We start from the raw sequence: 72089 nt of genomic DNA on the forward strand, positions 1-72089 counted from the left end.
CTTGCATGATCTTGGAGCCTCTGCCACCTCTAATTCTTGAGCTTTCTCAACCTTTATGTCGAGTTATCCAAGGTATCAATTGTATTGTTATTTATGTCCTTTGCTCCCTCAGAATCAATCAAAGTGGGCTGGATTTCATGAATTGTTTGCTTAAAATCCATACCGAGAACCAAGCAGAGAGAGCTTATTATGTTTAAGTGGTCCATTATCAAATTCAAACGGTTTCCCTTCTCATCTTGATATTCAAGCAGCTGTCTACGCAATTCGTCAAGTCTCTTCAAGGACAATATGTTTTCCTATCACAACCTATAATTTCAGAGTTTAACCAACTCAGTTGTTATCATGAATCTATAGTAAGTCCGGTTATACGATGAAGTTTGAAGAAGTTGTAAATGGTAAATCTCACAAAGGGTAATTTCGTGATGTGAATAGGTAAATCCCACGAAGGGTAGAAGAAGTTGTTAACGGTAAATCCCACGAAGGGTAATCCCATGTTTTGAGTAGGTAAATCCCACGAAGGGTAATCCTACATAGATGTTGATTTTCAATTGTTGAAATTGTGAAGGCTAATGCCACTGTTCAAAGAAGTTGTTTTTTGGTAAAATCCACAAAGGACAATCCCGTGGTGCTATAGTTAAGGCCGATGTCACACTATAGTTTGTTAATTTTCTGTTTTAAAGGCCGATGCCAATGTTAAATGAAGTTGTTGACGGTAAATCCCACGAATCCCGCAAGAAATTGTTATAACCGGTTTGAGGGTGTGTTACAACTTTATAAGAAGTTGTTCTTTGATTGAAGCTCCTGCGAGAGGCAGAGGAATATTAGACTTTTGGTTGTGTGCATTGTAGACATGAGATTTTTCTGCAGCTTTGATACATGGGAATTTTGGTTTTCTGCCATATGAAGAAAAAGTTTTTTGCATCTTTTATTTTACCGTGCCCAAATCCATGGGATGAGAGATGATGCGAAAGTAATAAGGTATTCTCTGCTTCATAGGATCAACTTGCAGTAATCTCAGCAACTTCCAGTCAAGTCATCATTTGTTAATGGTCATTGTTCTTCCAACTTCAAACTGGGTTTCCCCAGTTAAGATTGAGGGGGAATATTAAGGGTACAAGTGTAATACAGTTAGAAAGACAGTTAGTAATATAGTTAGTGCGGTTGTTAGGATTTCACTTATAAAAACGGTGTGTGTAATCTTCATTTAGTCAATTAATACAAAATCCTATCTCTCTAAACTCTCTCTCTCTAATATCTCTATGTTCATCCCTCTGTTCATCCTTTCTTCTTGATTTTCCCCTCAATTCCCAAACATTGCAATGTAGTTAACAAAAAGCAAAGGAAATCAATTTCTACCGTCAGTCTTTTCCTTCTCGTCGCCTCCTCTTAAGTTTGTATGTTTTTCTTTTTTTTGGAAGACTGGCTCGATACCAATGATAGAACCCTGCTTCAACCTTTACTCAAATGCAAGATATACTAACAAGAACACTAATACAATCCAATATTCATTCCCCATTTGCATCTGCACATATCTCAACTTATATAGCTGGTTGCAAGCTAAAGAAATCCAACTCAACAATTGACACCTAGCTAACTAAGTGATGCCACTTGGCATCCTACCATCTTAACTCCCAATGGTTGATTGCAGCTAATGTGAGTAATATCCTTATTGTTGTATGTCGAACCACTAGACTAAATGTTTTAGAAAAGTCAACTTCTTGTTCTTGAGAAAACCCTTAAGCCACTAATCTTGCCTTATACTTGGAGATTGATCCATCTGGGTTCTTCTTGACTTTATAGACCCATTTGTTACCAATTATGGACCTATTTTCAGGTGGTGGAACCAACTGCCATGTGACTTGAGCTCTTAAAGAATCATATTCTTCTTGCATTGCTAATTGCCAATGAGGTACAATTGCTATTTTTTCCTGAAAGATGATGGTTCTACAACATCATTAATAGAAGCAACAGAGGAATATACACCAACAATAGGCTATTCTTTTGTAATATGCAAGCTTTGCAGCTCAGGCAATGAAGTAATGTAACCTTTATAGCTTTTCTGTGTTATTGCTCAACTTTTTAGTCTTGTAACCATTGGATGGATAGAAGTAATATTGTCTGAATTAGTACTTTCTGATGATAATGAAGTAGAAAAGACTCTAATTGTGCTTCATTATGGACATGTAACATTGGTGATGGAAAAGAAGTGAAGGAAGAGAAGTGAAAGAGTGATGGGAATCATTGGTTGATGAAGATACTTATGACCTTGATCCATTCTCTGACATAATACTGTATTGAGACATAGAAACACACAAATTATTTGCAACTGGAGAAGGATTTTGTACTTGTGAATTTTGATGCCTTGGTAGTCCTGGTATTGGAACTTGAACTACTACTTGTGTATGAGACTGAAATTGAGAACCCTGAATATCTTTATTCTGCAACACCGTTTTCAACTTATATGGAAATTGAGAGTCATCATGGATAATGTGTCTGGAAATGATGAATTTACCAGTTGTAATATTATAGCAAATAACCCCCTTGTATCCCATAGCATATCTCAAGAAAACACATGGAACTGATCTTGGTTGTAACTTGTGATCATTATATGGTCTGAGAAGAGGATACATTGTTGTCCTAAATATTTTCAAGTATTGAATGTCTGGAACATCATTATGTAACTTTTGGTGATTGTATTCCCAAAATCTTACAAGGCATCCTATTTATTAAATATGCTGCATATGAACAAGAGTGATACCAGAATGTAGATGGTAAAGATGCTTATGACATTAAAGTAAGTGCAGTCTTAATTAAATGAATATTCTTCCTCTCAGCTAGGCTATTTTTTTTAGGGTGTATAGGGACAAGAAATCATGTGTACAATGCCTCTTGATTCTAGAAAACCAATAAAAAGTTTACTTATATATTCACCCCCTCTATCAGTTTGGAGACACTTAATTGAAGTATTGAACTGAGTTGAAACAAATGCATTAAATTTCACAAAAGTAGTATAGGCATCAGATTTATTGACTAAAGGAAATATCCATAAGAATCTTGAATATTCATCAATGAAACTGATATAATATATGTATCCTTCTATTGATATATTTGGAGAAGACTCCTATACATTTGAATGTACTTTTTGAAACATACAACTTGCACTATTTTGTCTAGCATCAAAAGACTATCTACACATTTTACTCTGAACACAAGAAGAACAGATAGATTTAGAGGAATCTATACTACCTGAGGTATTAGAAGCTTTTAACATTGTTGACAAAACTTCCTCAGATGGATGTCCAAGCCTCTTGTGCCATATTGATGTCTTCACCACTTTTCCAATCAAACCAGCTTGCAGTTCTTTATTCATTCCAGCAACATAAAACTTTCTTGAAAATACTGTCACAGGTATAGTAAACAGATCCCCATCACTATTTCCTTGGTACAATATCACCTTTGTAACCTTGTCCTGTATGAAAAACATAAGATCATCACATATAAACCAGCATCCATTATCATGACATAGTTTCTTAACTGATAAGAGATTCACAATTATACTAGGAACATGTAGTACATTATTTAAATGTAAGAAACAATCATGAGTAAATAGAATTGTTGATCAAACATGTTTTACTTCCAGACCTTGACCATTGCCTATAATGATTTTCTCTTCTCCATTATAGGGCCTTGTTTGATTCAGGTTCTCTGTATTTGCTATCATGTGGTGTGTTGCACCAGTGTCGAGCACCCATGTGTCTGCACCATTGAAATCATGAACTTGATGTGCATCAGTATTAGGATTAAATTCTTAAGATCCTTGAGCTGTCATTGTAGTTATTGAAGTAGGTGGAGCTGAAGGTTGATAGGAGTAGTTATTTAGATGGTAGCACTCAAGAGTAATGTGCCATTTCTTCCCACATATTTGACAATTCAGAGTTGGAGCATATACATTTTATTCTGAGGATTGGTAGTTCTGAACTGACAATTTGGTGCAGTGTGCCCCATTCGAGAGCAGATTTGGCATTCAGGTGACAACATCGGTTTATAGTTTGTATTACCACTCCAGCTGTGCCAATTACTTCCGTGTTTAGAACCATTAGTGAATGTAGACCCATTAGAAAATGTAGACCCATTAGAACCATTAAACCTAGATTGATTGAAGCCATTGTTACCCTTGTATCGATTTCCAGAATATGGTCTTGTAAAATTATTTCCAGAAGCATATCTGTTAGAATTAGAGGACCCTTTGTTCTGAGATGAATAAGGCTTTTGACTTGAACCCCCTTGATAACTGCCAGACCCCATGTTTGAGCTTTCTCCTTGATATCTTCCTTGTTCTCCATTACTCCTTGAATTAGAGCTTTCACCATACATTGCAGACGTAGAATTAGTTAAGGAAGAAATTCTGGATTCATTTGCCAATTCTGCACTCATCAACTGTGCTCTAAAATCCTTTAACGAAATTGATGTCTCTCTTGCCAAGATAACATTTTTTATCATATCAAACTTTTGTGGCAACCCTATCAAAGCAGCTATAACCAGATCATTATTAGAAACCTTTTCACATGCAGAAAAAAGTTAATCTCGAAAAGATTTCAATCACAGTAAGAACTTATCAACTGAATATGCTCCTTTCTGTGCTGTGTAAAATTCAGTCTTCAATTGATTAATTCTTGCAACAAACACTGAAGCAAATCTATCTTGCAAACAAGTCTAGGCTTCTTGAGATGTTTTACAACCAATAATATGCTCCATTGTATTATCAGATAAAGTTGCTATTAACAAACTAAGCAATGCCATATCCTTTTTAACCCAGCTTTTATATGCATTAGCGATCTCTTTCGTAGCACCCGTTTCAGTATTGATCACATATTTTGGAGGACATGGATTATCACCAGTAACGAAATCAAATAGATCATATCCATGCAAGACTGCAAACTCCATTTCACAAAGTTGTCATCTTGCAATTTCACAGTCAACATTCCTAGAAGGCCTTCAATTTTCACAGAATCCACTGTATTCCTAGACATTATGATGACTATTACCAAATTCTGCTCCGTTTACAAGCAAGAAATTCAAGTAGAAAACTTTCCAATTACAAAGATTAAATGACACAGCAAAATCTTTCCACCTTGACAATCAAGAAACAAATTCACTTCGGGAATCGCCCTTCAACAAACAATATTCAATCAAGAAATAAACCCCTCTTCGGCAATCAGCCTTCAAAGAAGAGAGACGACAAGAAAACAATTCAATGTGGCAATTGGCCTTCATTCAAGATTTCATACTCCGACAATCGGCCTTTAATGGAGTGTTAAGAAAGTATATATCAAGAAGTAACGACTATCAACCTTGTAATTTTTCACAGTTTCAAAGAAATGATGGCAATCGGCTTTGTAATTCATCGAACAAAGAAGGAAATACTCACTGACACAAATCAACAAACAAGTAAAGTGCACAGACCTTTGCTCTGTTGAAACACCATAATTCGAGCACCAAGAACCTTCACCAAGAACAACAAATCACCCAAACCGAGCATAGCAACAACAAATCATGCGGCGAAAGAGCAAAAAATCACCAATGGCCGACCTCCGGCTCTAATACCATATTAACAGAAATGCAGAAAGAGCATGTATCGAAGAAGATGGAGAATGCAATGAGAGAGAGAGAGGAAGTAGATTGTATTATGAAAGATTGATCGATACAATTACATTTTGTTAGCCTTTTATTTGTAGGCTATTACATCTTACTCACTACACTTTCAACCACCTTAACTAACTTCCCTTTATCTCTCTAATTTGTGCTGACTTGGCAGCTGAGCTGTCCTGTGTTGACTTGGCAGCTTAGTCTTCATTTCCTTTCAGCCAACATTTGTGTGCCTAATTGTCGTCATTAGACGTTGTAGTCCCTATATGGTCGAAGCCTTTTGGCGCATGTACTAAAAAATAGTCAAGATTGTAAACCTTGAAGGGTAAACCTGAAGTTAAATTTGAAGTTCATATGCAATGTTAGGGGTTTATGGGCGAGAAAATAATAATACTATTCTTAAAGTGTGTTTTGTGCAAGTCATGTGACTTAAACTAACGGAGAATTAGATGTAATAGCTTTTGTTGATGCAAGATCTAACTGTAAATGTAACATCCCACATCGACCAATGAAAAAGGGGTGATGTGCCTTATATGTACATGCCCACCTCCATACAGCACGAGGCCTTTGAGAGCTCACTGGCTTTGGGTTCTATCGGAACTCTGAAGTTAAGCGAGTTCACTTGAGAGCAATCCCAGGATGGGTGACCCATTGAGAAGTTATCGTATGAGTTCCTATAAACAAAACCGCGAGGGCGTGGTCGGGGCCCAAAGCGGACAATATCATGCTATGGTGGAGTCGAGCCTGGGATGTAGTGAGGGAAAAACATCCCACATCAACCAACGGAGAGGGGGTGATGTGCCTTATATGTACATGCCCGCCTCCATATAGCACAAAGCTTTTTAGGAGCTCATTGGCTTCGGGTTCCATCGAAACTCCGAAGTTAAGCGAGTTCGCGCAAGAGCAATCCTATGATGGATGACCTACTGGGAAGTTCTCATGTGAGTTCCCAGAAACAAAACCGTGAAGGCGTGGTCGGCTTAAAGCGGACAATATCATGCTACGGCGGAGTTGAGCCCAAGATGTGGTGGGGGCCCAGGCTGAGATGTGACAATTTGGTATCAGAGCCAATCCATGGCCAGAAGTATGCTGACGATGACGTCGAGCCCCTAAAAGGGGTGGATTGTAACATCCCACATCACCTAGGATAGTGGATCCTGTAAGCCTTATATGTATATTCTCATCTCTACCTAGCACGAGGCATTTTGGGAGCTCATTGGTTTCGGGCTCCGTAGGAACTCTAAAGTTAAGCGAGAAAGGGGCCAAAGCATTCCCAAGATGGGTGACTTACTGGGAAGTTCTCGAGTGAGTTTCCAGAAATAAAACCATGAGGGCGTGGCCGGGGCCCAAAGTGGACAATATCGTGCTACGGCGGAGTCGAGACTGAGATGTGACGGTATGGTATCAGAGCCACTTTGCCGTTCTGTGCGAGTGTGTCGACAAGGACGTCGGGCCCCTAAGGGGCGGTGGATTGTAACATCCCACATTGACCAACGGAGAGGGGTTGATGTGCCTTATATATACATGCCCACCTCCATATAGCACGAGGCCTTTTAGGAGCTCACTAGCTTCAGGTTCCATCGGAACTCCAAAGTTAAGTGAGTTCGTGCGAGAGCAATCCCATGATGGGTGACCCATTGAGAAGTTCTCGTGTTAGTTCCCAGAAACAAAACTGTGAGGGTGTGATCGGGGCCCAAAGCGGATAATATCGTGCTATGGTGGAGTTGAGTCCGGGATGTGGTGCGGGTTTGGGCCGGGATGTGACAATAAATCACATACACACACGCTCAAGAACGCATGAATATATTATTGTTCACCCGAATTGAGGCTATGTCCACGTTTGCGTAGTCTCCAGTTTCCATTATATAATGCAGGTTACAATATAGAAGAATGCTTTTGCCGTTGAGAGAGTAAACTGGCTAGAGTTTGGAATGAGAGGCTCTCCTCTAAGAGGGATTTCTTTTATAGTACTAGGGTTACCCTCGTGGTACCATGATTCTACCAAAATAACGTCCTACTAATCACATACATAACATGCGTGGAAATTACTAATATTTTATTATAATAATACTTACAAAAGTAACATTTAGTATTTTTTGTTTTAGTTTACATTTTTCTTTAAAAAACTAAAACTAATTAACAAATAAGTTTTTAGTTTTCAAATAAAATGAAAACTGGAAATAAAATTTCGTTACCGAACGACTTGAGCATAACGTGTTCGCCTAGTCAAATGTTCAGCATAACGAGATCTACAAGTCAAATTTTCATACTTTGACAGTTTCGTTGTAATTGTGAAGGTTGAAAAGGAGAGCGTGTACCTGCTTAAAAATACAGTAACTTGCCTATTGGTCCATAAATTTTGTGGGACCAGGCTTCTCTGCACTCCCACTTCCCATACAATTCTATCCCCTTCTATTTTATGCGGTCACAGTTAAGCCACGTTAATATTTTATATTAATTTTTTTATAGAAATAATAAGATAAAAAACAATAGCAATATAAAATGTTGACATGACTTAACCGTGACCGCACAAATAGGAGAGGATGTGAGTGTGTGAGAAGTGGGAGGGCAGAGAAGCCAAGTCCAATTTTGCGCGAGGTGAAAATTAAGTCCTCAAACTTATTAAAATTTGTCAAATTAATCCTTATTATAGGTCCAAAACTAATCCATTCAATTTTACGTGAGATTGCGAACTTAACTACCTAGAGAAATTAACAAATACAATATCCAGTCAATTGTTTTTATATCGATCTTGTTTATGGTTTTCTGCATTCCTATTTGTGTCATAAAATTCCCTCTTTCTAACAAGCTGCAATAAAAATCCAGTCAAAGTGGGTTCTAATGTTTGCCTAAATTCGTAAGAAACCCAGGGAGGGGCTGAACATATGCTCAAACAATTTCTCGTTGCCCTAATTTCAAATCCCGGAAAATACCCCACTGCTGCCTCCCGTAAGAGTCTGGGCAGTGTCTCAGTCCCAATGTCAATGTCGCTGATCATCCTCTTAGACCAGCTACTAATCATGTACCAACAAGAGAGGATGACAGTTTTCGTCAGAAAACCATGCACCGTTGACTTGATTTGATTTCTAATAGTAACATAGAAATGCTGCAACATTTTAATTTTCTGTTCATATTGCTGCGTTCTTCTTTCTAATTTTATATGCCTTACTTTGTTGCCATCTCTCCTTGACTAATTTGGTTTGAATCTTTCCCTGAGGATAAGCCAACACATTTGACTAATACATAAAACACCAAATCAACAAATTCTTTGTTTGGATAAAAGCCAAATCCGGCTTAAGATGGAGACTGAAATTAGATTTAGGTTTGAAGCACTTCTCGTTAACTTCAACTGATGCAGGTTTTTCCAAATACTAATTCTTCATATATGAAACATGAGGCAAACTACTCAACTTAACTACCTAATACTATTTGTTAGAAAAAAAACTACATATTACTAGAGATTAGATTTTTATAACAAAGAACATCAATAATATTAAGTGTAAAATCTCATATACGGTATACAAGTCTATTCTCCAACGGCAGGTGCCCAATTAAAGAAAAGAACAACATGCATGGAAGTTGACATTTCATTTTTATTGCGTACCTCCCAACCTCCTCTTTAATTAGCTAGGGTTGACATGGGCCAATTCTTCTTTAAACATTTCAAACTTATGCCATAAATACGTATAAATATTAGGCAGTTCAATTTTTTTAGATGAAATTTATAAATTAGGTTTTAAAAGATGCTAGATGCTAGTTGAGTGGTGGGTTGGGGCCTAGTCGCCTAGGCAAATTAAGTAAGTTCATTACATATTATATAATTAAATGTCTATTTATACTTTAAAAAAAATACATAGCTATGTTAGGATACATAAATTACAAAATAAAATAAACATATAGACTACAAAACATTATAACATATTGAAAACATGGGGTGTGTTATCCAAGTATTCAATAAGTCTCTTACATTTTATTGAAAAAATAAAATACAAAATTAAAATCGATATTCTATCTAAGTGAGATTCAAGACCTATGCAGGTCTAGATGGATTAGGTGGGCTAGGCGGATGCCTAAGCAAGTCTAGGCGTATTTTCTTAATTTTAAATGTTTTGGGATTAATCAGGACGGTGTCTAACCCCTAACGCCTAGATAGAGCTAGACGGAAATTTTTATAACAGTGATTATATGATATGTTACACTACAAAATAAATACATTAATTAATATTTAATAATAAATTTAATTATTAATAATCACGCAATATGATATACAAAACATAATTTAAATAGAGGATTCTTTAGTATTACTCTATCTTCATCATAATACGTTCTTGGTACGTTCCATCAACATGGTTCTCCAAGTCCAAATCGTCCTTGGAATTTTGATATTCGAGTTTGAATTAATCTATGACAAATTCCATCAACCAACCAATAACATTTTTCATTTCTTTCGCAGGTCGTTTTCAACTTCATCTCAATTTTGTATTCTTTTTTTTTCTTGGCTCCACTTAACAACTAAATCCTCTATGCTATGCTATGTCACGACTCACCAACAAGCAATAACTACATATTTATATTATATTAGGAATATTATCTTATATGACAAATAGTATGTACAATAAAAAAAAATTAGAAAGGTCACATATTTGAATTATATTAGTGTATCATTTGATAAGTTATGTATCATTTAATAAGTTATGTATACATTTGATAAGTTATGTATCATTTAATAAATTTATCTCACTAAATGTTGGTTGTATGCATTACTTGCCACATGAGATGTTATACTAATGTTGTATAGATATGTGGTTCCCCTTGCATTACTCATGTAGCTGACATTCAATAAGATAACTTCGTTAATTGAAGTGACATGTACGCATAACTTACCACATTAATGTTACACCTAAATGTAAATTGTGATCTTCCTAACATTTTTCTTTTAGCAAGTTTTTTTTTTTTTTTTGGAAAGTGAATAAGATAATTTTATTGAAAATAACTCAAGGAGCATTCATATCTTGGATGAGAAGCACCCTAATAGCATCAAGGGGTTCCTCAAACCAATTAACTAAAATACCTTTTACCAGACTTAATTTAGTGAGGCAATGAGCCACACTGTCAATAGCTCCTGTATTCAGTAACTATAAAACCCAATGTTGGATAGGTCCACGAGATGATTCTTGCATGCCTCAACAGCTTCAACAGAATCTGTCTCAACCTACACTCATAGAAAACCAAACTAAAGGCTGGTTTGGTATTGCTGTGCTTTGAAAAAAAGCTGCTGTGAGAATAAGCGGCTGTGCTGTGAGAATAAGCGGCTGTGAAATAAATCAGCAGAGCGTTTGGTAAACTTTTTTGTAAAAGTGCTTTTGGAAAGAAAAGCAGTCTGATAGTGGGTCTTTTCATTAAAGGAGCACTGTAGCTCCGTGTGCTTTGAAAAAAAGCCAGTTTTCCAAAGCTGCAAATAGCAGCTTCAGCTTTTTCCTTTGATTTCAGCTTATTCTCACAGCAACTTCCAAAATAAGCCCTTTTTTTTCAATTTACCAAACACCTAAAACCCTCACAACTTTTTTTCATAGGTGCTTTTTTTTAAGCACCTCACTCCCAAACTAGGTCTAAGATGCAAGCCTGACCCTCCCTAACAACAAGCAATTCAACCTGCTTCACTGACAAACAGCCCTCAAAACGCCACGTACCAGCCACCATAAAGCCCTCAACACCAACCCTTTATGTCACCTTCGCAGCCCTATCGACATTTAATTTAAACCATCCATCGCTAGGGGCTATCCACTTGAGCAATCTTGGAAGTTGCACATGGCTGGGCTGAAGGTTAGCCTAGCGAAAGTCCTGCAACCAACTAAGAGTGCATTGGGCAACCTCCATGGGATCTGAGAGATGCCCTTCCCACAACTTATTCCTTTCCAACCAAAGAGCCCATAACATCATCAAAACAACATCAAAATCAACTCATTTATGTTCAAGCAGGTACAATAACTATTCCTTATTAACTTCTGCAGAGGAAACTGACACACCCACTCCCAACGATGCTGCACAACACACTACTCGAGCAAAGCTGCAATCTTAGAGCATATGTTGTAGTGATTCTCGTGGGGCATCACAACTAGGGTACGAAGCTTCGACCCGTGCTCCTTTTATAGCAAGATTTTTTCGTGTAGGAAGAATATTGTTGTGAACACGCCATCCATAAATCTTAACCTTAGGTGGAATCCGAGCCCTCCAAATAGCATGCCAAAGACCACGATATGCCCCACCATCTTGGTGACAACAAAGCCATCAAATACACTGGCGCACACCTCTCTAAAGCCACCTTATATGCATTTTTTACTGAATACAAGCCTTTTATCATAATGCCACATGATCCTATCCGGCGCCCAACGAAAAGTCAATGGAATGGAGCTAATTAAACAGACTTCCTCTTCATCAAACAGCTATTTTAGAAGTTCAAAACTCCAAGCTCTGTCTTCTTGTAAAATCAACTCACTCACCATCAAATCTTCCATAGACGGGGGTGGTGGCATAAAGACCTTAGAGCAACTCCACCCATGGAGCCTTTCCCCCTGGCAATCCACTATTGAATCCACCCTTTTGAACAGTAACTGCCTTTAATGAATAGTAACTGCCATTAATGAACAGTAATTGCCATTTGCATCTCCACCCTTGGAGCCCTCCCCCTAGCAATAGGCAATAAAATATTAGTTTTTTTTGTTTGTTTAAATAATACAAAATAAAATTATTTGTAATTTCGGATAAGATTTTTTAAATCGTTCTCGTTGCGCCACGTGTCATTTTATAAAAAAAACAATTATTTAGCGATGGATTTCGATAAGATTTTTATCCAATGTCATCGTGCCACGTGTCGTTATCTTTTGAGAATCTTTGACGATAGATTTTGATCAGATTTTAACTCGTTCAAAATTGCGCCACGTGTCATTATCCGAAAATATAATTATTGGAGATCGATTTCGATAAGATTTTTATCCAATACGATCGTGCCACGTGTCATTATCTTTTCAGAATCTTTGAGGATAGATTTCGATCAGATTTTTAACGAATGACGGCATGCCACGTGGCCTTATCTACAATCCAATCCTTTCTGAATCGTCCATATAATCCACCATCCATCCTCACAAATCTCACACCAATTTTCTCAACATCTCTATCTCATTATTCATAGTTTCTGCTTTTTCTTCACCATCCATCATTACAATGTCTTCTTCTTCATCAAGGATGATGTGGGAAATCGATCAGCAAGAGGAAGAATTGTTTAACCAATCTGAAGGAATGTTCAACCTTCAGATAGCCGAAAATGAGATGGAAGAGGATGAGGAGCGTAGAAGGAGAGATGACGAAACAAGAATGGCCAGAGCCTCACATTCCCGTCGAGTCATCCAGACTGTTGCTCAGATATGCAGGCCCAACCGTTCAAGAAACCTTGATAGAAGCAGGCAACGACGGGGTGAAGAGCTGTTGGACAATTACTTTGTCCATAACAGTGCATTTCCTGACACGTACTTCAGACGCCGTTTTAGAATGGAACGACATTTGTTTAACAGAATCATGACTGATGTTTGCAACCATGATTCTTACTTTGTGCAAAAGCAGGATGCTTGTGGTGTTATGGGTCTCCTGCCTGAGTAAAAAATCACTACTGCGTTGCGGATGCTTGCGTATGGAGCATCTGCAGACCAAGTGGATGAGATAACGAGGATGGGGAAATCAACCATTCTTGAGGCCCTGATGAGGTTTTGCGGAGCAGTCGAATCTTTGTACACTGCAGAGTACCTCCGAAAACCTACTCGGGTGAATGATTTGTTTCTTGATTTGATTTTAGCACCATACCATGCTTGTGCTTGAAGTTGCTACAAATAATAATATTGAGACTATTAGGTAACAAATAAATAATAATAATGAAATTAGGTAACAAATAAATAATAATAATGAAATTAGGTCACAAATAAATAATACAAATAAATAATAATAATGAAATTAGGTCACAAATAAATAATACAAATAAATAATAATAATGAAATTATTAGGTAACAAATAAATAATACAAACAAATAATAATAATGAAATTATTAGGTAACAAATAAATAATACAAACAAATAATAATAATAATGAAATTATTAGGTAACAAATAAATAATACAAACAAATAATAATAATGAAATTAGGTCACAAATAAATAATACAAATAAATAATAATAATGAAATTATTAGGTAACAAATAAATAATACAAACAAATAATAATAATGAAATTAGGTCACAAATAATAATAATAATGAAATTAGGTAACAAATAAATAATACAAACAAATAATCTTACCTCATCCGCATAATTTGTCCCACTTCGAACATTACTACTAGCTTGTGTCAAGGCATCTCTCAACGTACTAAAGGAATGACAAAGTATTTTCAAACGACTGGACATCGATTCTTTGGTTCTTTTCCCACTCATTTGCTCAAGAAAATTGGTATGAATTAAACTCCACATTTCTCGCAACTGCATCTCATTACCCGTAAGGGAATTATGAGTAACTTCAACCCAGCTAGTGCACAACGCAACATCTTCAAGAAGCGACCAATTCGTACCTGCATCAGTAGTTATTTTGTGGAAAAAAAAATTGGATTGAAACTTTGAGAGAAAGATAAGAATTTGATTGAAAGTGGTTGAGAAAATATGAAATTGTGGTGTAAGGTAGATGGAGAAGAAGTGGTATTTATATAAAAGTAAAAACAATTTTTTACAATTTTTTTTTCAGATTTTTTACAATTTTTTCGGATTTTTTCCATTTTTTCCATTTTTTTTTCCAATAATTAATTTATGCCGTTGGATTTAAAAAAATTTGAATTCCAACACTCCAGATTGTGCCACGTGTCACAACGGTAACTTTTCTTAATTTTAAAACTATTTTTCTTTATTTATAAAGCATATTAATATCGACCGTTGATCTCAGATCGAACGGTTGATATTAAATCAGATTTTTTAAATTTTTTTTACCGTTGAGATCCAACGGTCCAAATGAAGGAGCCGTTGAGATCGAACGGACCGTGGGAAGCCACGTGGCTTCCCAACGGTAACTGTGAAAGGCTGAAAAGTTGACTGTTTTTTCTGAAAAGCTGTCGGGCGATGCGCCCCCACGCGCGAGTGGGGTGCACGCGCCTGACAGAAAAAAATAAAAAATGGGCTTGGAGCTCGGGCTCCGAGGCTGTCATAAATTGACAGGCCCCCTGCTCGGGCCTTCTCCACAAGCTCAGGCTCCTCATGGCTGGAGCAACTTGACAGGCCTTCAGGCATTTTCTTCTCCACTGTCCCCCGGCCTATTGACAAGGCTGGAGCTGCTCTTAAATGTTCACGGATGAGGAATCCAGTGATCCCACCAAACTGACGCTAAGGCCCCATCGCCAATGGCCCATCGTGTACCATCCTCTAAAACAAATGGGACTTCAAAATACTCTTCCAACAATACGAAGCGTAGGGTGCTCCACTACTTCCCAAAAAGAACAATTCGGGAAATATTTAACTCTCAATAGTCGTGCGATAAGGAAGTCCAGCTGCTACACTAAGTGCCACCCTTGCTTAGATAGAAGTGCAAGATGGAAAGCATAAAGATCCCGAAAACCTAACCCCCTCTTCGGACTTCGGCTTACACATTTTATTCCATGATATCCAATGAATTTTGTGAGTGTCAATATCGCCACTCCACCAAAACTTAGCCATTAATTGCTGAAGTTCTTCACCAAAACTCTTCGAAAGCAGAAAAGTTTGCATAGCATAAGTCGGAAGAGCTTGAGTGACAACTTTAACAAGTAGCTCTCTCCTCGCACTACTTAAGAGTTTTCCTTTCCAATCTTAAGCCCTTTAGTAACCCTTTCCTTGAAGAAAGAAAATGTTTGCCTCTTGTTCTTCCCAACAAAGGATTGGACACCCAAGTAACAATCATGTATGTCTACCCTTTGTACCCCTAAGAAGGAAGCTAGTTGTTCTTGTAAAGCCAGCCCAACATTAACACTAAAAGTAATGCTACTTTTATGGAAGTTTATTGCTTGACCCGATGCTTGAGTATAAACATCCAAAATGTGTTGGACAACCGCACAATCCTCTAATGAAGCACAGGAAAAAATAAAACTGTCATCTGCAAAGAGAAAATGGTGCAAACATGGGGCCAACTTTGCAATACGAATCCTTTGGAACGCCCCTATCCGCTCTTTCTGCGCAATGACAGCTAATAATCCTTCAACACAAAGTAAAAAAAAAATATGAAGAGAGGGGATTACCTTGTCTCAAGCCCCTAGACGGTACCAAATACCCTTTCGCATCACCATTAACCAAGAAGGAATATGAGACTGAAGAGACACATGCCATAACAAGATGAATCCATGCTTCCGCAAATCCTAGACGACGCAACATCTCTTCCAAGAAACACCACTCAACACGGTCATGGCCTTGCTAAGATCCAATTTAAGAGTTAGGACACCATTTTTCCCACTTCTCTTATTGTGTAAAAAATGCCCCACTTCCGCCACCACCAAAGAGTTATCAGAGATTAATCGTCTGGGGACAAAGCACTCTGAAAGGGCAAAATCAACTTAGACAAAAGGGGTTTTAAACGATTGGCAATTACCTTGGCACAAATCTTGTAGAGAACATTACACAAACTAATCGGCCGTAACTGAGTCATGCCCTGAGGCTCTTTAACCTTCGGAATCAAAATGACATATGTAAAACACACTTCCTTGAGAAGCTTCCTAGTGGAGAAAAACTCACGAACTGCATACACCACATCCTCCTTTACAATATGCCAGAACTTTTGATAAAATAGTGGTGACATACAGTCAGGACCAAGTGATTTCGAAGGATGCATCTGGAAAAGAGCACATCTAACCTCCTCATCCATGATAGGGGCCAAGAAGCTCTCATTCATCTTGAAAGTAACACTGGGCTCAACCGCGTTGGTCACGAAGTGAAGGACATTTGGCAACACCCCCTATGAAGTAAAAATGTTGGAAAAATAATGCAACACTGTATCCTCAATACCTTGGGGAGAATCTTGGCAAACCTTAGCCACATCCCTCAGCCTTTTAATACGGTTCTTTTATTTCCTATTAGAAGCCCTCCGGTGAAATCCTCCGGTGAAACAATTTCGTATTTCTGTCTCCCTCCCTCAACCATGTAGCTCGAGAACGTTGCCTCCAATAAGTTTCCTCCCTAGAGAGTAGGCTATCCAATTTCTTTATTTTTAAACACGTTCAAAACATCTTAAGAGGTGTGTAATGCTGGTTATAAAAAAGGTTTTTCGCATGCGGATAATAATGTGATTAAATTAATTGTCAAATGATTATTATTATTTTTTAATAAACGATATTATCTATACTAAGGGGGAGGAGGTGGGCTTAGCTTCACAATTGGCTAGCAATAATGTGATTCAATTAGTTGTTTATTAAATATTATTTTCTCTATTCTTAATATAAATTCAATAGAGACCAATTTTATTATGTGGATTCAGCTGCTTTAATTGGTTTATGAAGGTTTTTTTTCTAGCATGATCTAAGATTATTCATTTATTTTAAATATTTGACTTTTCTTTTGTTAATTTACGCATATAAATACATTTAAAACGTGTGAGTCGGGCATAGCACGCCGTGATTCAAAAAATGCTTTTTGCATGCGCTTATGCATGAAGCCTAATAGTTTATTAAATGTACTGAAATTTCTCTTATATATTATTATAAAGAACAAAAAAATAATTTATTCATCTTCATTAGTATGTGAAGTTCCAGTTTTGAATATCGTGAATGATGAGTTCGATATTGAATTATTATTTTATTTTATTTTTTAATACAATTATAGCGTTAGTGAGTTAAATAGTTAGTAATTATGTAAGATCCCACATCGCCTAGGGGAGTGATCCTTATATGTATATTCTCATTCCTACCTAGCATGAGGCCTTTTGGGAGCTCACTCGTTTTGGATTCCATCGGAACTCCGAAGTTAAACGAGTAGTGCGCGAGAGCAATCCCATGATGGGTGACTCACTGGGAAGTTCTCGTGTAAGTTCCCAGAAACAAAACTGTGATGGCGTAGGCGGGGCCCAAAGAGGATAATATCATGCTACGGTGATGGAGCGGGCCCAGAATGTGACAAATTATCTCTTAACCCTTTAATTATATAATACCATTGTATACAAAATATCTAAATAAATAAACACTGGAAAGCAAGACTGGTCAGAGAGTCAAATTTGCATCACTAAGTCATTTACCTAGAATCCGCTTGCTACTTAATTATATAATTATTCAGCATGTAAGGGAGACTTTGATTTCTTTTGGTGTTCGTCCTTTATCTCCAAAAGTTGCTCACCACCACTGATTTTGTTTGCCCATTTGAATTTTCTAGGGAAGAAAAGGGCAATGGAGGGAAACTTGAGGTGACTACTCTAGTAGAGAACGCCATAGCTAAGGACATCCCGCTATAGATCCAAAGGAAAGGACAGACCAAGTGAAGGTGATATAATATTTAATGAACAACTGATTGAATCATATCATTACTAGCCTATTATCAGTTATTAGCCTCTTGTCATGTCTTTGTGTGCGTTAATTTTTTTTTTAATAAACGATATTATCTACACTAAGAAGAGGGGATGGGCTTAACCTCACAATGGGCTAGCAACAATGTGGTTTAAACTCTCATTTGACAATAATCGAACCTAAGATCTCTCACTTACAAGTGAAGAGAAATACCACTAGACCGTAGTACTAAGTGGCTTGTGCGTGTTAATTTGAATAAATAAATAAGTAGGAATAATGCAATGGAGATCTCATTTTTGTACCATATTAGTATACCACATAATGTGGCAAATGATTCGCATAATCAACATCCAATAAAATAAATTTATTATTAACTGACATTATATATACACAACACTTACCTGTGGTATATGTAGTATGTACTACAAAAATGTGGTTTTCTTATCATTTTTCAATAAATAATACAAAAATAAAAGGGAATTATTATTAGCACTCCAAACTTTTTATAGTTAGAAAGAAAAATACACTTGTGAGGAGTGTAGAATGAGATTTTTGAAGTCCTAATAACAATCCCTAAATAAAAAAAGAAAGAAAAATAGGAAGACTACACTTTTATACCACGTTGGTGTACCATCTCATGTGGCAAGTAATATGTACAAGTCAAATCAATTTACGAAATTTATCTTATTGGATGTTGATTGTATGCATCACTTACCACGTGAAACTATACACTAAATGTAGTATAAAAGTGTAATCTCCTTAACATTACTCAAAAGAAACAAAAATTGGGGGATCATATTAATAGCAGGAATTTGGAGATACAACACTGTAGGAACATAAAATATCACGGCCGATGGGAACATGTTACATGTATAACTTATCAAATATGATTACTCTGGCCTTGACAGAATATGCAAACCGTTAGTCAAATCCTAACAAGATAACAAGCCTCATTCTTTACGTAGGCCACAATCAATAGGCTCCCGAGCCTAATTCACCATGTAGACAATCCAAGTCTATCATCACACGACCTACACAGATTATCCTGATACGTAATGGGCTTGCATATCAGTCTCTTAGGATGGTAAGACCAACAGTTCCACGAACCTAGATGCTAGGTTTAACTCCTCAGTTCTCTATAAATAGCCAAAACCATCCACTTTATGCGGTAATAAAAAAATAAAAAATCTCATAACACTCTTATTACTTCCTACAATCTTTATGATTATCAAAGAAGCTTTGGCTAACACCACACCAGTGTTTGTCTAACTGTGCTTGTCTCTTTTCTTTGTATGTGTAGGTTTTCGTCAATTTCAATTCGCGGCAGAAATTTCTTTCCTAGTTACCATCTTGAAAGCCAAGCCAACTAAATTGTATTAATGGTTGACTAATTAAATTATCAAAGTTGATTGGGTGTTGTTATTGACATTTCAAAATTTTATTTTGTACTCCAAAAATTTTTATCTTTAGAAAAAAAAAAAAAAACACTTGCAATTAGAGGATCGCCTTTGTGGTTATAGTCTTTCTCTTCTACTTACTTCATTCCGAATTTGAACCCTACCTCTTTTGTAAATTAATATAGATGATTACTTATAAAAAAAACCACTTATAAAAAGGGCACAAAAATTGAATAAGGACGTTTTCATAGAACGAGATTTAAACTGAATAAGGACGTTTTCACAAAACGAGATTCCAATGTTAGGCTTGGCACAAATAATCTATTTACCAACTCGGGGGCACCCAAATGACACAAACTTGCAAACATGGATTTTTTTGTCTTTTGAACAACGACAGTAACAACATTAAGAGCGTGAGGAAGTAGACTAAACCTTACAATGAGCATGTCATAATAATATGGTTCAATTTTTACTTTTAGTAAAAATCAAACTTAAAATTTTTTACTTATAAATGAAAAGAATACTATTAAATTATACTATTAAATGACGCAATAATGATTTAGATTTGGAATCGGTGATACGTGCAGATAAAGGTACGCGATTGTTGATTTTTTGTGCCATATTAAGTACTGTCATATTTTTTAATTGGCTCTGGTGGCAGCCTTGTTTGACCAATTATTGACCTCAAGGAACACGAGGCATGTATTATTAATTGGTTAAAGGGTAGAGGCACATGACGATGATGTTCTGGCTTCATTGGTTTGCGTCATGTTCCGCCATTGTCAAAGTTTCCAACTGAACACGGTTCTGGTTTTCCTTATCTTACCTCCATCTTAAGAATACAAAACAAAATAAAGCATATTTTCCACATTTCACTAGTTTATATGTATTTACTTAATAGGGACAGATCGTGACATCATTTTTTTTTACACATTTTTGCCTTATGTTTTTGTGGCGTCTATTTTTTAATGTATTTTAATAATCCAAATCGTTTATCTTTCATGTCTTCTCTTAAATGTTATGTCTACAAAAATTTATCCAAATCTAAACCAGATGACAGTTGTGTTTTAGTTGAATATCTCACTATTTGATAGTGAATGTATTATATAACATGTTCATAGACAGTCCCTTGTTGAAAATTTTTGGTTTCTCTACGTTCTACAAATATGTTTTGTACGCTACATCTAGGCCATTTCTTCAATAGAAGTGAATCCAACTTATATTGTAGACCATAATATTAATTAAAGAAAAGGTAATACTAGAAATGAGAATGAGGATCCTCTTCGGATTCTCTTTTTGAGGATCTCAGAGATCCTTTAGTCGTGTTTTGTCAGAGATTCTTAAATAAAAACTTAAACAAAACCTGGAATCATAGAATTACTGTATTGCATATACATGTAGATTAACTATAAGGAAGCTATTATTGGCACTTCCATAATCTCAATCCACACTCCTTCTATATTTTTAATTTATCTATTTTAATTCTTTTAATGTGATTTATTAATTTTACCCTTATATTACTTTTAAAGTTTGCAATCTTGAAAACCTCATTAAGTATGATGACATAAATATTTATAGGGAGTTGTAAAGACCTTCTGTGCTCTAGAAGCAAGTCGGCTTTACAATCGTTTACTTTGAGATTTTCCAGTACACCTTATGTGCAAAAGACTCTAAGGCCTGCATAAGAATTAGAGTATGATTATGATGAAAATGGAAACATGCTTCAAGCTTATGTGGCTAACACAACCATTCTTACCTTATGTGCAAAAGACTCTAAGGCCTACATAAGAATTAGAGATTATGATGAAAATGGAAACATGCTTCAGGCTTATATGGCTAACACAACCATTTTGAACACACACACACACACACACACACACACACACACACACATAGCTAAGCTGTTAAAATCCATACAGAGAATTTGGACATGATCGAGAACGATTCAATGGAACTCTCTTTTTTAAGATTGTTTGGATGTTATGTTTAGTTCTTGTGAATTGTTTAATTTTGCCATGGTTAAAATTTCAGAAAGGAAAAAACATGAGATTATTTCTCGTTATGATGTTCAAGATATGAACCATGACACCACAAACTATTATGTTGTATTTTAGAAAGATTATTTGTTGCCTTTGCTTAGCAACAATTTTATTTTGTATAATTTTTTTCGTTTCTGTATCAAATCTACCATAAACAATGAGCCTACTTACACCTTCCCACTCGTTTTTCGTTTTTCATTGTTTTCGCGGGAAATTAAGTTTTGGAGTTTTTTTCCATGGGGTTGCTAACTACTGCTTTGGATTTTACTTACATTGACTGTTATTTGTTATGCGATTTGAAATTCAAATTATATTTTATCATATTTTGTTTCCCTTTGATTTTTTTCATGGATCTTTTTGGGATTCTAGTAATAGTGTTTAGATTTTGGAAATTGTTCTATCTTTTGTGTAGAAATTCAAATATGAGATCATTGTTTCTAGTTTATTTTGTATCAATTTTTTTCATTACTGGAGCAAATCTGGAAAAAATAAATAAATCTACCAGAAATCCCTCCAATTTTTTTTCGTAAGCAAAATCAATTTCAAATGAAAGATTCGTGAGGCTTTTAAGAAAAGAAAAACATGCTCAAAATATCTAAGCATTCCCACCAACTTATTTAAGTCATCAAAATTATACTTAATGAGGTTTTCAAAATTTTGTGCACATTAAAAACAATAAAAGGGCAAAATTGGAAATCACATTAAAAGAATTAAAATAGATAAGTTAAAAGGACTTGGATTGTCTGCCCTCCCATTTCGATGCCCTTCCCGTGCCCTCATGTTTTGTGTGGTCACGGTTAAGCCACGTTAATATTTTATATTATTTTTTTATAAAAATAATAAAACAAAAAGAAATAGTAATATAAAATATTGACGTGGCTTAACCGTGATCACAAAAACAGGAGGGCACGAGGAAGGCACCACAATTAGAGGGCAGACAATCCAAGTCCAAGTTAAAAAATATAGAAGAAGTGTGAATTGAGCTTTTGGAAATGCTCCCTAACTATAATTATATATGTTATGTATTTATATATTTTATTGTTGTTTGACAAGACAACAAATTTGAAACTTAGGTGGTCAGCATTGGCCAGCTTATTGAAAACCCTCCACCTTGTCGGGTCATGAGTGCTTGCGTTGTAAATATTTGCCACGTGTGGGAGGGGAGAGAAATTTTTAGTTGTGAAGGGAACACAAGTGGTATACTACATATTTTAATAAGAGTGAAAGAAAATTTTATTTTTTAAGTTATTAACTTTTTAGCACACGCATCTCATAATTTATATAATGATACGTGATGTACTACTCTGTATACTGATCTCACTAAAAAATCTATTCGTGTAGAGTCATATGTTAACGTGCCATCTTGCTCTATAAATACCATTTTCCTTTTTCCATATTTCTGCACACCACTAAAAGTCAGTAAACCTTCCTTTCCCTCACTTCCCTTCTTCTGGATATACAAATTAAGACTAGTATTCTCAGCTTCTTCCTCTTTCCCTTCACCAATGGCTTCAGTGGATGTATCTGAACCCAAGGTAGCAAGCATCAAAACCCTAGCCGACTCAGATGCTCTAACTTATGTACCTTCCGAGTACGCCTACACCATGGATCCCAACGACAAGGGAGATGAAAACGACCCAGAACACTCAATCCCCATCATTGATTTCGCTCTTCTCACATCTGCCTCCCCTGATGAACGGGCACAAATGATCCAAAAAATAGGCAAAGCTTGCGAAGAATGGGGCTTCTTTCAGGTATATTCACACTCACAGGTTGCATTTTGCGGTACATCTATATTACTCAACATTTGATTTTTGTAAAACACTCTGGTTAAAATAAAAAACTGAAATAGTTACTAGTAGGTTTTTACCTTTTTAACTTAAAAATATATATATACAAAACTTAAAAGTGAAATAGTTATAAAATGAAATGGTTATTAGTAATGAAACATGAATTAATATTTCCATGCGCTTGATGTCTTTTAGGTGATCAACCACGGTGTACCCGAGAGCCTGATGAAAGAAATGATCGACGCGTGCCGAAGATTTTTTGAGCTGCCGGAGGAGGAGAAGAAGGAGTTCCAAACAAGGAACCTGCTGGACCCAATTAAGTGCGGCACCAGTTTCAACGTCGCAATTGACAAAGTTCGTCTCTGGAGGGATTATCTCAAGGTCATAGCACACCCTGAGTTCAACTCACTCTACAAACCTGCTGGATACAGCGAGGTGTCATTGGAGTTCAGTAAAAGAACCCATGCAGTGGCAACCGAAATATTGAATGGAATATCGGAGAGCTTGGGATTGGAGGCCGATTACATTGCAAAGGCCATGAACTGGGATCGCGGCTTGCAAATTCTGGCCGCGAACTACTACCCGGCTTGCCCACAGCCCGACCTGGCTATCGGTATTCCTCCTCATACCGATCACGGACTGGTGACACTCTTGATTCAGAATGATATGTGTGGCCTTGAAGTCAAGCACAATGATCAGTGGGTCTTGGTGAAAGCTGCTCCCGGCGCCTTTGTCGTTAACGTTGGCGATCAAATGCAGATTCTGACAAACGACAAGTACAAGAGCGTATGGCATCGAGCAACTGTGAACAACACAGCTACGAGGATATCGATCGCAGTACCACATGGACCGGCACTGGACACACCTGCTCTACCGATCCCGGAGTTGCTAGAAAAGGAAGGCGAAAAAGCAAAGTACATTGGAATGACATATGAGAAATTCATGGAACTTCAGGCAAGCCCCGCTGCCTACATGATGCCTTGCTTGGATCACCTACGCGTCAAGGACAATTGAAGTGGATACATGCATGGTGACTGGCCAGCCGGCGTTTCTAGCTCTCTTTTCTTTCCGTAGAATACTGTATGTTCCTGTAAGAGCTTTGATTCTCTATCAGAGTTGTTGTCCAATGTTTCCAGCTATGCGGGTATTTGCCTTGTTTGGTTACAAATTCATATTAACTGATGTCTGATAGCCTAAAGATTCTTAGCTAGGTAATATGTGAATCAATGGGAGCTTCTGATCACACATCGGACTCGTTTACGTACCCCAACGATATACTGGAGTTTAGTAAGATTTTATATATGTTTATAGCTTAACGCTGTCAAACTTTCCCATTTGATGTCTCTTTTACTAATTATTTGCTATTCATTTTGTGTGTATATAAATTCTTTGAACTATCGTTTGTGGCTAGCTCAGTGTGAGATCTAGGTTACTCTCTCATTCCTTAATATAGATAATATCATTTGTTAAAAAATAAAAAATAAAACTTCTTTGAAATATATAAACCACAATCTCTGAACATTGAAAATTTGGGATCAACAAGTTTATTGCTAATTGAGCACTAGTCCTATAGCGCAGTTTCTAGGAAAATTTCGGAAAGTTAATGGGAGCATTTTTGCTCACCACCATTTAGTATGGTGTATGCTTACCATCTTATTAATTACCGTTAGATGAGTTTGAATTTCGAGATTCGTGTAGTGGATAAGCACAAATCTTAAAATTCAAACTCATCTAACGGTGATAAATATGGTGGTGAGCATACACCACTCTAAATGGTGGTGAGCAAAAATACACCCAAAGTTAATAGCATATAATTTAAAACGATGGAAAAATACCCAAAAAGGAGCTTTGGTTGGATTCCACCAGTTGGCAACGTTGTAAAAAAATATATTTTAATGACTTTTTTAATGCTAGTGGTGATGCTACATCAGATCTACTTCCAATTTTGAAGCCCCTTTTTGTGCGCCACATGTCTAGTGTAAGAAGGTCTAGCTTTGTTGTTGTTTTCATTTCAGAAAAATTAAGATGTTGAACTCCTCTCTCTAGGATTGACACCAAGTGACTGAAAAGCCCTCTTTGTGGCTGCATCAGCATGCCTCTCTAAGTTTTTGCTCAAAAGCTTTCAAGGAAGCCATAACTTCTTGTGCATCCAGTGTGTCAGTGTCATTAGTTTCCTCTATAACATTCACCATAGAATCATAGGATCTTGTCAAACTGATTAATAATTATGTACAAGTCTCTCCTTATGTAGTTCTTCACCCAAAGTTTTCATTTGATTCACAACATCAAACAACCTAGTAAAATAATCGTTAAGGGATTCATCTTCTCTCATGCGTGTGTACTCAAAATCACGTCTAAGAGATTGAAGCTTTACTTGGGTTACCTTCTTGTCACCTCTGTATTTTGTCTGAAGAACTTCCCAAGCAGCTTTGGATGACACTTCATTTGATATTCTGGGTAAAATGGCATCTAAAACTGCTCCTTGTATTATTCCCAGCTCCTTGGCATCTCTCATCACATTATCTTTTAGAATTGTCTTTCGAATCACATAGCTCTTCATCATCATTTGACTCATCATCTGAATTTGGAGCCTCATACCCTTCTTGAACCATTTTCCAGAGATCTTGTGACTTATGGTGGCCATTTTAATCCTCCAAAAGTCATAGTTCTCACCATTAAAAATGGGAGCTCTAAGCTCACTGCTGCTTAATCTAGACATCTCTTCATTCTTGAATCACTTTCTAGGGTTTCAAATACTCGAAATCTCCCCTAAAAGAATGGTTTTCACAACTCCCGGTTGGTTTAATCCAACCTAGGCTCTGATGCCATGTTAATGTTTTGTATGTATTTGGTAAGGAATTTTAGTGAGGGTTTTGACATAGAATGAGAATGTAAGAGAGAGCAGTGGCGAAGCCAATAATTTTCAAGGGGAGGGGCAAAATTAAAAGAGTGCAAGGGTAAAAAATGGCAACAACCAAATTCTTTTATATAGTAATGTCGTCCATAATTTACCAATACTAATAATGGGAAGGTGGAATATTCAAAGGAGGACTAGCCGGAATATTTGAAGGAGAATTTAAGCATTGTTTCTTATTGTATCATTTCATTACGTAATTGTATAATGGGAAAAAAAGTCTTAATACTCTTAATCCTAGAGTAAACTATACTATATGACTATTAAGTAATTAAACCAACAATTCAATTAATAAATACCAATAATCATATAAATTATTCCAAAAACAAGAATTCAATCAATATCAATAATTAATTAAGGGTAAATTATATTTTAACACCTCATGTTTGAGGTCTATTGCAACCTCGTACAACATCTTCAAAACATTTCATTTTCATACCTCAAGTACTATTTTATTTCAATATAATACATCCGTTACATTTTCCATCTATTGGTCTGTTAAGAGCTGAAGTGGCTACCAGAGTTGTGCCACATGGCAAAAAAAATATTTTTTTATGCATTAAAAATATTATAATAATTTACCTATTAAAAAAAAAACCCCAGAAATCCTTCCTCTCAACCCAAATCCCCCATCCCTTCCCCCTAATCCTTTCTTCTCCTTCCCCTCCTCTGATGCCCCTCCCTTTGGCTCCAGTGGATTTCCCCTCCTCTTCTCCTCCTCAGCCTCCGCTCATTCTAACTCCCCTGCCAATCTCGCTGATGATCTATCCTCCCTCTTCGGTGGTGCACCCTCACACTCCTCACCCTTTCAGGACCCCGACGCCTTCAACCCCTTCAATTTGGGTTTTTACGAGCTTGAATCGCAGAGAGAGAAGATTAAGGTTTGAATCGCAGAGAAGGAGAAGGGGAAGCTTCAGGTTTGGGGGTGAAGGTGGGGGACGGATGGAAGGGGAAGGAATTAGGAAGCAAAAGTGGTTTTGGTGGTAAAGAAGAGAGTGGAGGAGAGGGAGAAGGTGGGATGGGGGGTTGCTGGGGAGATGGGGGTGGGGCATCAAATTTCAATGCCCAGAATATGGTCCAACATGCCAACCATAATTTCCACATTGCCAAAGCTACGAATCTTCCTAAAGTGTTTGCTAATAAGGGCATAAAATTGGTATGAAAAGGAACCCAATTTTCGTTCTATCTTGTTTCCAAAAATCTATAATGTTTCTATGCAATTTGAGACATACTTGCATACAAAATTGAAAGGATTGCTACTAGTACTAAGCCAAAACGTATTGAGAGGGAGAGAGAGGTAGCTTACGGAAAGAGAGGTGGTATTGGGAGTCGGTGAGGCGGTGGAAGTTTGAAAGCCGGGAACTTAAAACACTGGTCGACGCCATTGATGGAGGCCATTGATGGAGGGGGGGGAGAGAGAGACGAAGGAGATAGAAGAAGCGAAAAAGTACAAGTTAGGGTGGGGCGAAGAGAGGGAGTGGGTCGAGGGGAATGGTTTCTGGGCTCGGGTGGGATTTTTGGGCGTGGCGGCGGTCTCCTGGAAGGTGGGGGTGGGGTGGGGTGGGGGTTGTAGGGGAGGTGGGATGGGGTGTTTGTGTTGTAAGGAAGGGGGAGGTCACGAGGAAGAAGATGGTTCTTTTATTTTTATTTTATTTTTAAATAGGGTAAATATTATAATATTTTAAATGCATAAAAAAATTATTGTTTTACCACATGGCACAAATTTGGCAGCCACATCAACACAAATTTGATCCCATATTTGCCACATCATCATTTAACGGATGTATGAAATTGAAATAAAATAATAAGTAAATGTATGAAATAAAATGATAAGTAAATGTATGAAATTGAAATGTTTTAAAGATATTGTAAGGAATTGAAATTGACCTCAAACCTGAGGGGATAAAATGTAATTTATCCATTAATTAATCAATAATCAAGAATTCAGTTTCTACCCTAAACAACAATTTCATTCAGGGCTGGTTCGATATGGGATACCAAACCAAAAATGGCATACCAAATCCCAAATCAAAAATTTTCGGGACAAGAATTTGACGATCGATCCCAAACCAAAACTTCGGGATTCCCGAAATATTTTCAGTATTTCGGGATTTCCCAAAACTGAACCTGCATCAAAATCCAAATCATCTGGATTGAAATTGAAATCATCTGAACCTACATTAAAAACCCAAATTGAAATAAGAAAGAGTGACAGTGAATCAGTGGTCGAGAGAGAGACAAAGTGAAGATATAGTCAGACGGACCTGCGTCCTCCTCCTGACTCGAGCCCCCATTTTGAAACCCTAACCTTAATTCGAAACCCCACACACACAGAGACTAGAGATAATCGATGGTGGGGGATGAAGCCGTGAGGTGTGGTGGTGGTTGGAGTAGAGGGAGTTCGTCGGAGTCGGATTGTGAGAGGGTAGGTGGTTGCTGAGCTTTGAATTCGAGAAGGAGAGACAGAGAGATAGAGATAGTTTGAGACTGAGTGAACTTAAGGCTTGAAGGTTTAAGTCCTTCAAACAAAGCCAAACTCTTGGTGAGGATCGACGATGCTATCACCTGAGCTGCTACCATTCTTGCAAGGTGTTTTTTAGTGAGGGATGAGAAGTCGAGAGAGAGATCAGGGTGAGTTACTTGTGTGATGTGGCCGGATTCGAAGATGGCAAATAAGGAGGAGGAGAGAGATCGAGAGAAATCGGCGAGGATAAGAAAGTAGGGTGAGGTGAGGTCGAGAGAGAGTGATTGAGTGAGGGTTTTATTTGGATTCAACGGTTGAGATTAAATCTCAACCAAATCCGACGGGTGTTAAAATTTCAAATATATATTTAAAATTAAATAATATATATATTTTTTTATTTTGGATTGGTTCGGGATTACCGAATGAATGAAAATGTGAGACCAATTCCTATACCAAAATTTCTGGATCGGTTTGAGATTGGGTACCGAAATTTTTGAGATTTTTGGTTTGGGATTTTTTTGGTTCGGTTTCGGGATTTTTTCGGTTTGGTTTGAAATTTTTGGTATTTTTTTCCACCCCTAATTTCATTCATCAATAATCATTCATATGATTTATATCTCTAATTAATAATCAATAACTATATTAGTGTATTACTCTATGATTCTATATTAATTAAACAAAATTTCGTATTATTTAATCAATTAGAGTTAGGAATATATAAATTTAGAAATTAAAAATTTGGGAGGTGCAAAACGCACCTCTGTGCTTTCTGATTGGTTTTCAAACGGGGGTGGGATTGAATGGTGTGAATGCAAAGAGGTGATGGGGAGGGACCAGTGGCCTCCACTTTAATTTTTTTGTATTCAACTAAATGAAACTGCAGCATTGCCTAAGAAATATTTTAAAAATTTTCTGATCACTAACCGAAATGGCTTCATCTAACTTAAGCATTTTCCAAAAAAAAAAAATTAAAACACTCTGCTACATAGCAGCAACAAAAACCCTAATAGCACGCTGAGCACCATCACTTCCGGCCGGACCAAAGGGGCGGAACCACCGCTCCTAGGCTTGATTTCCAGCGAAGGGAGGGGCGACTTGCCCCTGTGTTGCTTCGCCACTGAGAGAGAGTGATGGCTGCTAACATTGCCGCATCATACTTTCATTTATATATATATCATCAAAGTAGTAGGGTTTTGGTCCCATGTCATCAATCTTATCTCCATTGAGGATAACATTGTACTACTCCAATTTTAACCATGCAGCCCAGTTTTAAACTCAGCCCTCCATTTGCCTCTTGGACTTAGCTTGAGAAACTAGCCGTTAACAGAACTAGCTGTTGGCTTCTTGTTTTTCTTGTTCTAGCTGGAGACTATTTGGCTTCCAACATCTAGGGGGTGTTATTCGTTGTGGACATCTTTCACCTCATGTTTTTTTACATGCATAGAACATTGACTTCACATGAATGATTAACTTACGTAGGGCAAGGACAGTGCATGTTAGAAGGATTTAGGGATCAGAACTAATGTAGAATTGGTTGCTGTTTCATCTTTGGTTTATGACAGGTAGGAAAAAGCAACCATGTTTGCTATAGTGTAGTTGCCCTGAAATGTTGTAATCCCTGCTGAGAGCTTAGATATGAAAGAATTGATGCCCCAAAAGTCGTTTGTACCGCACCTGCTGGAGGATCGTGCATCGAGAAAGGCAACGAAAGATTTGTGATACTATTTAGCTCTCACAACTCTGGAGAGCGTAGGAGAGGGTAAAGTGAGGCAGCACACTGGGACGTGTTGTTTCCAGTTGTTTTAGCGTCATCACCTTCAAGTTTTCTGGGGAGAGATTGCAGAGGGGGTTGTTCACAAGTTGTTAAGCATGGAGTTTTTGAGTTTTATTTTTTATTTTTTAAATCTAGCGGCGAATATAAGGGAACTTTAACGAAAAGCACCCGGTACTGTTTACTTTAACGAAAAATCACATTTTCACACTAAAAAGTCAATCCTGATACTATTCACTTTACCCTTTATTTTGTCATTATCATTAAAACTCAAAGTTTTCAAGTCATTTTCATTAGTTTTCCTTATAATTAAAGGCCAAAAGGCCAAGAAGTAAAGAGATTGATTATACATGGGAAAGACCCTTCTCAAACACAAGGTCATAAACAATGTCTGGGCGTTTTTCAAACCAATTACAACGAGAGTTTGTATAAGAATCAGTCGAAGTGAGTTTGGCACTATTGAGTCAGGCGATGTGTGACTTCGTTTGCAGCGGATATGTGCGACTTCTTTGATTGAAAATGAAATCCATGGCCCATTGATAATGCGTCCGGGTAACTTTATTTTTGGGGCATTTTTACTTACAAGGAAATTGAATTGGAATCATTTTCATTATGAGTTTTCTTTCTAACATTTCCTATGCATGTACTAAGACGTAAAGAATGAAAAAAAACTTTAGGGCCTGTTTGGTATTGGATTTGAATCCATAGTTTTTAACTCAAAAATAATTTTTAAGTTTTAAGATAAAAAAAACCTGTTTGGTAAGCCCATTTTACAAAACTGGACTCAAAAAATTTAAGAACAGCCCATTATAATTTGAAAACAACAAAAGTCAGGTTTTAGGGTTTTTTTTTTTTTTTTTTTTTTTTTTTTTCAGGAATTCATATCCCTGCGCCGTGATGGAGGTCCGAGTACCTGCGCCGCGCAGACCGCGAGCAGGCCTTGCGCCTCACCAACAACGAACGACCAAGATATTCCGGCCAAGTGAAGGGTCGGGTGAATAGCTTTAAGCCTCAAATCTCTGAGTGCTTGATTAGGGACGAAACTGGGCCATTCTCTTCACTGCCAAGAACGATCAAGGTAATGGGTCTTTCTATTACTGTTTTGTTTGGTTCCCATGAGGATTGATTTGTGAACTGAATTTGTTGTGCTGTTTAGAGGGGCTAAGGATTGATGTTTAGACTAGCATATTAGCAAGTTAATCTGAAAGCTCTTATATTTCTGGGTTTCAAGAGCTTGTTTTAGCTTTATGAATTTCTGGGTTTTGTTGCTTTTTTATTGAAAATTTGTTAACTTTTCTGGGTTAATATCCTTTTTCTGGGTTTAAAGAGCTTCTTTTAGACAGTGAATTTATGGGTTATGTTGCTTTTAGTTTGTTATTACGTTATATTTTTTTTTGGTTTAATTTAAATGTTTGGGAACTTGTGGTTCTGAATGAAAATGTGGGTTTGTGGTATTTTAGTTCAAAGTCTGTACTTTGCAAGCTCTGGTTTCAAATGCAATCTCTGGTTTTTGAAGAGTTACTGGAGAAGAAGAGCTAAAGCTTCTTCCTTTTCATTAATTGTTCTCCTTTAAAATTTTTTGGTCCAGAACATTTCTTTTTTCCTATTTTGCTAACCATGAAGCTCTGTTCCCAGATTCTCTCTTTAAGTTATTCATGTTTTAATTTTCTGTAGATCTGTTGTTCGAATCCATTGTTTCGTAAATCTATGGGTTTCATTAATATATTGGTTCTGTAATTTACTATAATTTAAGAACACTTCTAATTTCATTTGTTTGCATTGCTGCTTTTTAAGGATATTATGTCCTAGTTTTTAATTTGCAAAAAAAGTTAATCAAGAAATATTGGGTTTTTCATCAAACAAACAGAAATGGGGTTCATCTGTGCTCTGCTGGGTCCAGTATGCCCATATTTAATCAGCTATTAACACAAAGACCCTCATTTAATCATTGGCAATTTGGCATTGATGCAAAGTAAAAATTAACAAGCGGCAATCAGACGTGGCTAATTCTTGCTGGCCCCTTGTGTCTTAAATCATTTGTTTGGAACATAGTATAAAGGTGGGCAAAGGAGAAGGGCAATTGAAAAGGTTGTGACATAGCTTACTTAATGATACTCAATGAATCTTGCAGCTGCAACTTTCTTTCTTACACACACACACACACACACACACATATCTATTAAAATTGGTGTGATGTTTAGAGAGGCTAAGGATTGATTTGTGAACTGAATTTGTTGTGATGTTTAGAGAGGCTAAGTATACATTATATATTTCTATTAAAATTGGTTATGTGGAGCTATTAGAGCATTAGGTGTTTGTGAAAATTCCCCATCAAGTTAGAAACCAGGATATGATGCAAATCTGAACGTGGTGTGTTTTGGTATGTGTGTATGTAGGTATAGTGTATAGGGGTGTTTCATTCAGATGACAGGATGCTTAATATACCTATTTTTTCGATTGTTAGATCGAAGAAGGAAGTTCATTTTATCAAGGATCAAGTTTTGGAGTAGCAGACGCGACACCATGCCACCTTCGGTTAGAGGTATGGAAATCTCGAACTTGGAATCTGGCTGCTTTCGTATTGTGCTTTTCTTTGAATGCTCTGGATTGAATGTATGAAATTAAAACTGAAATGCTGTTGCAATGTTTGATGAGTGGGGTTTGTTTTGGTCAGTATTATATCTACTCCTCATGGTTATGCTTTTACTGTTAACTCTTCCAAGCATTGTTTCGGAATGGAATCTATTCGAAACCATGTTGAAATTATTTTAGTCGTGTTTTGAAGTTAACCCATTGCTGTCAGAAGGTAACTTGCATTTTTCCAGCAGAATAATGAATAAGATTGCATGCAAAAATACACAAGTGGATGCGTGGTGAGTAACAAAAGCTACATTCCTGCATCACCTTCTTCACAGTCAGCTGTGGCCGGAGTTTGTGTGCCATATTCTGAAGTTTTGATCTTTTTTGCGTGTTCACTGCTTTGGTTAGTGCTAAACCTTTTACTTTGTCAAGGGAAACAGAGGCAGAGCCTTTTCTGGGTTGTGTTCGGTTTCTGTTATTGATTACGAATTTATGTCAATAACAATTAGTTTCAAAGTTTATTGGTTTTCTAGAATGTTTTAATGTAATATTTATTGTCTAAGACTTAAAGTTTAATTTGATTATCGAGCATATATTTGTTGTACTAGCACATGGATATCAAAATAGTATGTTTAAGGTTTAATTTCATATGTTTTGTATATCTTAAAACAAATACATAAATTAAAAAAAAAAAAAAAAAAAAAACTGTTTTCAAGAGTTAAATCAAACAAGTTTTCAAATTTTTAGATTCAAAAATAGTTTTTAAGTTCAATGCCAAACACGTTTTTGAAGCCTAAAAAAAACTGTTTCTAAGAGATGTTCTTAAAAGTTAGTTTTAAGAACAATTCAAGTTTTAAGAACAAATCATTAAAATCGATATCTATTTTATTGGTCAATATTTCACAAGAATGCAATAATGATTTACAAATAAAATCGGAGTCTTCAGGCCAAGAATAAAAGAACAAATGTAGAATGAAATCAAGACAACGACCAACATGGGAAAAATGGGACGACCATGCTGCTCTGAATCTCTCATAGAAAGTAGATCAAATCTCTTATAGGAGATTGACTACTTCAATTGTCCTTGACGCGCAGGTGATCCAAGCAAGGCACCATGTAGGCAGCGGGGCTTGCCTGAAGTTCCATGAATTTCTCATATGTCATTCCAATGTACTTTGCTGTTTCACCTTCCTTTTCTAGCAACTCCGGGATCGGTAGAGTGGGCGTGTCCAGTGCCGGTCCATGTGGCACGGCGATCGATATCCTCGTTGCTGTGTTGTTCACAGTTGCTCGATGCCATATGCTCTTGTACTTGTCGTTTGTCAGAATCTGCATTTGATCACCAACGTTAACAATAAAAGAGCCCGGAGCGGAATTCACCAAGACCCACTTATCATTGTGCTTGACTTCAAGGCCACACATATCATTCTGAATCAAGAGCGTCACCAGCCCGTGATCTGTATGAGGAGGAATACCGATTGCCAGGTCGGGCTGCGGGCAAGCCGGGTAGTAATTCGCTGCCAGAATTTGCAAGCCGCGATACCAATTCATGGCCTTCGCAATGTAATCAGCCTCCAATCCCAAGCTCTCTGATATTCCACTCAATATTTCGGTGGCCACTGCTCGGGTTCTTTTGCTGAACTCCAACGAAACCTCACCGTATCCAGCCGGTTTGTAGAGGGAGTTGAACTCGGGGTGTGCGATGACCTTCAGATAATCCCTCCAGAGGCGAACTTTGTCGATTGCGACGTTGAAGCTGGTGCCGCACTTGATTGGGTCCAGCAGGTTCCTTGTTTGGAACTCCTTCTTCTCCTCCTCCGGCAGCTCAAAAAATCTCTGGCACGCGTCGACCATTGCTTCCATCAAGCTCTCTGGTACCCCGTGGTTGATCACCTAAAAGACATCATGCGCATGAAAATAATTATTTCATGTTTCATTATTACTAGCATTCTTCAATTAATTTGCCACATGTTCAAGCATATATTAATAACTAGTAAGTGTATATTACAAAAGTCAAATATTGAGTTTGTATCGTAGAATGACAAACTGTGAGTGTGAATACCTGAAAGAAGCCCCATTCTTGGCAAGCTCTGCCTAGCTTCTGGATCATTTGTGCCCGTTGATCAGGGTAGGCAGAGGTGAGAAGAGCAAAATCAATGATGGGGATTGAATGTTCTGGGTCGTTTGCATCTCCCATGTCGTTGGGATTTTTGGTGTAGGTGTACTCGGAAGGTACAGAAGTGAGAGCAGCTGAGTCAGCTAGGGTTTTGATGCTTGCTGCTTTGGATTCATTACCATTGGATGCCTCCATTGAAGTCATTGAAGGTGCCATTGAGAGAGAGAGAGAGAGAGAGAGAGAGAGAGAGAGAGAGAGAGAGAGAGAGAGTATGTTTATCTTGAGAATTCGAGGATTAATCAGTGGTGTTTGAGTAGGGATGGACGGCTAATATACAGAATGGTTTATTTTTATAGGCAAGAAATCTTTATTTTTTTCCCACGTGAAACCAATGTTTATATCTAAATTTAGTTTAAATTCGTAGGGCAAGTGACTCGATGAGGTCTCCAAACTTGACCAAGGCTTCCAGGCTGCCAAATAATAAATCTAGTTATTAATTTGTAGGGCAAGAGACTCGATAAGGTCCCCAAGCTTGACCAAATCTTCCAGACAGTCAACCACTTGCTCGGTCTCCCTTTCACTAAGCTCTTCAGCAAGTCTTCCAGTAAACCCACGACTGGAGTCTGGCCTTTTCTTTTCTTGACCTATGCATTCTCCAACTCCTTCTTGAACATCAAAATCTAAAGACAGGTTATCTCTCTGAATCAGTCTTCCAGACTGTCAAATAACAGTAAAACGATTCGTAAAACAAATTTTCATTTTACAGATACAGAAATTAATGCATTTGGCGGCTTGTTTACTTAAACGAACTCAAGGTAAAACCATTTGTGAACGACAATGAATTATGCCGAGAATATTTGAGATAGTTGACTTGGTAATCAAGTTACTGAAATTTTTATGATTCTCAGAGCCTTAAGGAAATAAAAATATTGGAGTCCTAATTACATGCAATCAATCATGTGCCTTTTATTAAGAGAATACAAGGTATAAGAATCATGATGGGACTCTAATTGATTAGAAAAGATTAGGGTGGATATCCTTTCCGCTAATAGGGTGGAATTGGTTGAAACCCTAGCTACATAACCAAGAAGCAATCCCTACTTCCATACCAACTGAATGTCACAAAACAACAAACCTATTTCGCTAGCTAGTAGAGTTCATAAAAGAGGTATTGGAAGTAGAAGACTACTTCAATCTTGCACCAGAAGCACTCATGGCGACAGGTAAGTACTTCAGGATCATATGCATGCTTGTCCTTAATGCCATTCTACGTGCACATGCGAGTATAGTCTGCATATTGTTTTCTTTTGTGATCCTAATACTATACTGTGATATTCTTACACTCAGACCATGAGAAATTCAAAAAACAATATTTAATTTATAAAAATTAAGTCAAAAATGCAGAAAACAATATTAGTTTATGTTTTGCAGAACATCAAAATAATGTTGACTATGTACTAAAAAACTAATTCCAAACTAATAGAAAATAAGGGTTCGTTTGGTAACGTTTAACAAAAATGAATTTTGAGGAATAATGAAGGAAAACAAAAATCACAAATAGGATTTCTCATTTCTATGATTTAAGAATGCGTTTGGTAATTTAATCCATGATTGTTGCGAACAAAAACTTGGGAGCAGCCTCTCTATAAATAGGGGTAAGGCTAGCCGACATTCACCTCTCCCAGACCCTGCGTAAAGCGGGAGCCTTGTGCACTGGGTACGACCTTATTGTTGCGAACAAAAACATTGAAACATGTATGTTATCAAAATCCAAAGTGTCAAAAAATAAGAAATTCGAGTTTGGTAGTAACATTCTTGTAATATAGATTTTAAGATAGTGGTGAGAATCGATGCTCCATAAGTAGTTTGTAGTCCCCCTACTGGAGGATCTTGCATCGAGAAAGGCAACGAAAGATCTGTGATTAGGGATGGGCAAAAATCCATCGGTTATGGGTAATCACGGTTATCCGCTTACTTAAATTTCACAGTTATGGTTATGGGTAGCTGTTTAAATAATTAAATTGTTATGGGTATAACCGTTTACCCGTGAAATTTAAATAGGCGGTTATGAGTATTAAAAGCGGTTATAAATGGGTACCCATTTATTTTAATATATGCGAAATTAAAAAATTAAAAAATTAAAACCCTAAACCGTTTATTTTAATAAAAGCAATTTTATTAAAAGTGATTATGAACATAAGTGTATTTTGGACGAGTTGTGGAAACTTAATTATAATCATTTGTGTTTTTAATTTTTCCCAAAAGTTCAAGAACTGCATGTGTACACGGGAGGGACAGAGGCATGTGTGTTTTGATCCAAAACTTTCCCGAGAAAGAGGGAGACAGGTATGAGGCAATCTACAACTTCTACTTTGGAGACTATGGCCATATTTCAGTTCAGGGAGCTTATTTGACATATGAGGACACTTATATGGCCGTGACTGGAGAAGATAGACTTCAATCAATCTCACTTGCTACACTCTTGTGCTTTATGTATAGATACAGAATATATGCATATATATACACTATGGTCCCTTAACAATACCTTCAAATTAACTTTACCAACTAATAAATCGGTAAACGGTAAAAAAGAAGAAGGGGTAAATGGATAAAAAATGGCTCAATGGATAAACGGGTAAACGGTTATGGTTAAATGGGTACGTGATCATGGGTATGGTTAACCGTTTATAAACGGTTATAGGTATGGGTATAACTGTTTAGGCAATTACCCAACGGGTAAACGGTTATGTGAGTATGAGTATAAACGGTTATGGGTAAATAACCGCAGTTACCTGCCCGCCATAACCATTGCCCATCTCTATCTGTGATACTATCTTGTACTCACAACTCTGGAGAGCGTAGGAGAGTGTAAAGTGAGGAAACGGACAGGGGATGTGTTGTTTCCAGTTGTTTTAGCGCCATCACCTTCAAGCTTTTCAGGGGAGAGATTGTAGAGGCGGTTGTTCACAAAGTTGTTAAACATTGAGTTTTTTGAGTTGTGGTCCAGTTTAAAACATGTACGTCCCTAAGGTGAAAGGTGCCGGATTATGACCATGTGCCTGGGGAGAACCCTGTTTTCATGAACAGCAAGATGTCTAAACTTGAGAAGGGCACCGTGGCACACTAACAATTTTGGTTGTTGTTGACTCTTTGGTACGTTAATATCCATTGAAACTAACTTTTGATATCTTTGTTAACTTTATCCTTAGAGAAATATATAAGATGTTGTGAAATTTAGTGCGAATGCCACATATGTAATTATATGAGGAAGCAAACCAAATTAGACTTTGGTGGCAACTTTTAAAAGTCTTAGGTGAAAAGTCTTGGGGAAGTAAGATTTTTCTTCATGCATGTAAGGTTGTGTCGGATCAAAATGCCTATATACAGATGTATGTCTACAACCTTATTAAAACCAAATAAACATGAACTAAAGAACTCTGGGTTAGCCAAGAACCAAGGACCATAAGCAATAAGATCTGCACAGCCCCCAACCACATCATTGTTCCCAACTTCATTGTCGTACCCACCACCAACAAAAATTGCTGCCAATAATGAAGGTACCATTAAAAGCCATGGGTACAGGTAGGGGTGGGTTCGGTACGGTTACCGTACCAAAACCCTCGTACCAATTACCGTACCAAACTTTCGGTTTAGTAAAATCTATTACCATTACCATACCAAACTTTCGGTATACCGAAGTTCGGTATTGCCAAATGTTCGGTTGGCATTGTATGGCAATGGTAATTGCCACTTTGTTTTGGGACAAAATTTGTTTTTGCTTTTTTAACCCAATTCAAGGGCAAAACTTTTTTATTGTACCTTTATCTCATACATTGTAGCCTAAATTCATCTATTATTCATCATTTACAATTCACACACACAATAATTCAAATGATGCATCAAAATTCATGATGAAAATTAAGCTTACAATCCAAATAGAAGTTACGAACCAAAACAAATAGAAGTTTCCCCCATGCTAAAGATCTTCTCTATCCTCCATTGGTTCAAACACACTTCTAGAACTTTCCCAATGTCTTCTCCCTTATGACCCGTGATCTTTATGAAGTTTATGATCCGTTTGTGCAACTTTCATTCACTATCCATGAAGTGAGCGGTAACTACCATGTAGTTAATGTTTTGTACCGAGGTCCAAGTATCGGTTGTGATACTTACCTTTTGATTATGCATTGCTTCAAATAACTTAGACTTCTCCAACACATATAAATCCCACACATTGGCCGCAATCTTCTTCCTATTGGGAATCTTGAACCGAGGTTCAAATAACTTAGCCTCTTTCATCATATCAAATTATTAGAATATTATAAATATGTGTTATATAATTATATATTATATAATTTATAAATTATATATTATATTATATGTTCGGTACGGTAAGGTAATACCATGGTAATGATATCCATTACCAATACCGTACCAAGAAATTTCGGTACGGTACAATACCGTACCATTACCGATTGGCACAAAAAATTTGGCACAAAATCGGTATGGCACGGTTGGTAATTCGGTTGGCACGGCAATTTGGCAAAAAAATCCACCCCTAGGTACAGGACTGTGGGAGCAATCACTTTTTTTCTCCAACTGTCTTCATCATTGGCTCAACCATATGGCAGTACAGGATCCATATTTGTTCAATGAATTGGCCAGAAAAAAGGCCCAACGCTTTCGAAGCGGCGTCTCGAGCAACCGAGCTTCAACACTAGCATCAATAATGAGGATCGATCTTGTGGCAGGAGGTAAGAGTAGGAAGATGAAGCACATTGTGCCCAGGTCCAATGATATCTATCTCAAGCTTCTCGCCCAGCTGTACCTTTTTTTGTCCGGAGGACTAGAAGTAAGTTGAATGCAATCATTCTTAAATGTTTGTTCATGAGCAAAGTCAACAAGGCACCACTTTCTCTCTCGAGGTTGATTAAGTATATGCAAGGAAAGGACAACAAGATTGATGTGGTTGAGGGGACTGTCACTGACGGCATTAGGGTTTATGAAGTTCCACAGTTGAAGGTTACAATATTGAGGTCCTAAGAATTATCGGGAAGCAGTGAAGCACTTCTACGAAGATGGTTTTGGATTTTGAGGGTATTTAGATCTATTCATGTGAGTTTTCTGCTATATTTGAAAGTTTTTATAAAAAGTGATATTCATGAAATTGGATGTTAAGTTTTGGTTATTAATAATAAATACTCTTTAGATGTCAACATGCATTAATGACAGCTCGTGTGACAAAACAGAAATTCACTCAAATGGACCTCATACATAAGTGAAGGTAGTACCAGTTTAATGTGAGGCCCAGCCCCGGAAGGCCCAAATATTCGGCAGAGCCGAGCTGAGCTGACCGAGGAGGCCGAAAAGCGAAAGTTTGTCAAACTGTCAGTCAGTTGTGTGCCCAAGTTTGAGAGCTTCATGAGCACAAACTAGAAAGTTGAGTGTCAATGGCGTCTCGGTCACTATTGCTCTCTCTCAGACGGAGCAGCGGCGTCAGCAATGTTAGCGTTGGTGTTGGTGTTGGAAGGTTTCTGTCGTCAGGAGGAGCAGGTGCTGTGAATACTGAGTTTGACCAAGATTGTGAGGGAAGTGACGACCTCAAGAGCAGAGTGTTGAGGCTCAGGCAGCGCAAGCGAAGCGCCACCAACGTCCTTCAGAGATGGGTCTCCGAAGGCAACCAAATTTCCATCTCGGTCCTCCGCCAGATCTCTAAAGACCTCAGCAAGTCTCACCGTTACAAGCACGCCCTCGAGGTTGGATTCTCTTCTTGTTAGCATGTCGTGATTGCTGTTTAATCGATATGTTGTCAATATTTGATTCAGTTCAGCAATTGGGGTTTGATTTCTGATTAACGTAGACCTTTTGATGAGAACTTTATTGTGTTTGGTTGGCAAGAAAACGATGGAAAGTTGAAAGCTTGGATTGGGGCTCCCTAGTGTTGTTATCTCTTTGGAGTAGTTGCATAATCTAAGGGCTAATTAACTTTTTTCATTGCCACCTTGTTCATCTGCAGCAGAATATATGCTTTCTAGAATAGAATAGAACAGGACCAAGGAATGGTTAAATGAATAAGATTGCGCTGTAATAGATTGAATAAAATACGAAAATTTGGCGGAAATGAGGATTTGCAAATTCCAATTGCAGAAATGAGTCAAACAAGGACCACATATCGATCAAACATTAATGATGTTGTTGATGAAATGTTGACACTCTATTGATAAAATCCCAAAATATGATCATTTAAGGAATTAGGATTTGTATTTTCATCATTTCAGTCAATTCCCAATAAATATTACATTTACAATAGAAAGGGTTTAAATGATTTGGTGTAAATTTCTTAATCCAAGTATTATGTTAAGTCACATGGTAAGCATGAGCATTGAAAAACAGATAGTAACTCTCCCGTTTAAATTCCTACAAGTTTTTCCAATGTAATCTTCATATGCCACTTTCAGTTCTCTGTTTCTATCATAATTTCTGAGTGTTCATTGGATTCTGTTTTGTGATTTGTACAAGCTTGCAGATATCCGAGTGGATGGTCAGCCATAATGAATTTGAGTTATCAGATTCTGACTATGCAGTCCGCATTGTCTTGATGACCAAAGTTTTTGGCATCGATGCAGCAGAGTGCTACTTTGAAGGTCTACCTCTTACTGTAAAAACAAATGAGACATGTACTGCTCTACTCCACTCTTAGTTGGGGCAAAATTGACGGAAAAGGCTGAGAACCTCTATGAGAGAATAAAAGGATCTAACCTGTCCCTGAGTGCCCTTACATACAATGGGATGATGACTATGTACATGTCAGTGGGGCAAGTTGAGAAGGTCTCTTTAGTTGTGGAAGATCTGAAACGGCACAAGGTTGAACCGGATATCTTCACTTACAATCTTTGGATTAGTTCATATGCTGCAACTCTAAAGATTGATCAGCTTCGACAGATTTTAATTGAAATGAGACATGATCCTGGTTTTGGTGAAGGCTGGGAGAGATATATTAACCTGACATATATATATGTTAGCGTTGGGCATCTTGTGAATGCAGAATCCGACACTCTAGTAGTTGAAGCTGAGAAGGGAATCACACAAAGAGAATGGATTACGTACGACTTTCTCATTATTCAGCATGCTGGTTTAGGAAATAAGGAAAAGATTGATCAGATATGGAAATCCTTGATAATGACTGGACAAAAGATGACAAGTAGAAATTATATTTGCATTCTTTCTTCATATATGATGGCATAGGAAGTAGAAGACTTTGCATCTAATACTTTCGGAACTTATGAAAATAGTGTTTGGTACGCATCAACATATCATTCGTAGGTAACTCAAGGATAAAAAATGATGAATGTACTCGTAAGTACTTGTCTTGCTTAAGATTTTGTACTCGTTACTTCTTATAACAACTTCTCTTATTTCAGCTTTGTAAACTACTCTTTACTTCTTTGAGTTAGTATCTGACTTATGCGTTTCAGGTGTCACTTTGTTTACTTATGCATGACCCGTCACTACAAGAAAAGCACCCTTTAACATCGCGAGATGGGTGTTGTCGAAACATGTAGTAGGAAATAGTTTTTAACAACATGAGCAAGATGTCGTTACAAAAGTGACAACATGGAGTCGAAGTAAAAAGAGACTGCATGCTGTGTATGTTGTAAAACTGAGAAAATTTGAAGCACGTGTGATCGCGTCGTTTGTAACCATATTCGTTTGGCAGCTGTTGTTTACTTCGACAACATCTTTTGTATGTCAGTCTACACCCGGGAACTCAATACTCATTCAACTTTGGTGAGATTTATGTCTATTATGTCAGAGGTGTTAAGTTGCCTCACACTACTCTACTTCCCCCTAACGAATTTCTCACTTCTCGTCCATCGGTCTTATAGCCTCCCCACCGATTTTTTTACTTTAATTTGCAAGAATTCGACACGGTCCCTCTACCATTTTTGAAATATCAACATCCATGAGTTGGGGAAGAGTTGAGATGTAAAAGTAGTGAGGATTTGCACCAATTTGAAGCAAAATCCCGTCCCTTTTTTGGTTGATGCGCGAAATTTGTACCAGTAAATGACCTTCGGGAAGAATTTTGTGGACTTCTATAAGAAGGAATGCATACCCATTCTCTTATTGCCCACATAGATGCCACATGTTATCTTTAACTTTTAACCAAAATACAAAGAGTATTTAGAGCAACTCCAGCGGATGCTGGTTGCTCGGGCGACAGGGGAGGAGAAAGGGCCTGAGGGCCGGTGGGAGCAGCTCCAGCGGGGAAGGGCCCGAGTGAGGGTGGGAGCCCGAGCGAAGGGGGGGGTGGGGAGTCGACGGGCCTGTGGCCCGAGGGTTTTGCAATTTTTTAGAGAGAGAGAGAGAGAGAGAGAGGGTTTTTTATTATTTAAACAAACAAAAAAAACTATTATTTTAATTGCTTATTGCCAGGAGGGAAGGTTCCAAGGGTGGAGATGTAAATGACAATTACTGTTCATTAATGGTAGTTACTATTCATTTAAGGCAGTTACTGTTTAATAGGGTGGATTGAATAGTGGATTGCCAGGGAGAAGCGCTCCATGGGTGGAATTGCTCTTAGTTCCAGGGAATAAACTAGCGACTTTTGAACTTCAGAAAAAATTGAGAACAAAATTAAGTTAAAGCTACTAGTTTGAGAGACGGTGACACACTCCATGCGTTCATCGATGTTTACGTTTTCTGTTTTTACCTTTCTCTGCGGTGCTAGTGTGAGAATCAGCGCCATGCTCTTGCAGCGCTCGTAGCCGTCCGCTTTCCTTTGTTTTTCCCTCTCCCATCGGAGAGTTGGACCCAATTTCGACATAAGATCCATTACTCAGTGCCCACTATTAACTGCCATGCCCGAAAATTTTGGTAAAATGTGCTACAATTCGTGTCGTAGCAAGGTGTTTTATACACACTCTTAAACCTCCCCCTCATTTTACCTTCACTGCTCACTACAGTATTTATATATTAAGTAAAAGCCAACTTAGTCACTCTGAGTTGGAGGATGAAAAGAGCTTTAAGGGTTTGGACTGAATTTTACATAATTTAAGTTGAGAAAAGTTTGTTTTATGTAAGGATAGATATTTTTTTTTTAAATTTGTTAACAAGATAGACTTTTAAAATTACTAATTTCATTAGTAACAATAGAAATTAATAATTTGGTCTACAGAAAGATGATAAAAATTAACAATTCAGAAGATTCCACTAAATATTGGCATGGAGATTTTAGTGGAATCTACATAAAGATGATAAAAATTAACAATTCAGAAAGATAGACCCTTAGGAGCCGTTATTTTACTTTCAGTTTTTTTTTTTTTTTTCTAAATTGAAAACTGAAATCTAATTTAGTAACTACTTTCAGCTTTTAGTTTTATAAAAAAGGAAAATTGAAAATCAAAAAGTAAGGCTAAATTATGAAAACTGAAGAAAATAGTTTTCAGTTTTTTGTTTTCAATTTTCAGTCTTAAAGTTTCATGAAATTTAGATAAATTTTGGAAAAATATGACAAAGATGAATGTCCCTTGTTTAGTGTTTACAGTGCACCTGTGCCGTTTGAATAGTAGCTTTGTAGTCTTAAAATAGTTTGTTATTACTATCTTTGTAGTGTATTTTAATTTTTTTTTTGGTTTGTTTTTTTGGTGAAGCTTCGTAGTGTATTTTTAACAATTGGCTTGATTTTTGTCGCTGATTTTTCTACTCTCAATTGGGAAACATTGAGATTCGAGTGTTGATTTTTTGAAAATATCAAAACTTCTTCCTTAGGCTTGGAAAAAGGGTTCGGTATGATCCCAAAGCGATAAAGTAGCATAGAAGTTCGTAGCATGCAATTTGTATAGAATTAATTAACATAGCATTCGTAAGTAACTTCATGTTTCAGCTAGTATTTGCTTTTTATCTTCTTATTATCCGGTGCATCCATGTGATCCTTGACCAAAAAACAATGTACATAGATTGTTGAGGAATATAATCTCATATCAGATATACGATAATAAAATAATTAATATATGGAAGATTTTACTTCTAATATTATCGAGCATTTTCTGATGAAATTTTACATTTAGTAATAAGTGATTAAGTTAGAGAAATGTAGGTGATATTTGGGCGGGTCATGCTGAGCCTAAAAGTTTGCCATATGCTATTATTGAATGAATACTTGGTTTTAGGTATGATAATTAGTTTCTATAAGGAATTAGGAACTTTAATTTTTAGAACCGCTTCCTGGATTATTTGAGAATGTGTTGATAAAAGTTATAAACCCTATGTGGCGCGTAGGCCGAGTAACTATTTCAGCATCCAAATGGTCAAACCACCATCATGGCTTCCCTCTAATGAAGGATGAAGGCTGGATGTAATGGATAAATGAGCTCGAGCCTATCTTTAAAAGGAAATGGATGAACAACAGCATCTATGAGTTGATAATGCTCTCTAAGACCACTGTGATCGCTAAGCCCGAGCTGCTCACTACGGCCTTCCTCTTCTGGAATTCGGGGACAAACACCTTTGACTTCAGGATGGGTCCCATGTCCCTGACCATTCTCGACATGGCACAGGTCTTCGGGCTAAGGCCCTAAGGCAGAGTTGTGGATGTTACCCATGACTGGTCACTCCTTTCTCGCCCGACCGTTGGGAGCTTGGGCACCTTTGGTCCCATAACTCAGTTGGAGTACAATTTTGCTACTTTCAAGAGTTATGGGACTTCTTTCACATGTTTTATTTCGTTTGCCAAGAAGGAATTTGGCCCATTCTCCTCCAACGCCAACAGAGACCAAGATCACATGTATTTTTTACTATACTGGCTCAACAAACATGTCTTCCCCAACAAGTCCAAGGTAGTAAACATTGAGTGGATCCCTCTGGTGGAAGCTTTACATAATTTTGACGACATTGCAACATACTCTTTCCGACTCGCTCATCTTTATCACCTTCTTGATGAAATAACCCAAGGCATCCCTTTCGAGACCAACCTTAATAGGCTCACTTAAATGATCCAATTATGGCTACAATGGTATTTCCCTGAGCTTCAGGCTCTCAATCTTGAATTCCATGAGGGTGTTACCCCTGCCCAAATTTTAATTGAGGCCTCCCCTACCAACCACTCTACCTTCTGCTGCCTGTACTTCTTCATAGTTTGTAGGACTTGAGCATACTTGGAATGGGGAGCTTTGATGGTTAGGAGATACCCTTAGTTCTTTGACCAAGCTTTCTAAGACGCATTTGGGGAAGATGCCAGCCCCTTATGCAGAGAGAAATTCATCAGCTGCATCCAGTCAAGGGACCTAGCATAGGGAATACGCAGTGATCGTTACGAGGGCGGGCTAGAAGTTTACCACCCCAACTTTTGCGCTAGGTAGTAGGGGTTTAAACAAGCCATCCCTGTACCCTTCTTCGACTCTATTCATTGCATCACTTCATATCGCCTTCGTTCTCCACTAGAAACCACTTTTTAAGCTGTTCAACGAAGCCTCGAAGTTATGAGCAAAAATTGCCCAAAAAGCCCATGGCTCTGAACTTCGATTGTACTTCAAGCTTCTTTTCTTGGTGGGAAGTAAAGTGGACCAAGAAGTATGGAGGAGATCTGCGGGAAGCTCACGACCGCCTCTTCCAGCAACTCTTCATTAAGTCCTATCCTAGCTCGGGCAAGCTCGAGAATTGGAAGAAGAAGATTTACCAGAAGAACCAGCTTCTTCTGATATGTATCCATTATCTTTTTTGACTTTTTTTTATAATATTTACGAATCTGCCTTTTTCTGATCCTTCATTTGCTTTTTCCCAAACTTGTAGCTCAAGGCAACACTAAAGCAGTGGACGTCAGACTAGAGGAAGAAGCTGTATGTGCATTTGTCTTCCAAGAGGTTGCGGTCGAGGCAGAGAGACAAGGCGCTGAAGAGGGCATAGATGTATCTGAGGTGCTTAGAGACTCGAAGGGCGAGGTTGAGCCCGTGGTGGAGACTCGGGCAACATGGAGGACAAGGGCGATGGTAGTAGAATCTTCAGAGTCTGGCCCTGAACAGCGACCTCGAGCTTAACTCTCCATACCTGGTCTGCAAGCAACTCCTACCAAAAAGAGGACTAAAGCTCAGACTTCTAAAGCCTCAAAATCTTCTAAGTCTTCCACCGCTCCTCCAATCGAAGTGGGCAGAGCGAAACAGAAGGCTTCCAGTGAGTGAATTTTGTTCCAACCTTCATTTCTTAATTGCACTTTTATATTGCGGGCTAAAAACTATATTTTCTTCAAAACTAGGGCCTCAAGCAACCAAGAAGCCCATTTTTATGCTGAGGGAAAAGCCATTGGGTGCAGAAATACATTTGAAGGCCAAGGATCTTCTTGATACCACTCCTGAAGAACTGGAGGTATGACCTGTGTCTTAAGTCACTTCTTTGAAGTCTTCCCTTCTCTCATTTTTTTTATTAATTCTCTGCCCGACTACCTGAAACAGGTCATAAGGGAAGAAAGGATCTCTCCGCCCAAGGCTTCTTCACCTCCAGCCCGAACGACACATGCTTTTCCTTCTCGGGCTAGATCTTCAAAGGTATATCTCTTCTTCACTCTTTTAACCTTGTATTTTTATCACTTTTAGAGCTTTAATACCTGACTTTCAGTTTTTTAGCTAAGGTTGGAGCAATTGCACCCTCAGTCGGGCAAAGTTCTACTTCTATTCCATCAACTTCTCCTCATTTGATGGTGGCTCTTACATCCCAGTTTGACCCAAGAACTGGGGAAATGCTTCATTTTGTGGAAGACAACAGTAACTCAGTGAGTATTTTCCCTTAACACTTTTATGTTTGAAATCCTCCTCCTTCTATACTCATTTTCTCTTGTTTTTTTCCCAGTCTTGCACAAGAGTTTCATCTACTAGCAACATCTGTATTTGGGGAGCCTATAGTCCATGAGATCCCTGTGGTCTCAGAGGTAACTAGCCCGCATGCTTCTCCTCAAACAGCAGCAACTATAGAGGAGCTTCCTCTTCCCATTCAAGATCCTGCTCAGGTATAGAGGTAACTTTACCTCTATTTTCCTTTTTCCATAACTTAGTTACTAACATTTGCCCTTTATCCTTGATATTTATAGGCCTTTGGTGAGGGTTTGGGCACAATTCCTCCTTCTCCAATAAGTGGGAATGATCCCCCCCCAGCTATTAAGGGAAACAACTCATCCTCCACCTCCTTCCAAGGCTTCAGGCTCCAGGCTCCACTAAGGTATATTATCTTCTCTAATCTTGTCTTCTTTCTTTTTAAAATGTAGTCTTTTTCTTAAGATTTTGTACTTGTTACTTCTTATAACAACTTCTCTTATTTCAGCTTTGTAAACTACTCTTTACTTCTTTGAGTTAGTATCTGACTTATGCGTTTGAGGATTTATATACCATTTCAGATGTCACTTTGTTTATGTTATAAACTAAAATAGAAATGAACGAAGTTACCCGAAAAATGTAGAAGCCTTGAGTGGTGAATGATTCTTGGGATGAGTCGCAGACTAAGTTGCTATCTTTAAGACGTTTCGCGGCTCTGCCCAAAGTGTGCAAGCAGTTCACAAACACCACGTTGTCCCCAGAATAAAACAGCCCAGAACCTCTTCTTCTGATAAAGTTCTTCCTTGCACAGTGGAAGAACCTTCGAACTTACACCCTCTCAATATGTTGCTTTTAAATCAATATATGTAAAACTTTTTTTTCTTGTTTTTACTTCTAATCCGCATGACCCAAAATTACATATATATATATATATATATATATATATATATATATATATATATATATATGTTGGTGTATATATTGATATCCGTTGAGATGGCGATTTTTATAAAAATCATGATTGCAAATGTGTACGTATGTATATATTATAATAATGAAAAATATGTTGAGATTGCAAACTGTAGGAATCAATGCAATTGAAAGCCAAAATGCCAGGAATCATGGTAATCAAAACGGACAAAAAATCATAACGAGACAAAACGTAGTCAATTCAAACTGAAAAAGAAAACAAAACAGTTTGAAAATTAACATTGGTAATAAAGAAAAATATTATGTATATAATATTGGTAATAAAACAAAATATAAATATATTTAAATATTTAAATAAAAACGTAACTGCTCCAACAATTTACTACAAGAAAAGCACCCTTTAACATCACGAGATGGGTGTTGTCAAAACATGTAGTAGGAAATAGTTTTTAACAACATGAGCAAGATGTCGTTACAAAAGTGACAACATGGAGTCGAAGTAAAAAGAGACTGCATGCTGTGTATGTTGTAAAACTGAGAAAATTTGAAGCACGTGTGATCGCATCGTTTGTAACCATATTCGTTTGGCAGCTGATGTTTACTTTGACAACATCTTTTGTATGTCACTCTACACTGGGGAACTCAATACTCGTTCAACTTTGGTGAGATTTATGTCTATTATGTCAGAGGTGTTAATGTAGACATCGAAATTTCGGTGAAATAAATGTTGACCAATAGTTACAATTTCAACGCTCACGTGTCACATAAATTTTACACATAGCGTGTGACTAAACGAAAAATCAAAATAAATCGGAAAAGTCATCAAATAGGACACATGTCAACACCTGGCAGAAACGATTTATTCCATCTGCATATTATATTCAAAATTAGGCATTGGAAAATTCTATAAATAGGAAGCCAATGCATTCATTTGGGGGGAATTCATAACCAATTCATAACCACTTCGGGACAAATTCATAATCAATTCACATTACACCAAAACCCTGAAGCTCTAAAACTCTAAAACTCCCAAGCAAATCCTGAAGGATCAAGAAAGCTCTCTTCGTTCTTCGTTAACTCAACCTTCAAGATCAAGCCCCAACGGCCCTTCGAAGGAACTTCCACCAATTCAAGATCAAGCCCCAACGGTCTTTGAAGAAAGTGTTCATCGTTCATCATCCGTACATCCTAAGATCAAGCCCCAACGGCCCTTTGGATCAACAACATTAACAAATCCACACATCCAACCGTTCTTCAAGATAAAGCCCAAAAGCCCTTAAAGATCCATTCATCAACTGTTCATCAAGATCAAGCCTCAAAGGCTCCTTGAAGATCGGTTCATCAATAGTTCTTCAAGATCAAGCCCAAAAGCCCTTGAAAGATCCGTTCATCCATCAACCTTCAAGATCAAGCCTAAAAAGCCCATTTGAAGAAACTTCCAACCATTCATTCGAGATCAAGCCTCGACGGCCATTGGATCAGCATCACAATCCACAAATCAACACCTTACGGAGATCAAATCAGAGGATCAAATTTGAGAGAGATTGAACCCAAAATCATTAATACAAATATTATTTTGTACACGTGTTCTTGTCTCGTTTGTTTCAGGAAAATTCCATGTTTACAAATTTGGCATGCCCGGTGGGATCATCTATACCTTTCATCTCTTTGTCCGTTTAAGGAATCCAAACACACCTCAAAGTCAATGGCATCAAGCAAGGGACAAGCCATTCTAACCACCAAGGGAAGGATCCTGAGCACTTCTGCCGTGAACGGACAATCCATTGGCGCCACAACCGCTCCTCAACATGCCACTTCAAAGTTAGTGCTACTAAAGGAGCAAGGGGAGCATCAAAAGCGTGAGTCTGTCATCAACCTGACCTCGCTGGAGGCACCGAAGCATACTGCTAAGGCACACAAGATGACATCCCAAAGCAGCCAACGACGTTCTTCGTCAGCATCCTGGATGTCTAAAGGAAAGTCACGTATATTGGTTGCACAAGTCATGACCATCGGCGTTACTTCTATTGAAGAACAACTGGCTCAAATGAATGAAGCGATCGCAAGGTTAACACAGATTGTGGAAGAAAACGACTTGCAAATTGCTGCACTTGTCAGCCGACTGGAGCCACAGGATGGCGAGAACCCTGACCCAGAGGATGATCCACTAAAGAGAGGAGCTGGCGAATAAGATGAGCCTCTGGTGGATAAAGTCGATGTGAAGCCGGAGCCAGACCAAACAGCGGCATTCATGGGATCTCTTTCTATCCAGCAGCTGCAAGAGATGATCACCAACACCATCAAGGCGCAGTACGAAGGGAGCTCACATACCTCATTGTTCTACTCGAAGCCATACTCCAAGAAGATTGATGCCCTGAAGATGCCAAGGGGTTATCAACCACCAAAGTTCATGCAGTTTGATGGAAAAGGAAACCCAAAGCAACACGTTGCACATTTCATCGAAACTTGCAACAACGCGGGAACGGAGAGAGATTACCTCGCCAAGCAGTTTGTGCGCTCGCTGAAAGGAAACGCCTTTGAGTGGTACACAGACCTAGAGCCTGAGTCCATCAACAACTAGGAGCAATTGGAAAGAGAATTCCTTAACCGCTTCTACAGCATCCGCCGCACTGTAAGCATGCTGGAGCTGACAAGTACGAAGCAATGGAAAGATGAGCCAGTCGTAGACTACATCAAACGATGGCGCACTCTAAGTCTTGACTGCAAAGACAGACTTTCGGAGACCTCATCGATCGAGATGTGTGTTCAAGGCATGCAATGGGGATTACACTACATCTTTCAAGGCATCAAACCACAGACCTTTGAGGAGTTAGCCACCCGCGCCCATGACATGGAGTTGAGCATCGCTCATCATGGGAAGAAAGAACCGATCGCCGACTACAAGAACGACAAAGCTCTTGGGATAAAGGTGAAAAAGGCTGCGTGGAAATCCACCAAGAAAGCAATGCTGGTCAACACAGCTCCCGTCAAAATCTCTACACGAGGCAAGGCGATTCAAGCCGAAGCTTTTCGTAATCAAGAGATGCATAGACGTACTTTAAAGGAGCTCGAGGAAAAGACTTATCCATTCCTCGACTTTGATGTGGTTGCCATGTTGAAAGACTTGCTTGACAAAAAGGTGATCGACCTACCTGAGTGCAGACGGCCGAAAGAGATGAATCGTACTGATAGTCCAAGGTACTGTAAATTCCACTATTTCATTAGTCATCCAACGGAAAAGTGCTTCGTACTGAAAGATCTCATCCTGAAGTTAGCACAACAAGGGAAAATCGAGCTTGACCTCGAAGACACGGATGCGGCACACACTACTACTATCGTGTTTGGATCACTCGATCCTGTGCATCTCCGAAGAATGCATGACCATTCCCGTCAATGTTCAAGTCACACGGCACCTCCTACACAACTATCACCGAGGGCAAGCAACCAAGATGCATCTACTGGTGATAAGGAATGGTGGACATCGGCGACTTACAAAAAAACGAGGAAGCCAAGACCACAAGCCACAAGGCCAAAAGATGAGCCTAAACCCGCCCCTCGAACTTCAGTCTTCGACAGGCTGAATCATTCAAAACCTAGAATTTTGGCATCAAAAGGCTTAAGACGCCAACATTGCAAAGATCTATCTTTGAAAGGTTATCAAAACCCAAGAAACAAAGCAGCACGGCTAGATCTCATCCGCAACGGTCGGCTGCAGACAGACTTGAAGAAACTAAGAAGCCTTATAGAAATAGGAAGACAACGCCAAAGGAAGAAAAGCTCGACAGTCTAGCAGGAAAAGACGATGTTCAAAGCTTGATTCCTTCAAGGATGAAGCGCCAAGCAGCTTTGGAGGTAGACATAAAAGGACCACTAAAGGTAAGAAGGCGCACCATCATCTACACCGGCTAATCTTCACGCCAACAAACCCAAGAGGACCGCATTGAAGAGGAGGCCCAAGAAGACAAAAAAGACGAAATCCTGGAAGAAGACGTCACTTCCGGCTCTGTCAACTTAAAATCTTCATCTCAATCGCTAGGGGCATACTCCAAAACCATGCCAATCAAGCCGAGTGAAGTTGAAGGATGGACTCATGTCACTCCGAAGAAATTGCACAAGAAGCATATATCTTCTCCACAAGTGCACCAATCGGAAAGGGGGCAAAGCAGCTTTCGCCAACCTCCAAAGCAATGTGAAAGTGTTGAAGATGAGGAAATTTTGACACAAAGATCGACCATGCGCAATCTCTCATTCCTCAGAAAATTATTCAGCTACTCGGTCAAGGCTCCTTGCTATAAAGATTGCGAGGAACGCTTCTCCAGGCAGCAACCATCTCTTCCACAAGTTCACCAATGGGAAAGGGGGCAAAGTAGCTCCTGCCAACCTCCAGAACAATGTGAAAAGTGTTGGAGATAATGAAATTTTGACACGAAGATCATCCATCCCCATCACGATGCATGACATCTTCCTAAAAGACTTATTCAACTACTCAGTCAAGGCTCATTGCTATGAAGATTGCGAGGAACGACTCTCCTGGATCGCTTGACGAACCAACAAAGCTTCTCGACTGCACGACGCCACGCTCCTGGTATGCATGAGCATAAAAGGCAACACCAACACTCATTGCCTGCATGAGTTAAAACTGCAAACGACACAAAAAGAAAATACCAAAAAAATATGTATGTATTCGAACTACGTTTTGACTTGATCTCTTTCTTTGGTAGGGTATATAGGCAGCTTAAACATTCAACTTCAAGTTCAGTCACATAAAAAAAAAAAGAAAAAAAAAGAGGTTTTATTAAATGTTTGACTATTAAGAGTCAATTTTATTATAAATATTCTTTGTATATATATATATATATATATATATATATATATATATGTATGTATATAATATGTAAACAGCCTTCATTGAGTGGTCGACAACAAGTTTGGCTCTATCTCAATGAGCCCAGCGAGCACACAACTCCAACCCTCCTCGGCAATTACCAACTGGGCCAGCTGTTGGGTCGAGGCGACTTCGCTAAGATCTACAAAGCCCAATCCGTCATCACACTCGCATAGCCGTCATTCCCCTTGGTCCTGCTATGCCCTCCACCTCATCTGCTTCACCCTTAAGTACCCGTTCACCTCTCCACCTTAAACCCGTCTCTGCCATATGCTCCACGACCTCGCCTCGCACGCTTAGATCAATATTCACTCTCGGCCAGCGATCATATCCATCTTCTCTTGGTCAACAATTCATGTCGTCTCCACACCAGCTCTGCATCCTCTTCGTCTCCACCGATAGAGATATTTGCAAGCAGCAACCGTCGATCAACGCTAACGTCAAAAAGCCCAGCCACGAATAGCAGACGATGTCGTCTTCTCCGCCATCCTTAACGCCTCCATTCTTTTCAACTCTGGTGGCACCTGCTCCGTCTTGGACCATTTTCATCTCCAAGCTCTCCTTGTCTACGACATAATTAAGTAACCAACTTTTGAGAATGACCAAAGGTGACTCTATGAGTTAAGGGACCATGCAGATTCGACATGGTTATCCTGATGACAGTAAACAAGTTTGACTTGAATCATCTAAGAACTAGTTCAGAGGACGATGGTCAGCCATTGATTGAGAGGGAAGGTCTCTCATTTCTCGAGACATCTGCACTGGAAGGAACCAACATCAACGAGCTCAAGTTGAAGTTGCAAACGGTAAAGACGGATAAAAGAGAAGTTGCAGAAGCAATTGGAGTCGATGAACCAGGACCTGCAAGCTGGGAATAAGACAGGTAGAGGCTTCATCAGGGCAGTGCCTCTCTTGGTGCTCACTGAAATGACCTGCAGTTCCATAGCTCCAGAGCCCTCACAACGTCATTGCTTCTTCGTTTCACCTCCGTCTTCCTCATCCGCCATGGCTACTGCCTAAAGCTCTCATCCGAGCTCATCGACAACACCAAGAAGGTTGTACTCCTCTCGATGCATGACTCTTTTTCCAGCACAACTTTTGTCCTCAACCTCTCCATGCCCAGCACCTGCAGCTTGGCAACATATAAAGAAAAAATAATAATTAAAAAAAAAAAGGGCCAAAGTTTCTGGAGGTGCATGTGCACCATTCTGAAAAGAAGAAAAAAAATAATATAAAAAAAAGAGAAAATTAGGTTCACATCCTTCTTTTTGTTACTCCATTGATTAAAATCCTATTCATTTTCAATTTTTGATCAAGGTCTTTGGGTATTAATAACATCATTAATTATTTGAATAATAAAATATTTTTATTTTTAAATATATTCCTTTAATGATAAAAATGTTACAATTAGTATATTTATATTTACGGCTAAAATTTTTATCATATATTTTTATTTTTAGTTTGTACCTATTTTTAATTTGCTAATATTTTTTAATTTGTACCAATTTTCTTTTCATTTTTAATTTGTACCCATATATTAGTTTCTTTTTGTGCCCAATTTTTTTAAAGTTTTATTTGTGTTTGTACCCATGTGTATACCATCATGTGACATTTAATCAATGATAGAAAAATTACATATGGTATATTTATGTTTTATGCCTAAACTTTGTATCATATATTTATATTTTTAGTTTGTACCCACTTTTAATTTGCAACATTTTTTTTTAAATTTGTAGTATTTTCTTTTTAGTTTTATTTTGTACCCATGTATAAATTTCTTTTAGCGCCTATATTTTTAAAAATTCATTTGTATTCATAATTTTTAATCTTTTATCTGTATCCTAATTTATTTCTAATGTACCAATTCTTCTTTATTAATGTACCACTTTGTTATATGTGAAATGTACCAATTTGTTTGTAAAATATACCAATTTTTTTAACACTATGGATACATTATTTTGCCATTTATTATTTATTATTTTTACATAGTTTTTATCCATTTATTCAATCAAAATGTTTGAATTTTTTTATTGTAACCATTTCTAATAGTATTATAATGAGAGATTTTAAATTTATAGGATTATAAATCTCATAAAATATCAAACAATTAATGTCAAAACTATAAATATTAATAGTAATATAATGAGGTGTACAAAGTCAAGGGACTTTGATCAAACTTTGAATATTATTAAGATTTTAATCAAAGAATGTTAAGGATTAGGGATCGCATCCAAAGTATCCCTAAAAAAAAAGAAGGTGGAATCTTGGTGGATCAGCACCACCGAAAGAATATATATATATATATATATATATATAATATAAAGTGTTTTGGGTGGTGGATCAACACCATTTTGAAAAGAAAAAAATATATATAATAAAAAATGTTTGATCTTTGGTGCGTCTGGCACCATGATTAAAGGCAATATATATATATATATATATATATAATAAAAAAATGTTTGATCTTTGGTGCTGGCGCCATGTGGAAAAAATGGGTGCACCATGATTAAAGGCAAAATATATGTATGTATATATATATATATATATATATATATATATATATATATATATATATATATATAGGAATTGCTTAAGGGGAGGGATCCCCATTTTTTAAAAAAAATGGGGACACGCTCCCCACCGTTGGATTTGAATTAAATGAAATCCTGTGGTTGAGATTCTATGGCCTGTGTTTTAATCTCAACCACACAATTTCATTAAAGTCAATCTAACGGTGGGGAGCGTGTCCCCATTTTTTTTTAAAAAATGGGGATCCCTCCCCTTAAGCTCCCTGTATATATATAATGGATGGTGCATCTGGCACCATGTGCAAGAAAAGAAAGAATATATATAAATGAATGGTGGATCAGCATCATGTGGAATATATATATATATATATATAGAATGAAAAAAGCCTCATTTATTGATTTCTTTGAAAATTTACAGAAATGTACATTTTACATCAGTCAAAAAAAAAGAAAAAGAAAAAAGAGCAAACAGGAGGGAGCCTTCACGAAGGTTGCTCGTGTGAAGCTTCATCACTCGGCGGAACTCCAGGAAGAAGAGGAGCCGGAGGTTGATCATTTGGAGCTTCATTACGCGGTACAGCCCCAGAAGACGAAGACAACTGTTTTTGGAACAAACCCACAAACCTCTGATGATCAAGTAAAATCTGACCATCAGATTCCTGCATCTGGTCAATCTTCCTCTTCATGTTTGTAGCATAGTTATGTGCGAGCCTGTGCAACTGTTTATTCTCATGCTTGAGCCCTCTAATCTCCTATTTGAGACTCATCACTTTAGCCACCAATGATTCAACTTGACGGGTTCGAGCAAATAGACGTTGGGCCATATTAGACACAAAACCTGCACACTGCACACTGAGAGCCAGATAATCCTTAACAGCCAACTCATCAGACCATTTGGAAAGTAGTTTATTATCTTTGGGAGTGACAAGGTTCCTGGCCACCACCGCAGCGGTTATATATTCTTCATCACCGAATCCCCAACGGTAAGAGGACCAGTAGGGGATATGAAGGATGGGCGCCATATGTTGTCTGGAAAAGGCGGGACTGCCTCTTCACCAAGGTTCAAGTTAAAACGACGGTCGGAAGGTCTAGACATTTTCAAGGGTGTTGAAGAAAGAAGAGGTCGGACAAATCAAGATCTTAGAAGTGCAAGAAGGGAGTTTCTACATGCGAAAATTCAAATGTGCTTTGAAACGAACTGCGTGCCTCTATAAAAATCAGCACTCGACGAGATTTTAGAGATCGAAGAGGCGAGCTCAGAATTCGAAGAGGCCAATTCAAAAATCGAAGAGGCAAGCTCAGAAATCGAAGAGGCATCTTGCTTTTCCAGACGCGTCAGCACCCGTCACACATAGCTTTGCGGAAATCACGGGCAATTTATTGAAGCGCCGATCCCAGATATTGAAGAGGTGCCCGTCCTTTTCAGCCTTGTCAACACCTGTCAAATGCACACTCAGCTTGGCGGAAATTACATACAATTTGTCGAAGATTTTTGATAAAGAAGAAAGCACGTGAAGCCATACTGATCAATTACTCAATGGTTGCCGACACAAGTGAAAGAATAGTACCTCTACAGGTATTAAAGAACTTCCTATAACTGTCCACCTTCACCCTTTATAGTAAGGCAGATATACAGAACCTTTCTTCATCTCTGAGAATGCCTTCCCAATGAAGCCTCTCGAGTCACTCAGTGTTCCTTATTCCTTGGGGTACCACTGCAAACAAATGACACCAAAGCAAAAGTATCTCATATCACCAGGGTAGAAAGTAAGAGTATCTCATATCATGCTTTCTCCCTGTCCTTTCCTTTGTCCTTGTTCTTACTTGCAAAGATAAGGATAAAGAAAGCAATATGCTCGAACCTCTACTCAAACTCGGGTAAGGAATCGACTACTTGGAACCTTTGCCTGGTTACTTACCTGGCATTACTCTCGAGTACTCGTCTTCAGCTGTTGATGTACTTCCGAAGAAGATGCCACATTTGCCTGGAAAACAGATAAGGCAAGTGAAAATGATACCTTGCAGCATGTGGAGACAATGTGCAGAAGAAACAAGTAGAGAAGAATGTAGCCTGCATAGTCAACTCAGCAGAAGGAGTCTGAGTTGAGGAACTCGAGAAGATTCCACATTTGCCTGGAGAACAGATAAGGAAAGGGAAAATGATACATTGAAGCATGTGGAGACAAGCACAATAAAGCACGTGCCGATTCATCCGCTACTTCTTTAAAATCAAAAGTATCTCATATCATCAGGGTTACAATCACTCTAGGTGGAGGACTCGTTTTGACCCTCAAATTCTTGGGTTGACTCGTTAGGCGTTGTGGGCTGCACATGCCGATTCACCACCCTTGAATCAAATCCTTAGAGATCAAGTCACAAACTGGAAGGAAAGCCCATCAATCTTGAAGATCATACCGTTGACCAAACTGCTCAGGTGTGAATTAGAAAGATTGAACAAAATAACAAGTTGTCACCTTCACCTCGTGCCTGCTTGCCATGTGTTCGAGTCAACCTTCAAGAATCAAGCCTCAACGGCCCTTGAAAAAGCTTCAAACCAAATTCAAGATCAAGCCTCGACGACCCTTGAAGAAACTTTCAGCCCAATTTAAGATCAAGCCTCAACGGCCCTTGAAGAAACTTTCAGCCCAATTCAAGATCAAGCCTCAACGACCCTTGAAGAAATCTCAAGCCCAATTCAAGATCAAGCCTCAATGGCCCTTGAAGAAATCTCCAACCCAATTCAAGATCAAGCCTCGATGGCCCTTGGATCGACATCTACACTAAGGGACTTCAAAACGCATCTCCTACATGTGACAAGCACATTTATACGACGCGCCTTGAAGTGGGGGCATTTGTAGACATCGAAATTTCGATGAAATAATTGTTGACCAATAGTTACAATTTCAACGCTCACGTGTCACATAAATTTTACACGTAGCGTGTGACTAAACGAAAAATCAAAATAAATCGGAAAAGTCATCAAATAGGACACATGTCAACACCTGGCAGAAACGATTTATTCCATCTGCATATTATATTCAAAATTAGGCCTTGGAAAATTCTATAAATAGGAAGCCAATGCATTCATTTGGGGGGAATTCATAACTAATTCATAACCAATTCGGGACAAATTCATAACCAATTCACATTACACCAAAACCCTGAAGCTCTGAAACTCTAAAGCTCCCAAGCAAATCTCGAAGGATCAAGAAAGCTCTCTTCGTTCTTCGTCAACTCAACCTTCAAGATCAAGCCCCAACGGCCCTTCGAAGGAACTTCCACCAATTTAAGATCAAGCCCCGACGGCCCTTGAAGAAAGTGTTCATCGTTCATCATCCGTTCATCCTAAGATCAAGCCCTAACGGCCCTTTGGATCAACAACATCAACAAATCCACACATCCAACCGTTCTTCAAGATAAAGCCCAAAAGCCCTAGAAGATCCATTCATCAACTGTTCATCAAGATCAAGCCTCAAAGGCCCCTTGAAGATCCGTTCATCAACAATTTTTCAAGATCAAGCCCAAAAGCCCTTGAAAGATCCGTTCATCCATCAACCTTCAAGATCAAGCCCAAAAAGCCCATTTGAAGAAACTTCCAACCATTCATCCGAGATCAAGCCTCGACGGTCCTTGGATCAGCATCACAATCCACAAATCAACACCTTATGGAGATCGAATCAAAGAATCGAATTTGAGAGAGATTGTAACCCAAAATCATTAATACAAATATTATTTTGTACATGTGTTCTTGTCTCATTTGTGTCAGGAAAATTCCGTGTTTACAGTTAAGTTGCCTCACACTACTCTAATTCCCCCTAACGAATTTCTCACTTATCATCCATCGGTCTTAGCCTCCCCACCAATTTTTTTTCTTTAATTTGCAAGAATTCGATATGGTCCCTCTTCCCTTTTTTGAAATATCAACATCCATGAGTTGAGGAAGAGTTGAGATGTAAAATAGTGAGGATTTCCACAATTTTGAAGCAAAATCCCTTCCCTTTTCTGTTGATGCGCGAAATTTGTACCAGTAAATGACCTCTAGGAAGAATTTTGTGGACTTCTATAAGAAGGAATGCATACCCATTCTCTTATTGCCACTTAGATGCCACATTGTATCTTTTAACTTTTAACCGAAATACACACGAGTATTTAGTTCCAAGAAATAAACTAGCGACTTTTGAACTTCAGAATAAAATTGAGATCAAAATTAAGTTAAAGCTACTAGTTTGAGAGATGGTGACACACTCTCCATGCGTTCATCGATGTTTACGTTTTCTGTTTTTACCTTTCTCTGCGGTGCTCGTGCAGCGCTTGTAGCCGTCCGCTTTCCTTTGTTTTCCCCTCTCCCATTACTAACTGCCATGCCCGAAAATTTTGGCAATATGTGCTACAATTCATTTTGGAGTAAGGGTGTTTTATACACACTCTTAAACCTCCCCCTCATGTTACCTTCACTGCCCACTACAATACTTATATATTAAGTAAAAGCCAACTTAGTCACTCTCAGTTTGAGGATGAAAAGAGCTTTAAAATCATTCAATTACATTCCAAAAATGGGTTTGGACTGAATTTTACGTAATTTAAGTTGAGAAAAGTTTGTTTTATGTAAGGCTAGATTTTTATTTTTTAATTTGTTAACAAGTTAGACATTTAAATATTACTAATTTCATCAGTAACAATATAAATTAATAATTTGGTATACAAAAAGATGATAAAAATTAACAATTCAGAAGATTCCACTAAATATTGGCATGGAGATTTTCCATATGTTTGAATGAATAATTTAGGAGTCGTTTGATAACCATTTTACTTTCTGTTTTAAGTTCTTTTTTTTTTGTGTGTAAATTGAAAACTGAAAACTGAAATCTGATTTGGTAACTACTTTCAACTTTTTTAGTTTTATAAAAAAGGAAAATTAAAAATCAAAAAGTGAAAACTCAAGGTTAAATTTTGAAAACTCAAGAAAATAGTTTTCAGTTTTTTTATTTCAATTTTCAGTTTTCAAAAAACTGAAAATTGAAAAGAGTTACCAAACAAAATTCAAGTGATAAAAGGTGAAAATAAAAATTGAAAACCGAAAACGAGTGATTATCAACAGGCTCTTAAAGTTTCATGAAATTTAGATAGATTTGGGAAAAATATGACATAGATGAATGTCCCTTGTTTAGTGTTTACAGTGCATTTGTGCCGTTCGAATAATAGCTTTGTAGTCTTAAAATAGTGTGTTATTACTATCTTCGTAGTGTATTTTATTTTTTTATATTTTTATTTTTTTGGGTGAAGCTTCGTAGTGTATTCTTAACGATTGGATCATTAAGATGGGTACAGCCCATGTTAGCTCTTGCCGTTCTTCTGGAACGGTCTTTTCTCCCCCCCTAACGATGGGAAGACTGTTTCATCAAAGTGATAATCCGCAAAACGAACTATAAACATATCACCTGTCAAGGGTTCCAAATATCTAATGATAGATGGTGAATCAAAACCCACATAAATTCCCAATCTGCGCTGAGGTCCTATTTTAGTGGACTGTGATGGTGCAATAGACACATAAACAACATAACCAAAAACTCGTAAATGTGAAATGTTTGGCTGATGCCCAAACATAAGTTGTATTGAGTAGTATTAGTGGTTGGGTATAGGTCTCAATCGAACCAATGATGCAACATGTAAAAATGGCATGTCTCCATGCAGAAACTGGCAATTTTGTTTTCATGAGCAAAGTGTTAGTTATTAATTGAAGTCGCTTGATAAATTCTTCTTGTAAACCATTTTAAGTATGGACATGAGGAACAGGGTGTTCTGAAGGGAAATAATGAGATTTATGTGGGATTTCTAGTGACTAGCATGCATATACAATTCAAGATTTATATACATTTGCAACGGAAACATGTTATCACATAATAACAAAGCTTTAGTCATGCAAATCCCCTTCAAGAAGCATAGGTTCATATATGATGCATCTAAGAAAATATTGAAGAACAAAGTGAAGGTATAATTTTATACCTCTTGATCTAGACTTGAGACCAATGATGGACCACCTCCAAGCTCTTTGTTCTTGGAACTCCTTGAGTCTAGCCTCTTTCCTAGCTTCCTCCACCTTGAAAGATTTAGAGCTCCTTTCTCCTTTAGTCTCCAAAGTAGAAGACCTCTAAAGATCCACACCCACTAGTGTAGTGAGATGGATAATGGAATAACCAAAAGGAGAAGAGATGATTAGCTTTCCCTCCTCTTGGTGGCCGGCCATATGTGTGTAGAGAGAGAGACTTGGTTTTCTCTTTTGTGAAAAGAACACACAAAAACCCTAATGAAACGTTTTCACTAAACTTCCTTTTTAAATGTCAAAGAAGTGAGTCAACCACTTGACTCCCTCTCTCTCCTTTCACTTGTATTGGCCGGCCCCTTAGTGTGGGTTTGGAATTTGGGCTTTCATCATTTCAAGTCATTCTATGCGTGAATAAAAGAACCCAATTTGTTTGGGCCCAATGGGCCCGAATGAACCCGAGCTTTTCTTTAAGTCCTAAACGATCTTTTATTGTTTATATGATTTCTTTAGACTTTCTAATTAATCATAACACTTAATTAATCCAATTAATTAATTCCATCATCCATTAGTTGTCTCACCACAAGAGTGTATCGGTGTACAATCGTTTTAGGTTCTAATTAGCAAGGCAGTGAGGTGATTGGTACCAATCCAAATGATTAGTATTTATCCAATCACTTAGTGAATTAAAACTTACTTTTAATTCTCCTTCTTCTTTGATGACTACTTATTTAATCATCTAGAAGAACCCACAAGCCATGAGTGACATCTAATCATATATCATGGCTACCCAAGCTAATGTAGAATTTGTTCGGAGAACCTATTCAGTTGGAATTACAATGTAATTCGATCTTTCTCTAATACAATACTCACAATCACATTACTAGGGTATGGATATTTAATGTCAAACCCCTAATGTGATTATATCAAGTTATATGATTCTATTGAGTTGTATAGGAACGCTTTCCATCATTATGCTCGATACTTCGGTCGAAGATTCCTGAATCATATCTTAGAGTATTCATCCTCTCATAACGAGGATTAGAGATCCCTTGTTGATCATTCACATGCCTCTGAGAATAAATCATTGACCCCAACAATGCATAGAACACATCCAAGATGAGATGTGGTCACATCTCATTATCAAATGATAAGCAATGTATCCCCAAGACAACTATGATGTCTCAGGTCAAAGGATTACTTACATTATTCCAACTAGTAGAGTTACTTGCTTGACATGTGAGTAGACCTCCATGCAAGTACTCTTGTTTGATTGTGTTCAGTGAACTCATTCCCATAATGAGCACCTACATACTTGTCTTAGTGTCACTACACGAATGGCATGAGACTTTCCATCATTCCCATTGGAAGGGGACATAGTATGTACTGGTCTATGTATTGTCAGTGTCCCTCTGACAATCCTATGACCAGGAACCTTTTTGGACATCATGGTTATGTGAAGAAGGTCTCTGCAGTCTAACATCATTAGATTACTTCTTCCATTGATCCATTGTCCATGGATTCACCATTTAGGACGTATATCGTTTATTGAGATAGTCCTAATGAATGACTTTGCCTTTTGATGTATTAGAATTTTCCATACATATAGACATTGTTCTAAAAGGTTTCTTCCAAAGATTGACTTTCAGGGCATATCTCCAACATGTTCAACATCAATGCCTAGTGTCATGCAGTAATCATCAAAGGTTTGAGACGTAAATTCACCGGCGTTATCAAGTCGGATTGACTTAATAAGGTAATTTGGGAACTATGCTCGCAACTTAATTATTTGAGCAAGAAGTCTCACAAAAGCTACATTTCGAGTAGACAAGAGGCAAACATGTGACCATCGGGTATATGTATCAACCAAAACCATAAAATATCGAAATGGTCCACAAGGTGGTTGAATAGGCCCACAAATTTCCTCTTGAATTCTTTGAAGAAAAATTATGGGGATTTAGCATCAATCTTTAATTGTGATGGTCTAATTACCAACTTCCCTTGAGAGCAAGCTTTGCAAGGGTTATCATTTGAGATAGCAATGTGTCTGCTCAATAATGGATGTCCATTGGAGTTGGTAATGATTCTACGCATCATGCTGGATCCTGGATGACCTAGACGGTCATGCCAAATTATGTAAATTTTTGGATCAATGAACTTCTGGTTCATGACAGTATGTGCTTCAATTATCTTTTTGTATGCATAATACAATTCACTCGATAAACCATTCAACTTCCCCAATGTATGCTTCTGGTATCATTGGATGTAATGCATAGATCTTCCACATTTTCTGCACTTTTTGTTTTAATGTGGTATCCATTTAAATGTATATCTTCAAAACTCAACAAATTTCGAGTAGATCGAGTAGCGTACAACGCATTTTGTATAGACAATATTGTTCCATTTGGTAACATGATTTGGGCTTTTCCTTAGCCTTCAATTACATTTGATTGGCCTTACATTGTTGTTACCTTTACTTTTGTAAGTATCAAGCTTGAGAAATATTTTCTATCTCGAAGCATTCTATGCGTGGTTGCGCTATCTACAAGATAAATGTCTCCGCCATTGCTCTTGTTTTGAGAATAACCATAGTTTTTCTCCATGCTCCCTGAGTAAGGGAATCATAGTTAAAAACAATTTATTCATAATAAAAGGAAATTGAAATGCCACTTTTATTGAATTGAAATGCGAGCTTTAAACTACAAATTCAGATAATAAAAGTACATCAAACATAAATGATTCAATCGGACTTATACATTTCATTCCCTCTTTCCACAATGAAGTCTGAGACATCTATGTGGGTTATGTTCAATTGCCCTGATAACTTGAACACTGGATCAGGTATATCTATTGGTTTAGCCTAGTCGAGGAAATTGGTTTTGACACCATTTTCTTTTAGGTAGGCTTGATACAGGTCCACCAAATGTTTTAGGGTATGACAGGTACTCGCCCAATGTCCATTACCACCACACCTATGGCAAACTCCTTCAGGATTTTTAGAAGTGTTATTCATATGAGCCTTACCCTTGTGGCAATTTACATTTTTGAAGTTAGAGCCTGAATTATGCCTTGGACCTTGGTTGTAAAATTAGACACCATGATTCTTGCCTTTCTCATTCCACTGGCCTTGCTTGTGGTCACATCCTTGTTTGTAATTATTGACACGAGAGGATGTGGTGTTCACTTTAAGGGAAGCAACATTCACTCATGGGAATGATGCGATCCAGTAAGTCGGGACTGATGATTTTTCATCAGGAGCTCATTGTTTTGTTTAGCCATACGAAACACCGATATCAGTTGGTTGTACTCAGTAAAGCCTAGCTCTTTATATTGCTGCTACATGAGCACGTTAAAGGTATAAAAAGTGCTTAAAGTCTTTTCCAGCATATCTTTCTCAGTGATGGTTTCCCCACAAAGCTTAATCTGGGAGCTAATTTTGAACATTGCAGAGTTGTACCAAGCAACCGACTTGAAATCTTAGATCCTTAGGTGTGTCCACTCATAACGAGTCCTTGGAAGAATCACCATTTTTTATGATTGTATCTATTTCTCAATGTCTTCCAGAGGGCTATTGGATCTTCAACTGCCTCGCTCTTCAATCCTTCATCAAGGTGGCGACAGATAAAGATCATTGCCTTCGCCCGATCTTAAGAGGATGCATTGTTTCCCTCCTTGATGGTTTCTCTAAGATTTCATGCCTCCAGATGGATCTTGATATCCACTACCCAGGTATGGTAGTTCTTCACAGTAATATCCAGGGCAACAAAATCAAGCATTGCTAAGTTCGCTGTGTTCTTTTTTGAAAGATGTGTAAGAACTTGCAATAATATGTATACTGGGGGAATATAGTGTTAGAACTTATGGTTCTTACAATTTATCATTTTGATCTTCAGGCCAAAATGATAAGCACTCGAAACTTCATGCTCGAGAGATTTTCATGATTAATGAGGAAGACGATTGTACCACACCACTCTCATTGAAACAATAGAGCATAGGATGGGTGATTATACCACACCACTCAAGCAACATGAAAATTTATATATGCAGAGTAGGGTGGGCGATTATACCACACCACCTTAAATTGCAGTAAAATTAAATCTGCAGTTCAAGATGGGCGATGATACTGCACCATCTTTGATTGCAGTAAAGTTAACATAATAAACAATGGGTTAATAATCACGAGCTACACCAAACAAGAAATAAAAAAATATAAGTAATTGTTATATTGAGAACTAGGAGTAGGCATGGTGTTAGCAAATCTTCGTGAGGGTACATCAAGCAAGTGAGGTAAGGGAGGAAGAAGAACAGTAAAATCCTTGGAGGAAGCATTTTTCGGTGAAGTGAGATGAGAACTGGTTAAGGTTAGAGAGTCGTGCTGATAATGTGTTATAAATAGGTAAAAGTTAGAAAGATAACCTGTGCTAGGGACAAGAGCGAAGCGGGTGCAAAATATCACACTATTTAGTTTTGTAACTATAACACAAAAGGATTGCAGGTAAAAAAGAAGAAGGGAGGGATACTGTTATTATTGCTTTCACTTATTTTCTTTGTTGTATATTGTGATTTGTGGATCAAATTAAAACCCAGAAATCAATTAAAACCCATAAATTCCAAAAATAAATCAGAATGTAGAAATCCCAGAAGTAAATCAAAACCCATAATCGATTAAACTAGAAATCGTTCAAAACCCACTAATAATTTCACGAATCTTCAAAACAACATCGAAGAAAATGAAGAAGAGGAAGTGGAAGAGGAAGCCTTGAGAGACTTATGAGGATGCGGTGTTGGTCAAGGAATGGTTCGGCAAGGTTATGAAGCAGAGCGGGACGACGAGAGAGATGACGATCTTACTAGTTCGCTGGTATTCGGGGGATCTCAGTAAGACGATCTAGCTAGCCCCTTAGTCGAGGTGAGTGAAGGGTAATCCCGCTAAAGCTAGTCCACTTGTGTAACAAACATGGGACTGCCCTAATTTCTAATCTAGTCTAGTCCAATGAAACCTAGTGAAGGTAAACAAACACACCCTCGGTTTATGTACCAGACCTACCAAGGTGCTTAATGTCGATGGAGAAGTTAACTTGAAATGCACAAAAAATAAGTGCATTACTTTAAAGAATACATTAAATTAGTACAAGTAATAAAAATAATAAATTAAAAAATTTCACACTTGTTGAGATCTGTCTCATCATCTTTTCCCCTGCCTAAGGGGAAAGCTTCTGCCATGAAAGGGCAAGATGGGGCACTTCATGCGTATGATGGCACCCATGTCGTGAGTCAACAAACAATTGACTTTCAGGCTTGCTCGCTAATGTAGTGGGCTATAATCGAACTTGTACTTCTTCTCGACTAAGAGTTCTCATTTTCCCTTCGAGCGTATAGCGGCCATATCAGCATCAGTCTCAGCAGCGCCAACAAGAACGGTTGAGGCTAGCATAGCCTTGTGCCGCATCTAGCCTTGCACACAACTAGTAGATCGAGGCTCCTGGCTTGATGAAGCAGATATAATGGTGATGGTTATTGACTCGGAAATGACTGTCTGTGTGTTGCTGGGTATCTCTGACGCCAGGTCATTCTGACCCGAACTAGAGGCAGAGTAGTGGCCACTAATGGTTAACTGAGATGACATCTGTGGATAAAAAAACATTATAATTTCTAAATTTCCTAGAAAATTTTAATATTTCTAAAAAAAATTAAACTTGTGTACAGTTTCACAAATTTCCTTATTTTCTTACAAATTTCACAATTTTCCTAATTTTCCTACAAATTTCAGACAGTTCACATATTGCCTACAAATTTCACATATTTTCGACATTTTTCACAATATTTCACAATAAAGTGAAATATTGTGAAGCAGCGCGAGGAAGAAGAAGAAGAAGAATGCTCTTAGTGTTATAAAATGTCAAACCTTTGTCGGAATGACCAGTTCGTCTAGCAAAGGGTCTTAAAATTGTGCCACGTGTAGCTTGACCTAAAAAATTTGTCAGGCAAGGGAATGTAGTTTGTCAGGCAAAGGTTGTATAGAAATGCCTCAAAGTTAAATTTTTTGCCAAAAAAATGGTTGCAAAAACATGTTTGCCCATGAATGTTACAAATTTCATTGGGCAAACATTTAATATGGGGGAAATTTTATTTTCTAGAATAAAAAATGGGTGAAATTTTAAAGTTTGCACGACGAAATATACCAATTTCCTGGGGCAAACACAAGAAATTTCATTTTTCTCATTTTTTAAATAAATCATCGAATTTGATGATCTGGTCAATTAAGTGTGGTTTTATCCTCAATTAGTGTCTTGGCAACAAACCATCAATGAAAGCTAAAGTAACTGTTAAATTGTGATGATACATTCAAACCGTCAAAGGATTTCGTTCCGTTACCTAACCCCGGAAGTTAGTTTTTGGTGACTTCGGCGTATGTGGTCTTGAAGTATATATTTAATTGTCTAAGTTAGTTCTGTAGACTGCGTATCCTGTCAAAATAATAGATTCAACAAATACTTGGAGTTTATGTAACGATCCGTCCCTAATTTTCCATGTAATTTCCTTCCCGAGTGTGTAAAATGACGATTATGCCCTTATTGGCAAAGTGGAATCCGACGTGGACGTTGTTGTTCGGCTTTTAAATTATTTTTCCTATTATCGTAATTAAATAGTACTCATTGTTATGAACACGTGAACGCAAGTGAGACTCAAATCGGATTTGTAACAAAGAACTTACGCTTAGTTAAAGTACGTTAACAACGGGTAAAATTGTACGCGTGTGCGCGAATTAATCATGGTACTGGAACACTGTTTTTGATAAGGTGAGCTAGATTTTGGTGTACTTTTAAATTGTACAAAATTTGGACCCTTTCCTACTTTAAAATCAGTCCCTCACTTACCATACCAACCAACCACCTTTCTCCATATTTTCTAGCACCCAATTAGAAACCCTCTCTTTTGTCCAATCAAACTCTCTCTCTCTCTCTCTCTCTTCTTCTTCTTCTTCTTCTTCTTCTTCTTCTTCTTCTTCTTCTTCCATTCTCTCTCACCGTCTCTTTTCTCTCTACAACAACAACGAACCATCATATATAACCTCACGGATCGGACTTTAAACCATCACCATCGTGTTCCTCTCATCCCCATGAGTTTATCTGTATGAGCTGATTAAAAAATGAACGAGTTTTGAGTTTCCAAGTTGGAGCTTCGACTCGGATCATGGTTCTCCAGCGACTTTTTGTTCAAGTTACAAGGTTTTGGAAGGTTTAGAAGCAACTCCATAACTTCCCGAGGTCCCTAGCCTAAGTTTGAAGTGAAGCCAACGTGTAGACACTCGGCTTTAGGACATTGGAATTAGGGCCTGGACTTTCAAAAGGTACAAACTTGTTCTTCTCTTCCCAAGCTTCATTTCCATATAAAGTACGTCAAAAATGGTTGAGAAATGAGAAAGTTTTTAAGTTTTTAAGTTTTTACAAAAATCCAACCAAAATTTTCCAAATTCCAGCAACCAGGTGGCGGAGGATGGCGACGATGGTGACCGAAGAGTTGGGGAAGAGAATATTCAGTTAAAGTTAATAGAATATTCTCACACACTAATGTTGTTAGGTATGTTCGTTAGAGTTAACAGAATATTTCGTCAGTCTGACAAAATATTCTCCTGGAGTCTGTTAACGCATACAGGCATATGACCTGTGTGTAGCCACGTGTGTGGCCATAAGCTAGCCGCTTCATGGCGGTGCATGGTCGACTTGTACGTGTTTGTGATGTCGCGTCATTTGTTTTCGTACAAGCCCTTTAACAAGAAGGATCCTCATTTTTAAAAAAAAATGGGGCCACCCTTTTTACCGTTGGATTGGTTTTAATGAAATTGTGTGGTTGAGATTAAATCACAAGCCACACAATCTCAACCACACAATTTCATTAAAGTCAAATCCAACGGTCAAGAGGGTGTCCCCATTTTTTTAGAAAAATGGGGATCCCTCTTGTTAAAGGATTCCTATTTTCGTATATTTAAACCCTTCATTTAAGCAAACTATGGGGGATTTTCCTAGGCTTTTTGTGTATGTTTTAATTAATTAATTAATTACTATAGCTGTTTCACATATAGGAGAGAATTAACCCGAAGAGGTACTAGGTTAAGCAAGGCTAGGAGGCTACGATCCGACTATGTATCAGTGAGTGGGCATTTGATATATATATATATATATAATGTTTTATGGTTTCCACAAATGCTTTGGATTAATATTATGTCTATCATGCCATGTTTCATTTCATTTTAAAAGTGCTATTATATTGTTGAGATTTATAAATTGTCATGGCATGTTCATTTACAGTTTACCTGCTCATCATACATGCTTATACCAATGTAGTACTCATCCTGGGCCAGGGCCAGGCTTCACGTGTATGTTCACGTCACACCGCACTCTCACTTTGGATCCATTGTAGGTGTCAGTCCTATCCTAGGTTGCATTAGGCAACCAGGACTCGTAAGTGATGTGCCTAGTGCCAGTCTTCACGTGATTGTAGTAATAGAGCATATATTATGATTACAACAAAATCTCAACTTAATAGAAATATAGAATAAACTCTAAGTGTTTGTTGAATTTACTGTTTTGACGGGATACACAATTTACATAACTAATTTGAACGACGCAACCATCAAACTTGTTTGTGTCACATCCCACCTCGACTCCGCCATAGCACGATATTGTCCGCTCTGGGCTTACCATTCCCTCACAGATTTGTTTCTAGGGAACTCATACGAGAACTTCCAAGTGGGTCAATGTGGGATCTTAAAATCCACCCTACTTAAGGGGAACCAGGTGTCATTGCCGGCACATCCGTATCGAACGGCAGGGTGGCTCTGATACCAAATTGTCACATCCCAGCTCAACTCTAGCATATCATGAAATTGTCTACTCTGGGCTTACTATTCCCTCATTGATTTGTTTATGGGAACTCAGACGATAACTTCCCAATGGGTCATCCATCCTAGGATTGCTATCGCCTGAACTTGCTTAACTTCAAAGTTCCGATGGAATCCAAAGACAGTGAGTTCCCAAAAGGCCTTGTGCTATAGGAGGTGGGCATGTACATATAAGACACATCACCCCCTCTCCATTGGTCGATGTGGGATGTTACAATCCACCCCCCTTAGGGGCCCAACGTCCTCGTCGGTACACTCGCACCGAACAGCAGAGTGGCTCTGATGTCACATCCCAGGCTGGCTCTGCCGTAGCACGATATTGTCCGCTTTGGGCCCCGGCCATGCCCTCACGGTTTTGTTTTTGGGAACTCACACAAGAGCATTCCCAAGATGGGTGACCCACTGGGAAGTTCTCGTGTGAGTTCCCAGAAACAAAACCAAAAAGGCGTGGCTGGGGCCTAAAGTGGACAATATCGTGCTACGGTGGAGCTGGTCTAGGATGTGACAATTTGTATATACTTTAAGACCATATACGCCAAAAATCACCCAAAAAAAAAACTTTTTGGATTTGGTAATAATTATTTTTGCCCCGACTTTGATGATTTTTTTTCAAGTATGCTCCTCAACCTAGAAGAATACAATGAATGGACCCGATCATCAATTAAAATATTTACGCTAGTGGTTGCTGCAAAATTTTGCATTCTACTTTATAGAAGTATTAAATAAACTGACACACTCTGACCGGAG

The 72089-nt window shown here is 37.9% G+C and overlaps 2 protein-coding genes, 1 long non-coding RNA gene and 1 pseudogene across 3 annotated transcripts; 3 read left to right on the plus strand and 1 right to left on the minus strand.

Annotated features, from left to right (window-relative positions):
* Nucleotides 1-23010: 23010 nt before the first annotated feature.
* LOC126623530 (2-oxoglutarate-dependent dioxygenase 19-like) lies at nt 23011-24746 on the plus strand. The gene is made up of 2 exons (XM_050292438.1): nt 23011-23376; nt 23608-24746. Exons 1-2 carry the CDS (start codon nt 23128-23130, stop codon nt 24424-24426), a joined length of 1068 nt encoding a protein of 355 aa, XP_050148395.1. The 5' UTR covers nt 23011-23127; the 3' UTR covers nt 24427-24746.
* A 5286-nt stretch (nt 24747-30032) lies between these two features.
* Nucleotides 30033-33748, plus strand: LOC126624813 (uncharacterized). Its single transcript, XR_007624229.1, has 3 exons — nt 30033-31639; nt 33026-33103; nt 33390-33748. It is a non-coding gene; the product is annotated as an uncharacterized LOC126624813 (long non-coding RNA).
* Nucleotides 33749-34008: 260 nt separating this feature from the next.
* LOC126624812 (2-oxoglutarate-dependent dioxygenase 19-like) lies at nt 34009-35586 on the minus strand. Its single transcript, XM_050293924.1, has 2 exons — nt 35204-35586; nt 34009-35034 (listed from the first exon to the last, which is right to left on the minus strand). The coding sequence occupies exons 1-2, from the start codon at nt 35471-35473 to the stop codon at nt 34216-34218; spliced, it is 1089 nt and encodes a 362-aa protein (XP_050149881.1). The 5' UTR covers nt 35474-35586; the 3' UTR covers nt 34009-34215.
* Nucleotides 35587-40473: 4887 nt separating this feature from the next.
* Nucleotides 40474-43049, plus strand: LOC126621157 (pentatricopeptide repeat-containing protein At5g09450, mitochondrial-like; annotated as a pseudogene).
* Nucleotides 43050-72089: the final 29040 nt, after the last annotated feature.

Source organism: Malus sylvestris, chromosome 5 (assembly GCF_916048215.2).
Source record: "Malus sylvestris chromosome 5, drMalSylv7.2, whole genome shotgun sequence".
Lineage (NCBI taxonomy): Eukaryota > Viridiplantae > Streptophyta > Magnoliopsida > Rosales > Rosaceae > Malus > Malus sylvestris.

Excerpts from the sequence above, each read along its gene's own strand:
- LOC126623530 (XM_050292438.1), top strand. The coding sequence starts at position 23,128 with ATGGCTTCAGTGGATGTATCTGAACCCAAGGTAGCAAGCATCAAAACC. Across the intron at positions 23,377-23,607 it reads AAGAATGGGGCTTCTTTCAG|GTGATCAACCACGGTGTACC; the intron begins GTATATTCACAC and ends GATGTCTTTTAG.
- LOC126624812 (XM_050293924.1), bottom strand. The coding sequence starts at position 35,473 with ATGGCACCTTCAATGACTTCAATGGAGGCATCCAATGGTAATGAATCC. Across the intron at positions 35,035-35,203 it reads AAGAATGGGGCTTCTTTCAG|GTGATCAACCACGGGGTACC; the intron begins GTATTCACACTC and ends GATGTCTTTTAG.